A 72,089-nucleotide genomic window follows, 5' to 3' on the forward strand; every position below is an offset into this window, starting at 1 on the left:
CCAGAGATTTGCCATCCTGTGGTAGATGCAAAAGAAATACAAATCTCAATATTTTTAAGTGTGTGGCCCATGGTGCCTCTTTTGACAGACTGAAAGATGTATCATATAGTAAGTTCCTTGGGAAAATACAAATGGTGTTGCTGAAAACTTTTGCAATGTCAGTGCAATGTTAAACTGCAATAAGAGAGAAAAGTATTATGTTGTACCTTGTCAGTTCCAGTCTTTCTTTCATAAATGAATGATCTTGTATTTGTGTTGTATTGAATAGTTTTCTGGCTGATGAATATTAATTGATGATTAACACTGCTGAATATAATTTCTACACAATTTTATACCTGTAACACTGTGGATAGTAGGTAGAATATAGCTCCATAAATCAAAAGATCATGTTTCATTACAATTTACCTTTGAATCCTACAAACTCCCTCCTTAGCATATGAGTTTCCTTTCATCATTTTGGTTCCTGTATATGGTTTTCTTTCTTACATTGTATTTACATTTTATTTCCTGTATAAGTGGCATATCTTGATACTATTGACTGTTACAGTTGGCTTAAGTAGTGTTAAAGAGGACTGATGTACGAGGGGATGTTAGTGTCTATTTCTGTCATAGGTCTTAATCTGAGATAAGGATTGCCAATCCCACTCACCTTCAGGTTAGTTCCTTCCTCCCTTTGTGAGTTAGCTTCCTTTTTCCTCAGCAGAAATAAAACAAAAGCAGCACAAGCAAGGCCAGTCACTCCGATCCTTCAAGGCTTTGTGAATTAATAAAAATAAAATATAGCTCCATAATTGAAATAATTATAATAAGCAGCACAAGCTGGTAAGCTTCTTTTCTCCAGGAAAAAAAATATTAATAATAATAATAAAGCACAGCCCAACCTCCAGGTGTATTGTTGTTCAGAATGCAGTATTTCAGAAAAAGGTAACAGAAAGAAGGAAAGACAGAAAAGGAAAGGAATGAAAAATAGAAGAGAAAGAAAAAAAGAAAAAATATATTTAATATAATATTTAAGAGTGGAGGGGTGGCGAGAACCTGGGGACCCTCCGCGCGCTAACCGATTTAAATAACCCGCCCGGTAATTTTAGTTCAGCCCTGTTTACACTAGAGGCGCTGGTGTGCAATTCCTGGCGATCTTTGCGCAGCTGTTGCGTTCAGAAGTGAAAAATAACGTTGAGAGTCATCTCTTACTCATTCTCTTTGACCACGTGTAAAGCCCACTAGAGCAGGACTGTATTGATAGTTGATAGTTAGAAATATAACGGGACATTGCACCCAGTGCTGTTTTCAAGAAGTGTCGTGTACTCTGGAGTTCTCACTGGTAATTCATCCTTTCCTAAATTCAGCCCGTTCTACTGACTGATACAAATCAAATCCGTTCTTTAAGTGTTTGTTTTAAGTGATTACACTGAATTAAAATATCATGTTTTGTCTCTAGGTGTGAGGTATGTGTTACATAAGACGCGTATTAGCCATTTGTACAGCCTATTCCGTTAATTTATTGTGCTACAGATTTTCTTCATTGAGAATTTGTGATTTCTATCATTTACAATGCGTCCACAATCTCTATTGTCGTTAAGGTTCAAGTTCTATAATTTACTTTTGCGAAAATTATACATCTCAATTGGGAACAGTAAGAAGTTAATACTAATCTTTCTCAGTTTCAGCATTCTACACATTTTTAACATTTAATATTTTTAATTTTGTTAAATTTTATATCTACTTAAGCATTAAAACTGTATACACATATAACTGGCATTCTTTTTGAAAACTCCTGGCCTTTGTGTCACAAGTGCCGGCAAATCTGTTCCTCGTGTGTTGTAGCAATATAACGTAACTTACCTTACCTATCGAAATTTTTTGGTGTGAAGAATTTTTCTGAAGGGCTACGCAGGTGAAGAATTGCGGATATTAGTTTCAGAAAGAAATTACAATATGTAGTGCATAATTTTAATTCTTGTGTTGCTGTGTTATTTACCTATGTTTGCAATTTAATAGTGACGCTGTTAATGTTGAGTTGTTCTTTACATTGTAGGCTGCGACATATGGCAGTAGGGTTCGAAATTTTGAGAAGTTTCCGTTTAGGATATCATATGTAGAATTCTTGTTATGGTTATCAGTGTTGTTATGGAGATTGTTCTGCATAGTATCAGTCATAGAAAACTTGAGGTCCAATAGGTATGATCACAATATTAACAGTCATGTAAAATTTTGAGTCTTTTTGGTATGTTCATAATATTGACGGTCAAAAAAATTTCAAGCATAATGCTTAGTCTGTTGACAGATAACCTAAGTAGCAATGACTGCAATAAGGTAATATATTTCTCTGGGCTATGTTTCAATGTAAAATCATTGGAAGTAATCAAGAACCCCAGTACCTTCTAACTACTTCAGTTGCAGTGTGAAATGGACCTGCAAGTAAAAATCAAAGAGGAACCAGCCTGGCTTGAAAGAACAACAAATGCATCACTTGTGAGTCTCATGGCAAATAACTTTATAGAGATCAGAATTTAACCCTTAGTAGCTGAATAAGTTTGGCAGGGGCATAATTTACTATGTGCTTCCCCAATATCAACCCCAGCAGTCGCCATTTGCTACATGGGCATCTAGGAAAAGTATGTCTCTCATTTGTTTCTTTGTCTGGGAGTATGTGATAATGTGCTACGCAAGGCAGCCAACTCTTAGGAAGTACAAACAACAGTATTTATGTACATCCATAGGTCCAACTAGTGACAGCAACTTTGTTCATGGGGCAAGGAAAGGGGTTCTGGTGGCATCTGCCCCCAGATGATGGTCGCCAAGTGGACAATTGACCTCTAGCATTTACTAGGGAGATGGCAGTGCATGCTATGTTTGATAGTGGCAAAAAGCTGAAATAAATTTGTGGACTTGATAGTGAAGGAACCTTGGTTAGGTCCAGCTACCAATGAAGTTGTGACAGGCAGCGTTTCAAGATCGAGGCATCAGGACATTTCATGAGCTACGGTAAGTACCCATCAAATGACTGTTTATTGTTTATTGATTACCTCTGGCATTTATTGAAATGGATTTCTGTAGGTTGTTTGGTTATGTTTTTATTCTCTATGGTTTGGTAATGGTATTGTTGTGGGATTGACATCATCTCCTATGATACATTATCCAATTTTAGTGCTAGTAGCTGCTGAACTGAAGGACAATTGTGGGTGCTGGATTTAATTCCGTTACGGCCAGTAGGTCTTTGAATCTCATAGTGAACATATTCTTCCTCCAAAAGAAGTTCCAGGTAAGATTTGCATCATTTAAACTTCTTTACAATGTTACTAATGTTGGGTGATCTCATAGTAAAACTCTGCTTTGGCGGAGAAGCTGTGAAATAATTTTGGAGAAGAAGCGACTTATTGTCATCATCTTTCCTGGCTCTGTCTGTTGCTACTGTAAACACAGTAAATTGTAATCTTCTGAATGTGTGGCCTACAGTTCAGTCTCTCTTCATCTGATAGCTTACATGGTGATGTGATAACATTCTACTTTCATGTTGGCGAGTGTAATTTGGGTCCATTCTGGAGGTATTTGATGAAGCTGAATATCCCAGCACACGTCTGTAGTTATACTGGCATAAAAGTGAATTCCTGCACATCATTCTTGCACCTCAGAGTCTTTGAAAACCTTGAGAGTTGGAAGAGGGATATTCAATGAATAATTATGATTCGACAGCAAAAATCTACTCCCAACACTGTGAACTGCTAATTTATAGATGTGTTATTGTCCAGGAGTTGCTTAAAGGTGAACTTCTGCAGCTTATGCACACTGTTCTCTGAATAAATGTGTGCTGGTTTGAGTTCTAAATCACAGACACTACAGAAGAGAACGGTGTCTGAACATATCTGAGATGCGACTGCACTGCTATTCAAGATCTATACTCTTGACACTTCTTGTTATGTTCTATTCTTGGGTATATAGAGAGAAACAATAGCTGTCATCAACAACCACGGAATTCAAGAACTACAATCTGACCATACAAATAAATTTCAAAACAAAATAAAACAAGCTATCCAGCAAACAGACTTCATTCTCACAGAACAAGAGAAAGAAAGCCTCACCATCAAAAAATCCCAAACTCCCCACAGTAAGAACCATCCCCAAAATACACAAAAGCTCATGTCCCATTAGACCAATAGTAAATTATGATTTGCCAAATTACAATTTAAGCTAACAACTGAAAAAATCCTAAAAGAGAAAGTCTCACATAAAGAAGACAGATAAATTAAAACCAGCCTAGAACTAATCAACCCCTTCCCGCCCGAAAGCGCCCGACTGTTCACTTTGCCTTACGGTCCTTATTGCCCGAAAACACCCAGATGCATTATCTGCATACGTGTGCAATCAATGCAATAGTTTTGTATTTTTTGGTGGTGAATTGTTTATTAGGCATTGATGAACATGCAGTACAATATACTAGCCTTAGGAAATAAAAGAAGAGTGAGAATTTGTCTTGAAGTTGTCTAGGCAACGGACTTGAACTTCCGCGAGTGCTCGTCGGCTGTTTAGTTCGTAAACATGACGGGATTGAATACTACGGATATTGAGACTGAGCTGAATAACGGCATAAGAAATAACACAGAATTGTTGAGCAGGGGTGGAGGTAAATTTTTAGTGAGTAAATAACATATCAACAAAGATAATTCTACTGATAACTGTGATATATGTGAAAACGGATATCTAGAAATAGGACCTGATGATGATGCGGCTGCAATTCAGATAACACAAACATTTTGTTTCATTATTCAATGATTATACGGATGATGTTGAACCTATCAATAATTTCAAAAGAGTATTATGAGAAATAGGTTATATTTTTACATATGTTAGCCGGAGACAATCTATTCAGTGACATTACCGATTGCGTATATATCAATGCAGCAATCAAACAGACGCATTTCAGTAAAATAGAAACAGAACGGGAAGACACTTGCTAGAGGAAATGAAAGTTGATATACAAGGCCACCATTACACTTCCAGAATCTCATCTTTATTGGCTTAGGGGGATTTAGACAACATGAGAATGTGACAAATACAGCCTACCTCAGTGTTGAGTATCTCCAGCATGGGTGGGGGTTTGAACCGACAAACTTATGACTCAATGAATAGAGAAATGGACATGATGGTATGTTAAATGTTGTAAATGATGGCATATTTTCTAATATTATTGAAAATGTGAATACATTGTGATCAATATTTTTTATAATATTTAACCTTTTCTGAAACGGTGTGCTCTGTTTGAATGTTTCCTGATTAATAGGTTGAAACCTGGGGATAAGCGGAGAAAAAATATGGGTGGTAAAGGGTTAAAGATACCCTTTGACATCACTAACATGTACACCAACGTAACAATAGATGAATCCATTAAAATTATCGAAAATCTTCATAGAGAAAATACTTCACTGCAGGAAACCAAAGAAATAATTAGCCTTATTAGAACAATGCTACACCAAAATAGCTTTGCATTCACTAACAAGATGTATTGCCACAAAGAAGGGTTAGCCATGGGCTCACCATTATGAGGTATAATAGAAACATTATTTTGAATAACTTTGAAAACATCTTCTGAACGTATCAGCATTCAAAAGGAATATTATACTGGAGCAGGTATGTAGGTGACATCATGTGCATATGATAATGATTTCACTAATGCACACCAGTTATTAAACACACTAAATTATTTACAAATTTCCACCAGCTTCACAATGGAGCAAGAATCTAATAAGAAAATAACACCACAATCAGCAGGAATAATGGCAACCTCTCTTACAAAGTGTACAGAAAGCCCACTCAGGTGTTGCATGCTATTGACGAGTCTAACCATGCATACACACTAAAAATAGCAGGATTGAATACAATGATACACAGAGCTGTTTCCATATCAATGAGCACAATGGATTTCAATGAAGAGGCACGAATTGTTAAACAAATCATGAAAGAAGACAACCACCCTCCAGGCACAGAAGACAAAATATTAAACAAACAAAAGAAAAGTCCCTGGAAAACCACCACACTTGGTTCTCAACTACATTAATAATAACACATAAAAAGTAGGTTATATCTTTAGGAAACAGGGTTTTAGTTAACCTTTAGGATGAACAACACACTGCAGAGACACATCAACAAGTGCACCTAAACAAAAAAGACCCTTTCTCAAAGTCACGAGTCTATGAACTCATGTTCCAAGAACTTAACTGCAATGCCACCTATATAGGTCAGACAAAACAAAATTTCCACAGAAGATTCAAAGAACACAATAAACGATCAGATATAATCAGCATTCAGCCTTTGGCGAGCACATATACGACAGTTCACACTATTTCACAGACATCAACACAGATATAAAAATTTGACACATTCAAAATAAAATCAAATCTTCGAATATGAGGGAAGCAATCGAGATTTTCATCGCAAAAAGTGCTAACGTAACCAACTTAAATGACCATACACACATAAAAAATTCCCCGCACATCGCTCTACTCACATGATATCTGGACCATACTTACTCATTAAATTGGCATTTATCACAATAATATCCTATAGATATTCTCTATTTCAATTCCATACATTATTCATCTAAAATCATTCAGTTGCATTCATCCATCTTACATAAAAGTACATTATAACATGAAGTAGGTTAATAACCTTCTCTCCCCTCTCCAGTGTGGAAAGAGTATTCCACAGTGCTCCACTCGTTCCAACCTACTTCCCCCTCTCCTCTCTATGGTACAGTGTACTAGATTTTAACATCCAGTAGGAGGGATCCACAATGTTTGGCACTCCCCTCTCATGCTTCCCTTTCCCTCTCCGTAAGGTTTGTGCTATACTCAAAACTTTCCATTTACCTCTCCATGACCACAGTCCTGAAATAGTATTTGGTGACAACAAAGTTGATATTGGCAGTCTAGATAAGTTCAGGAGTTTTCTCGATATATTGATACTTGTAAATTTCTTATTTGTCAGTACTGGCTCATATTATCACTGAACTCTCTATCGTTGACAAGTTTATGCAACGTAAACAATGCTGTACATATATGCATATTTTGTGTGATTTCATAGAATCTGAGGATGTTCTTGTAGAATGAAACATGTCATTCTTTGTATAATAGAGTGTTTATTTTTTACGGGTATGTTTATAGTGTAATAATTTATGCTAAAATTGTATGTTTGACAAACTAGAAATTTTTTTTGTTACATTTAACTAAGTCTACAAAGGAAAGTATGGCTTCATCTTTAACAAACTCTCCATTTTGTGCGTCATTTTATCTTCCTTTCCTTAGTTCAGCTACTGTTCGATTTCTTCTGTATTAAATGGGATAAGTGAGTATATTCTGGAATTTTATAAATTAATTCGGTTTTATTAGTAAACTAACTTGTAATAGAATGTAAACTTTGATCACAGTCCCTCCTGCACCCCTGTAGTTTCAAAATGTTTCATGAATCCAAGTGAAAAATTTAAAGGTCTCGTAGTACGAGGGCCATCCGATAAATAGGTTTCCCTATTTTACAAAAAAATACTCAGCCTATGTGATTAAAATTGAGGAGCTATCTGACAGTGAGATGGTGGCCCTGGTCTAGGAAGTCTAGAATAACGACGGAGAGGATTGTTCGTGCTCACCACATGACACCTCGTAATCTGTAGGTCTTTGGGCTGAGCAGTGGTCACTTGGTAAGCCATGGCCCTACGGGGGCTGTTGCCCCATGGTGCTTGGTTTTATTTACCTTTGAGGAATATTTAATTTTCATTCTACAACTCGTACACTACTTTTCCACATAGTCACTATTTCAGTCCAAACATTTTGTTATGTTGGCAGCAGTTTCTTGATACCTTCATCATACCGGGTCGGGTCCCATCTCTGTAGACAGCGGTGCACTTCCTCTTCCACCTCTTCATCAGTTGCAAACCGCTTACCTCCAAGGTGCAACTTGAGTTGTGGATAGAGATGGAAATCACTCGGGGCAAGTTCCGCAGAATAAGGTGGATGGGGAAAAAGGTCCCTTTTGAAGTTCTGCATGAAATCCTGCATCCTTTGAGCAGCATGGGCCATATTTTCTGAGACAAGACAAGAACGTTTTCGTTGGATTTCAACTCTGAGCTTCGTGAGGACTGTACAGGACCTCTCATGTGTGACCACAGTGCATTGGGGCAGTCAGTCAACCAATACAACATCATTACAGTCCCAAAAGGCAGTAGCCAAAACTATGCCTACAGAGGCTGAGGTCTAACCGAGCAAGTTGGCCATGCGGTTAAGGCCGCGCAGCTGTGAGCTTGCATCTGGGAGATAGTGCGTTCGAACCCCACTGTCGGCAGATCTGAAGATGGTTTTCCGTGGTTTCCCATTTTCATACCAGGTGAGTATTGGGGATGTACCTTAATTAACGCCACAGCTGCTTCCTTCCCACTCCTAGGCTCTTCCTCTCCAATTGTCAACATAAGACCTATTTGTGTCGGTGCGATGTAAAGTAAATTGTAAAAAAGAGTCTGAGGTCTTGGCCCTTTTTTATGAGCATGTTCGCCAAGTTTCTTCCATAGCATGCTTTGTGGTTTTGTTTTTAGAGTTGAATAATGCACCCTGCTTTCATCTCCAGTAACTATGCGGGAAAATATTTGATCTCCCTCTCTTTGAAGCATTTGCAGGAAAGCTCAGGCTACCTCGTTCTGTTATTGCTTGTGAGCATCAGTAAGAAAACTTGGGACCCATCTTGCACAGACTTTTCAATACTGCAAGACATTCAACAATATCATTGCAATAAACGACTGCCCAGTTTCCGTGCCAGGAGGCAGTAGATTCATTATCTCATCAGTGCTGACGCATTAATCTTTTTCCACCACATTCTGACCAACACTGGCTGTAATGAGCCTTGCGCTGCGCTTGTCATCATGTACATCGTGCTGCCGTTCCAGGAACCATGAATGCCAGCATGCATTTTTCACTATAAACTCACACCAAATGACAATGAATATTGGTAGCCACTTCATTTTTTGCAGTGGAAAAGCGAATAACAGAACAGAGTTCACAAGTGGACACGCTTTCAATTGGTAGCTCCACGGCAGGTAGCGCCGTACTGGTGAAAACAAAGCAAGCACGTGCAGTTGAAGATCACCTTACCCCAGCCATGCGCCAGTGGAAGTTCCTACAGTACCAACTTAATTCTAAAACATGTGGTTTGCAGAGAAAAAATAGGGAACTTATTTATTGGATGACCTTCGTACATCATGAAAGAGCTTCTGTAACAGCAGATGTACACTCCAACACTGATGGTGTTCTCATCCCCACAGTTCTTCACAGAACACTGCATAACATCCTTGTAGTAGTAAAACATTTCATTTGTAGTTGCTTTATGTTTGACCTGCATCACATCTTTCCCTGGTCTATGACTGTGATAAGCATGCTTCTTTCATGTTCGTTTTTTATTTTTACACTCGGATGAACAGAACTATCTCAATGCAGTGTTTATCCCCTGTGAGCTTGGCAAAACCAGATTATAGAAAGTGATTAAAATGTTTCAAGGGATTTTGATCTGTCTGTCTAAACAAAATGTATGTTAAGAGCATAGTATTAATATTTCTCACTGTATGGCAAAAGATTTAGGACAGTTTTAATACTTGGATGTGATTCAAACAACCTCAATGATTTGATAGACGTAATTGGATACATAAAATCAATTAATATAATTTAGTGTTTATGTCTGTGGCAGATTCCTTCTAAAATATTGTGCCAGATGGTCCCAATTCCATCTCTGGTAGGATATCCTCTGATATGGCTAGAAAATGCTTCTCACTTTATATTTGGTTCTCAGTCTCATGCTTTCTCTGACATTAGGTTTGAACAAGGATGATAACACCATTCTCAGTGCAGCCTTTGGTTTTGAAATCCTCTGCTGGTAGAAATCTCTCTTAAACAGTAGTAAAATTTTGAAATTAACTGTAATACTTGGAAGTAGTAAATTATCATGCTCATTTGTTGGTGACAGTATTTGTAAATGTGTGTTACGTGCATAACTTATGTATCTTATTTTCCACAGGAAAATATTGAAAATGTATCAGAAATGATACCACTGAAAAAAGAAGCCAAATCGGTGTTAACAGAGCCAGGGCCAATGCAGGAAAATTCACTTGAGGTAATGTACATAATTTGATAAGCCATTGTTAGGTACTGAAAATAGAAAATTGCTGAACAGATATCAATGGTTGACCCTTCATTTCAATACATATGATTGATACACTTTTTTATGAGATTGACTGTTTACTTACCTAATTTTCACCTTTCCTTCAAGTAGTATAATTGGATGGTTCTGCGGCACCTCCGCCGCCGCACGCCTCCTCCTCCGCCGCCTCCTCCTCCGCCGCCGCCCGCGGGAAATTTGAATTTTGGCGGGAAATTTGAATTTTGGCGCGAGATTTGAATTTGTAAACAAAGCCACGTGCTTTTTGACAGCTGTCATCGACAACAACGCAACGCTAACCTCACTGCAGCCATCTTGACGGGCCTAAACCTCACTAGTGCCAACTTAACCTAACTAGCATGAGGTAAACAAAGCCACGTGTTTTTTGACAGCCACGTGCTTTTTGACAGACAACAACGCATCGCTAACCTCAGTACTGCCATCTTGACGGGCCTAAACCTCAGTAGTGCCAACTTAACCTCACTAGCGCGAGGTAAACAAAGCCACGTGCTTTTTGACAGCCACGTGCTTTTTGACAGATTTGTAAACAAACCCACGTGCTTTTTGACAGACAACAACGCATCGCAAACCTCTGTACTACCATCTTGACGGGCCTAAACCTCAGTAGTGCCAACTTAACCTAACTAGCATGAGGTAAACAAAGCCACGTGTTTTTTGACAGCCACGTGCTTTTTGACAGATTTGTAAACAAAGCCACGTGCTTTTTGACAGCTGTCATCGACAACAACGCATCGCTAACCTCAGTACTGCCATCTTGACGGGCCTAAACCTCAGTAGTACCAACTTAACCTAACTAGCGCGAGATAAACAAAGCCACGTGCTTTTTGACAGCCACGTGCTTTTTTGACAGCTGTCATCCGCCATCTTTAAACTACAGAGCACCGTGCTGCCCTCTTTCGTCACCTGTCATCGGCAGTGCTGCCATCTTGACGGGCCTAAACCTTAGTGCTACCAACTTAACCTCACTACCTCGAGATAAACAAATCCACGTGCTTTTTGACAGCCACGTGCTTTTTTGATAGCTGTCATCCGCTATCTTTAATCTATAGAGCACAGTGCTGCCCTCGTTAGCTACTTACCTTTGAAATGTGGTGGCGGATAATTTGAAAAATGCTTTTCGACAAGCAGCCATCTTTAATCCAGAGAGAACAGTGCTGCCCTCTATGTGGTGGCGGCAAATTGAAAAATTCCATGTGCTCTTGTTTGAAAACAAACTCACGTGCTTTTTTGACAGCTGTCATCTGCCATCTTTGAGCACAGTGCTGCCCTCTATGTGGTGGTGGTAAATTCCACGTGCTCTTGTTTGGAAACAAAGCCATGTGCTTTTTTGACAGCTGTCATCCGCCATCTTTAATCAACAGAGCACTGTGCTACTATCATGCGGGCAATTTCATCACCTGTCATCCGCCATCTTTAATCCACAGAACACCGTGCTGCCCTCTTTATGGCTACTACCTTAAGCACGTAGTAGCGGGCAATTTGAAAAGTTCTGTTAGCTATCATCCGCCATCTTTAATCAAGAGAGCACCGTGCTGCCATCTTTAGCTAGATATCTTTGAAATGTGGTGGCGGCAAATTGAAAAATTCCACGTGCTCTTGTTTGAAACAAACTCACGTGCTTTTTCGACAGCTACCATCCGCCATCTTTAATCAACAGAGCATAGTGCTGCCCTCTATGTGATGGCGGCAAATTCCACGTGCTCTTGTTTGGTAAACATAGCCATGTGCTTTTTTGACAGCTGTCATCCGCCATCTTTAATACAGAGAGCACCGTGCTGCCCTCTTTATCGTAGTAGATGTAAATTCGTCACCTGTCATCCGCAGTGCTGCCATCTTTAGCTAGATACCTTTGAAAAGTGGTGGCGGATAATTTAAAAAGAAAAATTCTACAGCAGCCCTCTCTCGACGCTAATTGCATAAGATGGCGGCTATACATGACTCCTTAAGGGTGCTTACGCAAGATGGCTGCTATACACAGGTTCTTATGAGACGCCCTTGGGATGCTTGCGCAAGATGGCAGTTATACATGGCTCCTTATGAGATACCCTAGGGATGCTTGCGCAAGATAGCGGCTGCTCTTATGGGACGGCTTAAGGGTCCTTGCACAAGATGGCTTGAGACGCCCTAAGGATGCTTGCGCAAGATGGCGGACACAAGATGGCGGCTATACATAACTCCTTATGAGACGCTTTAAGGGTGCTTGCGCAAGATGGTTGCTACTCTTAGCTTAGAGGCTAACGTGTCGTGATAGTTCGATTCATTAAATTTAGGGCTTAAATGCAAAATGTTAAATATATCGAAAACGGTGCACCGTAGAGCAAAACGGACAAAATTTTTCTGCCTAATACCCAGGTTCGCAGTATGAGGAACAAGAAAATCATAGTCTAATGATGGGATCAACGGTTCGGTTCCTACTTAGGCCCTTTGGCATTTGCTCTGTTTTAGCTTGTATTGAAGCGAGTCTTCGTAACATGATCAGGTCTAGCTATGGTAGAGAGTATAACGTACCGTGCAGGTTCGATTCATTAAATTTGGAGGCTTAAATGCAAAATGTTAAATATCTCGAAAACGGTGCATCGTAGAGCAAAAGGGACAAAATTTTTCCGCCTAATACGTAGGTTCGTAGTATCAGGAACAAGAAAAAACATAGTCTAATGATGAGATCAACGGTTCGATTCCTACTTAAGCCCTTTGGCATTCGCAGCTATCTATTTCTACAAGATGGTGGCTGCTCTTATGAGAAACAAGATGCCTTGAGACGTCCTAGGGATGCTTACGCAAGATGGCAGACACAAAATGGTGACTATACATAGCTCCTTATGAGACGGCCTAGGGGTGCTCGCACAAGATGGCGGCTACTCATATGAAGAAAGCTAGCTTAGAGGCTACTGCGCAAGATAACAGCTGCTGTTATGCATGTGGTGGAGGGCAATTTGAAATTCTATGTGCTTAATCAACAGAGCACCCTGCCGCCCTCTTTAGCTGAAATGTGGTGGTGGATAATTTGAAAAATTCCTTTGACAGCTATCATCTTTAAAAACAATGGCAATTATACATAGGCTGTTAAGGCCTTATCATTCTCCTCCTCCTCCTCCTCTACCTCCTCCTCCGCCTCTTATGTCAAGGCATAGCTTTATATCGAACAAGTTTAAACCTGCATCGCGAAGGCAAGCGTGTGCAGCGATAACATTATTGTGCATGTTTAGACTTTCGAAACATAAGAAGAGTAGAATCAAACGCTGTACTCGATACGACATGTGATCAGAACATTGATTGATGCGTTCAGAAAACAAAATAAGTGATCAAGACTAGAATCGAACACTGCACTCAATACATCATGTGTTTAGAATATGTCAGGGGATACGCTTGTTCTAAGAAGATCAGATTGAAACATAACAAGACTAGAATAGAACACTGTAATCGATGTTGTTAACTTCAACATGTGATCAAAACATTGATTGATGTGTTCAGAACACAAAATAAGTGATCATGACTAGAATCGAACACTGTACTCGATACAACATGTGATCAGAACATTAATCGATGTGTTCAGAACACAAAATAAGTGATCAAGGCTAGAATCGAACACTGTACTCAATATAACATGTGTTTAGAACATGTTAGGGGGTACCCTTGTTCTAAGAAGATCAGAATGAAACATAACAAGACTAGAATCGAACACTGTAATCGATGTTGTTAACCTCAACATATGATCAGAACATTGTTTGATGTGTTCAGAGCAAAAGTACAATTTTGATGATTTGCTTAGTGTAAAATCAAAAACTATGGAAACACACTGTGCACATATCGCGTAGCTAACTCGCTCAGTAAGCAATATTGCAAAACTACAACTTCAATGATTTGCATAGTGTAAACATCAAAAACACACTGTACCCATACTGCGCAGCTAACTCGCTCGGTAAAGGATATAGCCAAAGTATAACTTCAAATTATTTACCTTCCATCATTCGTCTTGTGTGTAAAAATCAGTCGAACAAGTTATCGCATAAACATGGCTGAAAAAAATCGTGATAGGGTATGGAACCCAGGGGTTACATCTTGTCAGAAGAGCAAAAAGGATGAAAGGACTCTTCCTCCTCCTTACCGCACATTCCTTGGCTAAAGGGCTAATGGGCTAAAGGGCTAATGGGCTAAAGGGCTAATGGGCTAAAGGGCTAATGGGCTAAAGGGCTAAAGGGCTAATGGTCTAAAGGGCTAAAGGAGCAACAACCTCGTCGATCGCAATCAGCAAGAACGCTTGTACTTTGTAGAAAATTAATCTTTATTGGTAAATGGTTTTATGTTCAGAACAAGGAATGGAACCTAGGGGTTACGTCTTACGTAATAAAATCCCCGAGGTGCGATGAGTTACGTTTTTCGAACTAGTGTTTGGAACACTGAACTTTTCAAGATGATAGCAGAGAGTTTAGCAATGTTCTGTTGTTGGATTTTAAATTCCGCGCTACAACATGCATAAGGTGGCAGCCTTGAGGTTTACTGCCGTAAAGATGGCAAGAGTGAGGTTAACAATGTTCTGTTGTTGGATTTTAAATTCCGCGCTACAACATGCATAAGGTGGCAGCCTTGAGGTTTACTGCCGCAAAGATGGCAAGAGTGAGGTTAACAATGTTCTGTTGTTGGATTTTAAATTCCGCGCTATAACATGCATAAGGTGGCAGCCTTGAGGTTTACCGCCGTAAAGATGGCAGCAGTGAGGTTAGCGACGCTCTATTGTCCTTCAAAGTGAGGTTAGGTTTCGTAACAATGTTCTGTTGTTGGATTTTAAATTCCGCGCTATAACATGCATAAGGTGGCAGCCTTGAGGTTTACCGCCGTAAAGATGGCAGCAGTGAGGTTAGCGACGCTCTATTGTCCTTCAAAGTGAGGTTAGGGTTCGTCAAGAAGACAGCTGTCAAGAAAGCACGTGGCTATGTTTACCAAACAAGAGCACGTGGTCGTGACGTCACGGTCACGTAGTATGTTGCCTCAGCATGTAAAGTTCAATGTCTACACCTACGTAGTTAACACTCTGCTATGTTCACAAGATTTTTTACACATAACTATTCTTTATGCTTTAAGTTCATGCACATACGCTATGCTAAGATAGCAGTAAAAACACATGCGAACTTTGTACATTCTAATGGAATAAGTTTAGTACTGTGTGCATCATGGATACATGATGTGTGCACGCATTTAATCTTGACTATACGTAATGCTGCTGCTTTGTTTACAATATTTTTATACATTGCTATTCTTTATGCTTTAAGTTCGTGCACGCACAAGCGATATTCGTACGCTCCAGCAGGAGAAGTTTAGTACGATATTCGATACATACATTATCGATAGGTGATGTGTACACGCTTTAGTACATAGCTCATCTTTATGCTTTAAGTTCATGCACATGGGTTTGGGATACACAAAAGCGATTGCTACATGCTCTAGCGGAAGAAGTCTAGTACGATAGTCGATGCATGTAAAATCGATAGGTTATGCTAAGATAGCAGCACACTTACATGATTTTAGCACAATCTAGTGGAAAAAGTTTAGTCTGATAGTCGTTTCGTGCAAAATCATTAGGTAATGTGTAAACGCTTTGAAACAAGGCTATTCTTTGTACTTTAAGTTCATGCGTACAGGTTATGCTAAGATAGCAGCACAATCTAGCGCAAGAAGTTTAGTACGAGACATGCAAAATCGATAGGTGACGTGTACACGCTTTAAAGCATGGCTATTCTTTGTACTTTAAGTTCATGGGTATAAGTTATGCTAAGATACCAGCACAATCTAGCGGAAGAAGTTTAGTACGAGATTCGATGCATGCAAAATCGATAGGTGATGTGTACACACTTTGAAACATAGCTATTCTTTGTACTTTAAGTTTATGTGTATGAGTTATGCTAAGATAGCAGCACAACCTAGCGGAAGAAGTTTTCTACGAGAGTCGATACATGCAAAGTCGATAGGTAATGTGTACACGCTTTGAAACATAGCTATTCTTTGTACCTTAAAGTCATGCGTATAGGTTATGCTAAGGTAGCAGCACAATCTAGCGGAAGAAGTTTAGTACGATATTCGATACATACATTATCGATAGGTAATGTGTACACGCTTTGAAACAAGGCTATTCTTTGTACTTTAAGTTCATGCGTCTTAGTTATGTTCGCGATAGTCGATGCATGTAAAATCGATAGGTTATGCTAAGATAGCAGCACACTTACACGATTTTAGCACAATCTAGTGGAAGAAGTTTAGCACGAGAGTCGATGCTTGCAAAATCATTAGGTAATGTGTACACGCTTTGAAACAAGGCTATTCTTTGTACTTTAAGTTCATGCGTCTTAGTTATGCTAAGATAGCAGCACAATCTACCTGAAGAAGTTTTGCACGAGAGTCGATACATGCAAAATCGATAGTTGATGCGTACACGCTTTGAAACATGACTATTCATTGTACTTTAAGTTCATGTGTATAAGTTATGCTAAGATAGCAGCACAACCTAGCGGAAGAAGTTTAGTACGATATTTGTTGCATGCAAAGTCGATAGGTAATGTGTACACGCTTTGAAACATGGCTATTCTTTGTACCTTAAGGTCATGCGTATAGGTTACGCTAAGATAGCAGCACAATCTAGCGGAAGAAGTTTAGTACGAGAGTCGATGCTTGCAAAATCGATAGGGAATGTGTACACGTTTTGAGACATAGCTATTCTTTGTTCTTTAAGTTCATGCGTCTTAGTTATGCTGAGATAGCAGCACAATCTACCTGCAGAAGTTTAGTACGAGAGTCGATACATGCAAATTCGATAGTTGATGTGTACACGCTTTGAAACATGACTATTCATTGTACTTAAAGTTCATGGGTATAGGTTATGCTAAGATAGCAGCACAATCTAGCGGAAGAAATTTAGTACGATATTTGATGCATGCAAAATCAATAAGTAATGTGTACCCGCTTTGAAACATGACTATTCATTGTACTTTAAGTTGATGGGTATAGGTTATGCTAAGATAGCAGCACAATCTAGCGGAAGAAGTTTAGTACGATATTTGTTGCATGCAAAGTCGATAGGTAATGTGTACACGCTTTGAAACATGGCTATTCTTTGTACCTTAAGGTCACGCGTATAGGTTATGCTAAGATAGCAGCACAATCTAGCGGAAGAAGTTTAGTACAAGAGTCGATGTGTGCAAAATCGATAGGTGATGAGTACACGCTTTGAAACATGGCTATTCATTGTACTTTAATTTTATGGGTATAGGTTATGCTAAGATAGCAGCACGATCTAGCGGGTGAAGTTTAGTTCGATGGTCGATGCATGCAAAATCCATAGGTCATGTGTACACGCTTTGAAACATAGCAATTCATACTGCTGCTCTGTTCCCAAGACTTTTAAGCACAGCTAACCCTAATACTGCTCTTAACGACGTCGAGCTAAGGATTGATTACGTGACCGTGACGTCACGACCACGTGCTCTTGTTTGGTAAACATAGCCACGTGCTTTTTTGGCAGCTGTCTTCTTGACGAACCCTAACCTCACTTTGAAGGACAATAGAGCGTCGCTAACCTCACTGCTGCCATCTTTACGGCGGTAAACCTCAAGGCTGCCACCTTATGCATGTTATAGCGCGGAATTTAAAATCCAACAACAGAACATTGTTAACCTCACTCTTGCCATCTTTACGGCAGTAAACCTCAAGGCTGCCACCTTATGCATGTTGTAGCGCGGAATTTAAAATCCAACAACAGAACATTGCTAAACTCTCTGCTATCATCTTGAAAAGTTCAGTGTTCCAAACACTAGTTCGAAAAACGTAACTCATCGCACCTCGGGGATTTTATTACGTAAGATGTAACCCCTAGGTTCCATTCCTTGTTCTGAACATAAAACCATTTACAAATAAAGATTAATTTTCTACAAAGTACAAGCGTTCTTGCTGATAGCGATCGACGAGGTTGTTGCTCCTTTAGCCCTTTAGCCCATTAGCCCTTTAGCCCTTTAGCCCATTAGCCCTTTAGCCCATTAGCCCTTTAACCAAGGAATGTGCGGTAAGGAGGAGGAAGAGTCCTTTCATCCTTTTTGCTCTTCTGACAAGATGTAACCCCTGGGTTCCATACCCTATCACGATTTTTTTCAGCCATGTTTATGCGATAACTTGTTCGACTGATTTTTACACACAAGACGAATGATGGAAGGTAAATAATTTGAAGTTATACTTTGGCTATATCCTTTACCGAGCGAGTTAGCTGCGCAGTATGGGTACAGTGTGTTTTTGATGTTTACACTATGCAAATCATTGAAGTTGTAGTTTTGCAATATTGCGTACTGAGCGAGTTAGCTACGCGATATGTGCACAGTGTGTTTCCATAGTTTTTGATTTTACACTAAGCAACTCATCAAAATTGTACTTTTGCTCTGAACACATCAAAAAATGTTCTGATCATATGTTGAGGTTAACAACATCGATTACAGTGTTCGATTCTAGTCTTGTTATGTTTCATTCTGATCTTCTTAGAACAAGGGTACCCCCTAACATGTTCTAAACACATGTTATATTGAGTACAGTGTTCGATTCTAGCCTTGATCACTTATTTTGTGTTCTGAACACATCGATTAATGTTCTGATCACATGTTGTATCGAGTACAGTGTTCGATTCTAGTCATGATCACTTATTTTGTGTTCTGAACACATCAATCAATGTTCTGATCACATGTTGAAGTTAACAACATCGATTACAGTGTTCTATTCTAGTCTTGTTATGTTTCAATCTGATCTTCTTAGAACAAGCGTATCCCCTGACATATTCTAAACACATGATGTATTGAGTGCAGTGTTCGATTCTAGTCTTGATCACTTATTTTGTTTTCTGAACGCATCAATCAATGTTCTGATCACATGTCGTATCGAGTACAGCGTTTGATTCTACTCTTCTTATGTTTCGAAAGTCTAAACATGCACAATAATGTTATCGCTGCACACGCTTGCCTTCGCGATGCAGGTTTAAACTTGTTCGATATAAAGCTATGCCTTGACATAAGAGGCGGAGGAGGAGGTAGAGGAGGAGGAGGAGGAGAATGATAAGGCCTTAACAGCCTATGTATAGTTGCCATTGTTTTTAAAGATGATAGCTGTCAAAGGAATTTTTCAAATTATCCACCACCACATTTCAGCTAAAGAGGGCGGCAGGGTGCTCTGTTTATTAAGCACATAGAATTTCAAATTGCCCTCCACCACATGCATAACAGCAGCTGTTATCTTGCGCAGTAGCCTCTAAGCTAGCTTTCTTCATATGAGTAGCCGCCATCTTGTGCGAGCACCCCTAGGCCGTCTCATAAGGAGCTATGTATAGTCACCATTTTGTGTCTGCCATCTTGCGTAAGCATCCCTAGGACGTCTCAAGGCATCTTGTTTCTCATAAGAGCAGCCACCATCTTGTAGAAATAGATAGCTGCGAATGCCAAAGGGCTTAAGTAGGAATCGAACCGTTGATCTCATCATTAGACTATGTTTTTTCTTTTTCCTGATACTACGAACCTACGTATTAGGCGGAAAAATTTTGTCCCTTTTGCTCTACGATGCATCGTTTTCGAGATATTTAACATTTTGCATTTAAGCCTCCAAATTTAATGAATCGAACCTGCACGGTACGTTATACTCTCTACCATAGCTAGACCTGATCATGTTACGAAGACTCGCTTCAATACAAGCTAAAACAGAGCAAATGCCAAAGGGCCTAAGTAGGAACCGAACCGTTGATCCCATCATTAGACTATGATTTTCTTGTTCCTCATACTGCGAACCTCGGTATTAGGCAGAAAAATTTTGTCCGTTTTGCTCTACGGTGCACCGTTTTCGATATATTTAACATTTTGCATTTAAGCCCTAAATTTAATGAATCGAACTATCACGACACGTTAGCCTCTAAGCTAAGAGTAGCAACCATCTTGCGCAAGCACCCTTAAAGCGTCTCATAAGGAGTTATGTATAGCCGCCATCTTGTGTCCGCCATCTTGCGCAAGCATCCTTAGGGCGTCTCAAGCCATCTTGTGCAAGGACCCTTAAGCCGTCCCATAAGAGCAGCCGCTATCTTGCGCAAGCATCCCTAGGGTATCTCATAAGGAGCCATGTATAACTGCCATCTTGCGCAAGCATCCCAAGGGCGTCTCATAAGAACCTGTGTATAGCAGCCATCTTGCGTAAGCACCCTTAAGGAGTCATGTATAGCCGCCATCTTATGCAATTAGCGTCGAGAGAGGGCTGCTGTAGAATTTTTCTTTTTAAATTATCCGCCACCACTTTTCAAAGGTATCTAGCTAAAGATGGCAGCACTGCGGATGACAGGTGACGAATTTACATCTACTACGATAAAGAGGGCAGCACGGTGCTCTCTGTATTAAAGATGGCGGATGACAGCTGTCAAAAAAGCACATGGATATGTTTACCAAACAAGAGCACGTGGAATTTGCCGCCATCACATAGAGGGCAGCACTATGCTCTGTTGATTAAAGATGGCGGATGGTAGCTGTCGAAAAAGCACGTGAGTTTGTTTCAAACAAGAGCACGTGGAATTTTTCAATTTGCCGCCACCACATTTCAAAGATATCTAGCTAAAGATGGCAGCACGGTGCTCTCTTGATTAAAGATGGCGGATGATAGCTAACAGAACTTTTCAAATTGCCCGCTACTACGTGCTTAAGGTAGTAGCCATAAAGAGGGCAGCACGGTGTTCTGTGGATTAAAGATGGCGGATGACAGGTGATGAAATTGCCCGCATGATAGTAGCACAGTGCTCTGTTGATTAAAGATGGCGGATGACAGCTGTCAAAAAAGCACATGGCTTTGTTTCCAAACAAGAGCACGTGGAATTTACCACCACCACATAGAGGGCAGCACTGTGCTCAAAGATGGCAGATGACAGCTGTCAAAAAAGCACGTGAGTTTGTTTTCAAACAAGAGCACGTGGAATTTTTCAATTTGCCGCCACCACATAGAGGGCAGCACTGTTCTCTCTGGATTAAAGATGGCTGCTTGTCGAAAAGCATTTTTCAAATTATCCGCCACCACATTTCAAAGGTAAGTAGCTAAAGAGGGCAGCACTGTGCTCTATAGATTAAAGATGGCGGATGACAGCTATCAAAAAAGCACGTGGCTGTCAAAAAGCACGTGGATTTGTTTATCTCGAGCAAGTGAGGTAAAGTTGGTAGCACTAAGGTTTAGGCCCGTCAAGATGGCAGCACGGCCGATGACAGGTGACGAAAGAGGGCAGCACGGTGCTCTGTAGTTTAAAGATGGCGGATGACAGCTGTCAAAAAAGCACGTGGCTGTCAAAAAGCACGTGGCTTTGTTTATCTCGCGCTAGTTAGGTTAAGTTGGTACTACTGAGGTTTAGGCCCGTCAAGATGGCAGTACTGAGGTTAGCGATGCGTTGTTGTCGATGACAGCTGTCAAAAAGCACGTGGCTTTGTTTACAAATCTGTCAAAAAGCACGTTGCTGTCAAAAAACACGTGGCTTTGTTTACCTCATGCTAGTTAGGTTAAGTTGGCACTACTGAGGTTTAGGCCCGTCAAGATGGTAGTACTGAGGTTTGCGATGCGTTGTTGTCTGTCAAAAAGCACGTGGCTTTGTTTACAAATCTGTCAAAAAGCACGTGGCTGTCAAAAAGCACGTGGCTTTGTTTACCTCGCGCTAGTGAGGTTAAGTTGGCACTACTGAGGTTTAGGCCCGTCAAGATGGCAGTACTGAGGTTAGCGATGCGTTGTTGTCTGTCAAAAAGCACGTGGCTGTCAAAAAACACGTGGCTTTGTTTACCTCATGCTAGTTAGGTTAAGTTGGCACTAGTGAGGTTTAGGCCCGTCATGATGGCAGCAGTGAGGTTAGCGTTGCGTTGTTGTCGACGACAGCTGTCAAAAAGCACGTGGCTTTGTTTACAAATTCAAATCTCGCGCAAAAATTCAAATTTCCCGCCAAAATTCAAATTTCCCGCGGGCGGCGGCGGCGGCGGAGGAGGAGGAGGCGTGTGGCGGCGGAGGTGCCGCAGAACCATCCAATTATACTACTCCTTCATGTTCTTTAAGATCTTGCATTATGTATCACGCAGCAGTTGGGGTAGATCCAAAGATCTCTACTGTATATCATTTGGGAGGTGGTATCATTGCTACTAATATTTTTGACTTAGTGAATATTTTCAAACACGGAGTTGCTATAAGGAGCACATTTTTGGTACTGTTCCTGGGTATTTTACTAGTTGTTCCAAATGAAACACCATTGTAATCTTGTTGATTATATTAATTATTGACTTCTAGATAAGACAATTATTTGTAGATACAAGTTGCAGGTGATTGCTTGCTTACTGTCAGAATTCACTTACGTACTACACACATTGTAGCCATCTTGTGGCAAGTAGAAAACATTCTTATACTTCCTAATGTGGTCTGTGATGATACTAGTCTAATATTACTTAAACTTTCAATGAATAAATGAGCCCTTCAAGAGTGATCTTGCCTTTCTGTTTCATATGTGGTATAGGACAGTGTTGTGAATAGGCTTTGTATGTTCCCCATTACTCACCTGAACATTTGTTACATGAATTAGGATACACATTTGATCACTGCCATCGTCCTCTGCATAGCATGTGACTGTGTTGGGATATTTAATTGACAATCTCTTTCAGGAATTCTGGGTTGGCTGCTCAATATACAGCCATCTGGATAATGAGAGAGGAAGTATAATCATGATCAGGGAGTGTAGTATTTTTCTCTTCTACAAGGAAATTGGATGTAGTTAGGTAAGAAGTGTCAAAAGGGTCGTCATTTAACTTTAGTGAGGAGATGTGAGTATGTGTTGTAAGAGTGGTCCATTCTTTGTTGGTCAAGAAATAAGAATTCATCACTCTTCTAAGGTGATATATCAGACTGTTGACAGCTGCTTCTCGTTTTCTATCAAAGTGTAGTGCTGCAGGAGGGATGGAATGCTGTATCAGTCCCATGCCTGCAGTTGCATGGAAGAGCTGGTTTTTCTCAGGATTGTTTTTCAGAAAAGCCTTGATTTTCTTAGCTGCTCTGAAGAAGTTTGTGCCATTATCACTGTAAATGTTCAGGGGGTGACCTCTGTGAAAATAAGTGAACAAAGAGAGGCGAGCAATGTAGTTGTTGTGAGATTAGGTATCATGTCTATGTAGAGAGACTTGGTAGCTAGGCAGTCTGGTCTTGTTCCATCTCACGCCAATGTTTATGAGAATTGAGCCAGCATAGTCTATTCTAGTGTTAAGAAATGGGTACACGCACACTTTGTGTATTTCGCGTTAATTGTTCAGAAGTATCTGCATTAACTTACGACCCTTGAGACGTGCATAAATGTTGCTTCTTTACCGCCCCCCTTGCTGATGGGATCCGAAACTTGCCTCTCAGAGATGTGATTAAGGGTTGAGTGCCATGATGAAGTAGTCGAAGTTGTTCCGCAGTGATAATTAGATTAGTGAGATGATGATATATATACAGAATGATCTAATATTTTCTCCCCACTAGAATTAAGATATTGTGCAGTCTTCTGCCGACAAGGAGATGGCTTCTTGGTCTATGATTATGGATATAATCAATATGATTTAATATTTTCTACAGAACATTAATGCAACATTTGAGTGGAGGGTTCAACTCCGATATGAACAGTGGACTTGAATTTCACTCTTGTTTATAACAATCTGAGATAAATCAAAAACAATATGCAGCTACTCTCTGTACCTTTTTTAATCTTGAAACTTTTGTTATGAATACGTCATCATCAAGTCTCTAAAAGCATTTGTGGCATTTTTTGAACTGGGAGATTAATTCGAACATCACGTTTTCATTTATTCCTACTCATAGGATCTTGATTCAACCATCCAGAACTATGCCAACAAACTGTAATCTTGACAATTGTGTTCATTTGTGGTCGTCTGGACACTAAGTCAGCGGTTTTCTCTTTGGACGGCACATGGTGCCACTCATTTGTATCTTTAGCAACTTCAAACTGGGAGCCTTTAATGTTTTCTTTGAATAGTCTTGTCAAGAGAAAGGCTGTTGGTTAGGAAATGTCTGTTCTGTTTGATGTAACTAATTGTAAATGTTGGTGACACTCTCACTGATCTTTGTAGTATTTCCTTTGTGTTTGGTTGTGAATTACCTTTTGATTTTTTTTGTGTTGTACTGTTTGTAAGTTGTTGTGCCTTGGCTTTCAATACATCTGAAGTAGCCAGTTCATGTTCATGCACTAGTGTCCTTGTATTTTCCTGACTGCTTGTGCATTATTTATATCTCACCCCTGTGTACAATCCATAGTATAACCTTTCTTGGCCACCACGTGCATATGTCTCTTTGATGTTCACCTTTTATCTTTCGTAAGTAATTGTACTAACCTGTCCATCAGAGATTCATCTCAATTTTGTGTTTTGGAGAACTGGTTAGTCTTTATGAGTTTGCTGATACATTATTAAATGGTGTATGAAAATTTGAGTTCTTATGAATAGGTCCATTTGAGGAGCATGCAAAATGGGATCAGCAAGTGTTAAGTCTCTAGGAATGTTCCAGTAGGAAATTGGCATTGTTGAAATTGTGGTTCATTTTCAGAAGCTCACTAGCCAGGGTAAAGTCGGTGATGAAATTGTCTGTAGTGACGTTTCTCCCTGTTCCCTCAATATCTTTGACAAGTCTCAATACCACATTCCTTCCATTGTTCACTTCTCTCTCTCTGTTTACTGATGTAGCATTATCAACTGCAGAGGCGCACACATAAACCGTGTCCAAATCCGGGAGGAGGCATAATTTTGTTCCATATTTTCCTCTTGGTTTGGTAGATAAATACTGCTTAAAGAGGCATATTCCCTAAAGGAAGCCAGATGTTCATCCACAGTATTATTTTCAAATGGAACAAACACTTTATGTAGTTGTGAAACGAACATGTCATAAACATCTCTTATTGCTGTTAACTTGCCATTACATCTATGGGCTGGTCTCTCTTCCTTATTATCGAAGCTCAAAACTGGGTTATCATTTGGGACCATTGAAGAGATATTGTAGCTCGAAGGATAGAGTGACCGTCTGCTTCATTCCATACTTCTCGAAGTGATTTGCCCACTGATTTGTAGACTCCAGCAAAATCAAGCCTGCAAATATAGATAACTGCATGTTATTGTTGATTGTGATTATTAGCAGTTAACAAAAGACAGAAACTGCTATTGTTTCCAAATTGTGTAAATCGTACATATCTAGAAATGCTTCAAACTCTATCAAAGAAATGGGCTTGTAGCTTTCCTTCTATCTGCAAAAACCCTCTTCATTTCAAAATTTGTTTCCCATAAAGTGGTTTCCAGCATTTTATAAATGATGAATAACTTTATTGCCAACATCTGGGATCACCTGTCCTCTGAAGAGCATATCTCTTGGGTCCAGGTGCAATTCTCATTATGTTGCTCAATTTGGAATACGCATAATTGAAATTTACGTTTCTCTGAAGTATTATTAATATAAACAACTAAAATATTGAAGAGCATATAGGCCTATAGATATAGGTCCATGATGTAAATGAAACAATAGCATTGTTCATATTACAGTGCAACCCCAGTTTTGTGTGACCTCGATTTAGCATAAACCCGCATTTAATGGAAGAAATTTCAGGTCCTGAAAATTATTCCATAAGAGCAATGCAATTTTATATTCAATTTTACATAATTCAAAATACTGTAGGGCAAAACTCGCATTTAGCATTAAGGAAATGTTAAAATTTTCCTATATTTTGGTTATGGGACATTAAGAACCACTGCAAAAGACATCATAAGCTTGCTAAGGATGATTCAAGGCAGAAGAGGAATTTGGAGCATGGGCACTTAGAGCTAAAGTGAGATGTCTGACTCTGATTGACATCTGTTCGCGGCCGATGTAGTAGAACAGAACCCCCGTTTTAATGACAATGTTATTAATCTGTGAAAATTCCTGTATTAATCTGTGCAATATCCTTTAGTTACAATACAATGAGAATCCTTTTACCGTTTCACCCATTATCACAGGCAAATTCAGGCATGTTAGTTTTCATCCATTACCAGTATACATACAGTCTACTCCAGGGTTTATATTGAATGCGATCAGTTGTCTTCAGTGTTGATTCATTACTACGCATGAGTGAATTGATCTTGAGTGAGTCTGATGTCTTCTCACAACACAGACTGGTGTGTTAAACATCGGGATAAAATATTTTTGCAATAAGTGCAATGACAGCACTTGTTAACTCTTATAAATAAAAGCTGAAGTACAAGATTCCTTAATTTACTATGTTCTGAAATTAAATAAGAATGTGATACTTCTCAAGATACAGTGGTGTGCATAACTAATTTCAGAGGTTAGGTTTTGTACTTGCGCATCTTGTTAAATTTCAGAATGGCTGTTCCCTTGTTTATTTATAGTAAAATTGTTGTTATTCTACAGGGAGCTTGAAATTTATGTTTACAAATTGTGCACGGCAAACCTATGTTACAAAGAAACAATAACAGTAAAAATTTCCACCTATTTGATACTTATATTTGCATTAAGCAAATCAATTAATCATACACAGTACATGTTTCATTCCATTTTGGAACATCTTCAGCTGTATTACATTGCTTAGGTGAAAACACTAAGTATTTATCTTTTTAAGAATATCTCAAACAGGTACCTTGTTTTTCTTAAAATCTACGTAAATTTAAAATTTGCAATAAATTAAAATGAATGTGGATGGTTGAATGGGGTCGAAGGCTGCATTAGCTGTGCTCCTCCAAGGACATAGTAGATTTTAGCAACAAGACTATGGGGAAGCTCTTTTATTAATAGTAAAACAGCAATCAGCTCCAGGGATCCTGAACTAACCAAATTCAAGGGATATTTTTGTAAATTTAAAACAAATAGCAATCACCTTTGAAGGAGCAAACGAAGAGAACACCTTGTAATATTCAGGACGGTGAAAAAGGAAAGTTATATTTTCAAAAAACTTTTGATTAGAGGACAAGCAGAATATTTTGGTGATAAAAGTGCTGGAAACATTTTTTTACAACATCTGTTCAAGTGAACAGATTTTTTTAAAATAGGCTAACCATAAGCAGATCCATTTCCCTCTCATTTCACCACCCCATTCAACCATCCACACTGATTTTAATTTATTTCAAATTTTAAATTAATGTAGATTTTAATAAAAACAAGATACCTGTTTGAGATGTTCTTAAACAGATAAATACTAAATGTTTTCACCTAAGCAATGTAATACAGCTGAAGATGTTTCAAAATGGAATGATACATGTACTGTGTGTGATTAATTGATTTGCTTAATGCAAATAGAAGTATCAAATAGGTGGAAATTTTTACTGTTACTGTTTCTTTGTAAATAGGATTTGATACGGGAAATGAAGCTGATTTCTTGCAATTGAAACCTAGGTTAGGTGATGCCGCTTGAAATAGGAAACTGACAATGTTTGCAACAATCCTCTGGACTGATGCTATTGCAGTTCTTAAGAAGGAAATGTAATATGGGTGTTCAGTCTATTGGAATTAGAAAATACATGCTAATGAGTCGGCTGCTGCTTGGAAAACATCCGCAATAATGTTTAAACAAACTGATTGCTGTTCTGTAGTAATTTTAATGGGTTTGTGTGAGTTCGGTATCTTTCCTGCCTTTTATGAAAAATCATGCATAACCTTATAAGAAAAACCTTAAAATGAAGAGATTTGCATTCACCTACAGAAAATTGTCAAAATGAAGCACAAACTGTAACTACAGTACAGTGTATACTGTAGATATCTCCTTCTTTTATTGCTGTCATTGTGTAAATAACGTATGATGGCACAATTTACGTTAACCCCCATTTAACAATAAAAATTCAGGTCCTTGTAAAAACGTTAAATAGGGGTTCTGCTGAATGTGCAACGTACCTTACACCTGATTGTCAATATGGTTGTTTTCTCCATTCCGTCCCATTTTGAGATATGTACACTTCTTTTTGTACAGAGTCAGTCTCATCTTGTAGTTTATAACCAGATACTTGGAGCTCGTCATTTTCTTCTCCCTCCAGAGAAACGTGATCGTCATCATTTTTTGGAAAACACAAATTCAGGATCAGCCAATGCATCATCAGCTTCCTCTTCATGTTTACTCTCACTAATTTCGTATAATATATTTCATATAGATTTCTCATTAACGGCTGATGACCAGCCATATTTGATCACAGAAACAATGCAGCACTCCCTAGTCGTGGAGGTAGTTGAACATTGTTTGTGTAGTGACCAGCAGGTAGGGCAGCATTGATATTAATGGATATGTCCATTTGATCCATTCATCATATATGTAATTTTTTGAACTGGTAGAGTAGTCAGCAACTGAAAAATATTTTTAAATCATGTCAATACCTACTAAAGGAGATGAATAAATACATAAGTTTTGGGCATATACAGTTCATATTTTGTCAGTTACAAGCAATTGAATATTAAATCTGGGTCGACGCAACCCATTCAGATTAGAAGGATTAAATGGGGTAGAAACGAGCCTTAATTAACATGTCGAGATGCTGATAATAATGTCTAACTTCATTATAATGCTACAAGTGGGGCAGAGCTTATTTGTACATTCAAAGATGTGCTTCGCATACTCCAATGCATCAGCTTAGGGCAGTGGTAGTGGTTATGAATTAAGTTCTACAGTATGGTTATATTTGGTTCAATCATGGCATTCTAGGGTTTTCTTTTTCTAAACTTTCAGGGACAAGATGATATTTTGAAACTTTTGATTCCAGTTAGGCCTTAATTTCTAGTGATCTTATTTAAAAAATTGCCCTTGAAGTATGGTCACAACATTATGTCTCTGTCGAAACTTGGTAATTTTAATTTTTGGAAGGCAGACCTTTGTCTGTCTGACCAATTCTCTTGTTTAAATAAATCTTTGCTTCAGTTTCATTATTATTAGCTACTGGTTTTAGGGAGGTTATCATTTTTGATTCCAGTAAGTCGTAAAAGACTTTGAAATCTATTTCATATGTGTCATGTCCATGTCAGTGAAACACCCCGTCTTTTAGAGAATGGTTATATAGTTGTACTTAAATAGTGATTTTCTTGATACTGAATCGTTATTTGGGGTATATTCCAAGGAGCTCCCACAAGGAAGGGTGGAATATTACGATCAATTTTCCAAGAATTAGTTTACCCCAAAAGAATAATAATAACATCCACGACACAGGGTAGGAAAATATGCCAACAGGGAGAGAAAAATGCCAAAATTAATTAAAAGAAAAACAGGTTAAACAACTCACAATACTAAATTCATAACAGGGAAATCAATTCATTTCCACCAACATCCATCAACAATCAGCATCACCATCAATAAACATAATATTCCCATGGCAACGAAAACACGCTAGGCAGTTAAGGAAGATGGCTAATCATAGGCCACCAAACAATAGGCATGTACATATTAAGAGACAAAAGAAAAACAGGACGTCAAAAAATCACGAAAATACCAAACAAATTAATTTAATAATATAACCCAGAAGTAGGAAAATTAAGATGGAAAACGAACGTTTGTTCCACATCCTTGCAGCAACTCGCTTGGTTAATAACCCTGCCAAAACATTGGATTAACCCCTACTTATTAGGGCTAGAAAGTCGCTACCAAACATTGAGTATTAAATTTACAATTTCCAAGAATAAAAATTAATATTAAATCACAGCGGGTGCAAGTCCCTGGTAAACAAAAGTAGTTTATATATAAGTTTCTTGACTCGAATAATGTTCAAACACCGCAGGGGTAAAACGTAGACTTAAGTTGATGCAAAGTTACATCCTGTCGTGGTATGCACTTCACATTTTGAAATATTCAGTTCACCAGTTGGAACATATTAAAGATGAGTTGAAAAAACACTTACAGTGTATCTTGCCATAGTCGTGAGTTCGCTTCAACGTCATATCCTTACTTACGTATGGTAAAGGTAATCCTTAGAGTGCACTCAAAAATTCCAGGCGAGGTACATTAAATCGTAATAAAACTTAAAATTAACTTTCACAGTTCAAGAGTGCATAAGCCGTATCAAGCGAACGTCACCCTGGGTCCATGATAATCGCTCTATCCATCCCGTCAAGCGGAGAAGCACGGCGTCCTTCCAACACAGCTCACTAGCAAAACCTTAATGGCGACTGGCCAGAAGCCTACATGTCAGACCACAGTCGCAATGTTTACGTGCGCATACTCGCTCGGTAGAGGGGGAGAGTGGCGAGATGGTTCATACCGACGACACTAGAATGCAGGAGAATACTGGAAAAGGCACTGTCTGGCCATACACCACAAATGGGCACATTAATAACTTTAAAGCCGGTGGAAGTTAATGTTTATAAATATTGAAAACCATGGTATCTGTGACCATGAATCACTTGATGAATAACGCAGCGGCAAACCACATTAAAGACACGCATTTCAATGGCCATGCAGCCAGCACTAAAGTATTCACAGAGAGGTATAAATTCTTAATCCGGTAATAGTCTCCCTCCACGAAGATCCACATATACAACATATAATGACTTTCATAAGGTAGTGGTCTGGATACAAGCTGAGTTTTGATGGAATAGTCCGAATAAAAAATGACCACCAATCACATGTGCCAGTTTATGCACCACCAGCAAGATGAATCCAATAGTCAATTAGTAACCAAAACATACATGAATTGAGTAAAAAACAATTGAGTGCATTTAAATGACACTAGCTGTCCAGTTACTTTCAATCATTAAGAAGTCCCATGCATTAAAGTGGTGCTACACGCAAGTCGCAGGTAAATCTGTTAATGTTCTAGATAAATGGTGACACTCATGCTCCAGATCATTTGCTAAGTTTTAATTCCAATAAACAAGTCTCGCAAGTTCATATGTATCAACTGTTCAAAGATTTCGTTACTTTGTGGTACACACACACAACTGAACTACTTCCTAAATGTTCACTGGTAGAATAATAAACCTTCTTAGATTTAAATGCACGCGATTATACACCCAAATTGAGATTATCACATGTTAGACATTCATTTTAGTATTGTTTATCGGACTTGCGTAAGTTAAGAAACGCCTTCATTTGGTTTCAATTTTATTATTATTGCCAGGGTGGCATAAACCAATTTAACAAATTAAAAACGCCCAGAAGGGCAAGGAAAAGAAATGAACAAATATAGGAAAACAAAATTGGTGAGCATGTAATAAGATCACAAGATCCAAGAGGTAAATCCTTTACATAATCTTAAATTGGATTAACTTGACATAAGACTACAGTATGGCATTGGATACAACTACTAGTAAGAACAAAAGGAGAACAGGATTACAATAGAATACAATAATTACCTAAACAACCCTTGAGAAATATATCATGCTGAAATTAAATATATCGGCAGAAATTTTATGCACAACATATAAGGAAAAGAATTAACTTGAGAATTAAAGATAGTCATCTCCTGAAATTAGTTTTCTGTGCACGTCAGCAACCCTATCGGAATGCCACATAATAAAGACACCACCAGCATCAATGAAAACGAGAAGCTACCGTTGCGTAGACATACAACTTAAAACATACACAATACACAGAAATAAGTTAAGCTTAGGAAAGAAAATACTGACAGAATACAACAAACCACAAACGGGGTAAGTTCAATAAGTCCAGACATCAATCAAGTAAGAACACGCTACAGATCACAACACCTGATCCAGCAATGCATGATAACAACACAGCAAGAAACACATCAAATTATCGAACACAGCCACACCGACAGTACTCTTCATATAGATGACCTACCCAGAGATGTCAAATCATTTCCAGAATTGAAATACTAAGAGAACAGCAATCCACACGTAATATCAAAATAACCAGACGTTGACCAAGGGAGAACATGTTGCGAAGCAATAACACATTACACAGTAATCCAAGTTAATTAAAATTACAATTAATTTTTTAAATCAGTGGAGTAGCCAATAAATAAATTTTTAAACCCATTAAATACACGACCAAAATCTAGAAATTATATTTTGCAATTAATCAATTGTAATGCTACGTATACACTCCATGCATAACCCGTCTAAAGAAGAGATAAGATCAGATATAGTTATACTCACAAATAAGGGAAACACTGAGAACCTGGATATGAGAAAAAGATCAATATCCATGGATTACGGTAAATAATTACTCAAGGCAAGATGAATATAGTTAGCTGCAATTCGAAACTTCAAGATCTTTCAGATTGTGGATACGCGTATCAGCAACACCAAGTCAAGAATAGTATTAGGATATAGGAACTCATAATAACACAGTCATTAACACCATGGTGGAGCAGGACAGAAAATGGCAGAAAGAAATTCAGAAGTGTCACCCAATCTTAAATTATATTCCTCACAACTTCACCGAATTTTCACACATATATATCAACCATGGAATACTCATTTAAATAAATGGTTTAGAAATACTCCTCAATTAAGTGGCCAATTTGGAAATGAGAGCAGAGACCTAACACGATTCCCTACCGGTTATCCACAAGGGATCTCGGGACAAATCCGGACTAGTAACAAGTGACATCCGTAGACTCACACTGTAGCCACACAGCCACAGGTACCGTGCGAAATATATATGAAACAAGGTAAATAAAATTTAAATTGTAGGACGACGGAAAACACTCAATAGAACGGTGAAGAAGGAGAAAACACCACGAAAAGACCCGATCATCGAATAGTGGGAGGCTTCAATACCACCTATGAAGCACTAGTTAATCCGATACTCAACTGGCGCCCCGCAGATCGGCAAGAAGACGAAAAATTAATAGCAACGGATACTAACACTCCTGAGAGAAAAGGACCAATAGACTGGGAGGTTAATCCAAAATGAACTTTATAGTACAGGATAAATACATGATGACGTCAGATTACCTGGGTATGCAGAGAATTAAAAGAAAACAAGAATAGACCAGGTCATACAGGAATCACAAATTACATGCAAGCAGACCAGGTTTTTCTACGAAGAGTGGTAAACACATGCCAGGATTTATTTCCCAATCTACGGGCACACAGGGGTAAATTAAATGCAATACCGACCATACCGAAGTGTTATAACCATTTAATTGTACAACACAATAACAATACAACCTTAATGAATCTCTACGGACATGCGTTAGCAAAAAAGGGGGGAAGGGAGCACTAACTATCCTCAACGACATGCCGTGAAGCCATCATGCCACCTCACAATGCAAGCTTAAAACAAAATCACGTACCGTTACAACATAACTAACTCAGGACTAAAACATTACCTACTAGGTTCGAAAGGAGAGGATCCATTGGTGCAATTTGTGAAAAATAACACCACCATAACAAGTAGACGAGGTAGGACGACATGGACGTTACAACTCAATAGATTAACACACTTCATGAATAATACACCAATTTAGAGACAGAAACCAGGCATGTAAGGCCTGTAGAAGAATGCAGAATTAATACCACATGCACCCCAAAAATACAACAAATAACAACGTAGTTAACCACCATTACCAGAGAGGAAAACCCAGATGCCTAATTTTGAGGAGGTAGATAGGGTAAAATTTTACTCACCGGAAAATCAAAAGGACGGGAATGACTAGAAATAGATCACTCAGTTAACGGGTAATTCACAACTGATTACAGAAATGATTAAAAGTTGGGCATGAGACCAATCGGAAATTAGGAAATCGTACCACCAGAAGTTGGAGACCGAAAGCAGTGAAGACAGTTAAGTCCATGCCGTAAAGGCAAACAGCCAACCACCACCAAGTCCGATCGACAGAGTTCCGCAATAACCAATATCCACAGGCAAATCCAAAACTCAACAAATAGGATCTAACACCGGGTACTATCCAGTTCCTAGTCAAACCCCCAAATAAAGAAACTAACCTAACAGATTACTCGGTTCGTTTAATGCACAGCTAACAATACCACAACCGGAATAGACAGTTATATCACCAAATTAAAGTCGGATAACAAGACATAGGCAATAGAATACTAGAACAATTAAAGATAAATACAGGTTAGGACACCTTAACAGTTTTCATACCAGTGAACAACAATGCACAGACCTAATATTATATACAATTTTCCAAAATTTGGTACAAGACAAAGGCTACTACATAACACATAATTAAATTAATGCTGAAAATTTAGTAATCTTCAATGATCAGGATAGAATCAATTTATGATGGACAGAGCAGGCATGCGCCCAAACCAAATGAGCAATGAGATATTAACGATTAAATAAATAGGTGCCAATAGCGCAAGTGAAAGGATCCACACGCCACAAACCACAATCACATTTTAAAATACAATGGTAACAAGTACACGGTAGTAAGCTACTACACAGTGATATTAAGATTCACATGAGACATGAATGCAGAAGATTTGGTGCAGAAAATCATAACACATTGTAATTAATTCGCACACTACTAATAACAATTTCTGGAGAGAAAAAGGTCATACGGTCAGGAAGCAATACTCAAAACAAAAATACTATACACGGAAAAGTTACTAAATAAAATTCACGCGCAACCAGAATAGTTACTAAATAATCTAAAGATAATTAAACAAATTTTCTCACTGAAATGTAGCCCTCATCCTCAGGTCCGAACTACATACCATACGTATTATCAAGAAGTCCGTAAGAGAGAAGAGGGATCACACATAAACTGATTTTAACTGGGAAAATTGAACTCGCCTGATCCTCTTGGTGATGGGGTCACTCCCCAGTACCGATACTGGAGACAAAAACTGTAAAATAGTACAGGGACTTTGATACCTAGGAGCAAGCTTAGCATAAAATTTTTTAATTTCTTTACTAATGGTATAGGACCTGACAAAAACTTGATCACCAACTTTCAACCTAGTTGACTTTCTACATTCGTTGTACTTATCTCTGCCTGTCTTACAGGATACCGACAATTTCTTCTTCTGAACATAGTTGGGTTTAGACAGGTCGGGAATATTATCAATACCAAGTTCGCTGGACATAGGAGAATACGGGGTGTAACAGAACATAAGGAACATGGGAGTTTTACTATGAGATTCGTGTGTGGCAGAATTGAAGGCATGGGCTAACCAGTGTTGGCAAGAATCCCACTTGGATTGGTTATTGTGATGATATGCAATCAGGGAAGATTTCAGGTTCCTGTTCATTCTCTCGGCGTAAGATGGGTTTGGATAGTTTGGAGTTGTAGTAGCATGGGAAATGCTCAACTCGAACAGGTACTTCTTAAACAAGTGGCTAGTGAATGCACTGGCATTGTCATAAACCAGAAACTTGGGAGGACCAAAGGATGCGAAGATAGCTGATACCATCATTTTTCCTAGTGTCAGCCCCCTTCCATTTCTTCTCTCCGATTACTAATATGTATAGGGGATGGTTGCCTAGTTGTGCTTTCTCTTAAAACAATGAACTAGATTTTAGGCCCTTTTAATCAACAAGCATCATCATCTTAAGCAAGGAGATTGGTGGTAAGGGCAAGATGTTTGGTGGCCATGACATATACTAGGAACTGTCCCATCATTCGCCTTACTGCAGGCGAAAGGAAAAACCATTCTCAGGACAGCCAGCGGTAGGGGAACAGCCCGTTTCTGTGTCCGAAATGCAGAGGTGTAGAAACACTGTGGAACCATAGCCACCCCTCCTCTGCTTGGTTGGCCGGTTGGAGTGCATGCTGTCAGACCACAGATCAGCCTACTCTGCAACCACCAACATAGATTTCTGCCTTCGATATACAGTAGGTACAAATGGCACTGTCTGAAGTGAGTTTCCACTGTCTTCAACTGGCATTTCGTCTAGGTCACAGCAAAGTCCCATGCACACCGTAATGTTGTGGAAGTAGCAGCATATTGTTCATAATAATGTACTAAATTAGCAAGCAATTCCTCGGACATAGCTCTTAATAGGTGGAGCTATGTTGTGACTTGGCATGGGAATGTTTTGTGCTGGATCAGCTGCCATATTATTGTATGTAGATCCTGATGCTACATATTTCTGTAAATTTATTAGAAATCCTCTCCTGCGGATGGACTGAAAGGAAGCATTATTTGTACCTCCTGCATGTAGTAAGAGGGAGCAATCACAGAATCTGTAAGCTCTCTCTTGTCTTTTAAACCCTCAAATATATTCATGATTCCATCCTTTTCCATGTAGCAGAAAAATTTTGATATATCCTACTGTCACATAAAATAGAACATTTTTATTGTAAATAGTGCAGGTTAATGAATACAAGGGAAGCATACAATTTTGTAGCTTGACATTGTTTATCATCTATATGCAGATGACTGATTGAATGATATGTTGTGTTTTGGTGCAGTATGTAGGAACAGAGTATGTGCTATCATGTCTTGGTTTCTTCAAACACTACTCTGCCAGAGATTTGCCGTCCTCTAGTAGATGCAAAAGAAGTACAAATCTCAATATTTTTCAGTGTGTGGCCCTAGGTGCCTCTTTTGACAGACTGAAAGATGTATCATATAGTAAGTTCCTTGGGAAAATACAAATGGTGTTGCTGAAAACTTTTGCAATGTCAGTGCAACGTTAAACTGCAATAAGAGAGAAAAGTATTATGTTGTACCTTGTCAGTTCCAGTCTTTCTTTCATAAATGAATAATCTTGTATTTGTGTTGTATTGAATAGTTTTCTGGCTGATGAATATTAATTGATGATTAATACTGCTGAATATAATGTCATGAGATTATGATATACTATGATCACTAAAACTTTTGTTCAAATTTCTGCACAATTTTATACCTGTAACACTGTGGATAGTAGGTAGAATATAGCTCCATAAATCAAAAGATCATGTTTCATTTCAATTTACCTTTGAATCCTACAAACTCCCTCCTTAGCATATGAGTTTCCTTTCACCATTTTGGTTCCTGTGCATGGTTTTCTTTCTTACATTGTATTTATGTTTTATTTCCTGCATAAGTGGCATATCTTGATACTATTGACTGTTACAGTTGGCTTAAGTAGTGTTAAAGAGGACTGATGTACGAGGGGATGTTAGTGTCTATTTCTGTCATAGGTCTTAACCTGAGATAAGTATTGCCAATCAAACTCACCTTCAGGTCACTTCCTTCCTCCCTTTGTGAGTGAGCTTCCTTTTTCCTCAGCAGAAACAAACAAAAGCAGCACAGGCAAGGCCAGTCACTCCGATCCTTGAAGGCTTTGTGAATTAGTAAAAATAAAATATAGCTCCATAATTGAAATAATTATAATAAGCAGCACAAGTGGTAAGCTTCTTTTCTCCAGCAAAAAAAATATTAATAATCATAATAAAGCACAGGCCAACCTCCAGGTGTATTGTTGTTCAGAATGCAGTATTTCAGAAAAAGGTAACAGAAAGAAGGAAAGAAAGAAAAGGAAATGAAAGAAAAATATAAGAGAAAGAAAAAAAGAAAAAATATATTTAATATAATATTTAAGAGTGGAGGGGGGACGAGAACCTGGGGACCCTCCGCGCGCTAAACGATTTAAATCACCCGCCTGGTAATTTTAGTTCAGCCCTGTTTACACTAGAGGCGCTGGTGTGCAATTCCTGGCAATCTTTGCGCAGCCGTTGCGTACAGAAGTGATAAATAACGTTGAGAGTCATCTCTTACTCATTCTCTTTGACCTCGTGTAAAGCCCACTAGAGCAAGACTGTATTGATAGTTGATAGTTAGAAAATTAACGGGACATTGCACCCAGTGCTGTTTTCAAGAAGTGTCGTGTACACTGGAGTTGTCACTGGTAATTCATCCTTTCCTAAATTCAGCCCGTTCTACTGACTGATACAAATCAAATCCGTTCTTTAAGTGTTTGTTTTAAGTGATTACACTGAATTAAAATATCATGTTTTGTCTCTAGGTGTGAGGTATGTGTTACATAAGACGCGTATTAGCCATTTGTACAGCCTATTCCGTTAATTTATTGTGCTACAGATTTTCTTCATTGAGAAATTGTGATTTCTATCATTTACACTGTGTCCACAATCTCTATTGCCGGTAAGGTTCAAGTTCTATAATTTACTTTTGCAAAAATTATACATTTCAATTGGGAACAGTAAGAAGTTAATACTAATCTTTCTCAGTTTCAGCATTCTACTATATTTTTAACATTTAATATTTTTAATTTTTTTAAATTTTATTTCTACTTAAGCATTAAAACTGTATACGAATATAACTGGCATTCTTTTTGAAAACTCCTGGCCTTTGTGTCACAAGTGTCAGAAAATCTGTTCCTCGTGTGTTGTAGCAATATAACGTAACTTACCTTACCTATCAAAATGTTTTGGAGTGAAGAATATTTCTGAAGGGCTACGGAGGTGATGAATCGCGATATTAGTTTCAGAAAGAAATTACAATATGTAGTGCATAAGTTTAATTATTGTTTTGCTGTGTTATTTACCTATGTTTGCAATTTAATAGTGACGCTGTGAATGTTGAGTTGTTCTTTACACTGTAGGCTGCGACATATGGTAGTAGGGTTCGAAATTTTGAGAAGTTTCCGTTTAGGATATCATATGTAGAATTCTTGTTGTGGTTATCAGTGTTGTTATAGAGATTCTTCTGCATAGTATCAGTCATAGAAAACTTGAGGTCCAATAGGTACGATCACAATATTAACAGTCATGTAAAATTTTGAGTATTTTTGGTATGTTCATAATATTGACGGTCATGTAAAATTTCAAGCATAATGCTTAGTCTGTTGACAGATAACCTAAGTAGCAGTGACAGCAATAAGGTAATATATTTCTCTGGCCTATGTTTTAGTGTAAAATCATTGGAAGTAATCAAGAACCCCAGTACCTTCTAATTACTTCAGTTGCAGTGTGAAATGGACCTGCAAGTAAAAATCAAAGAGGAACCAGCCTGGCTTGAAAGAACAACAAATGCATCACTTGTGAGTCTCATGGCAAATAACTTTATAGAGGTCAGAACTTAACCCTTAGTAGCTGAATAAGTTTGGCAGGGGCATAATTTACTATGTTCTTCCCCAATATTAACCCCAGCAGTCGCCATTTGCTACATGGGCATCTAGGAAAAGTATGTCTCTCTTTTGTTTCTTTGTCTGGGAGTATGTGATAATGTGCTACGCAAGGCAGCCAACTCTTAGGAAGTACAAACAACAGTGTTTATATACATTTATAGGTCCAACTAGTGACAGAAACCTTATTCATGGGGCAAGGAAAGGGGTTCTGGTGGCACATGCCCCCAGATTATGGTCGCCAAGTGGACAATTGGCCTCTAGCATTTACTAGCGAGATGGCAGTGCATGCTATGTTTGATAGTGGCAAAAAGCTGAATTAAAATTGTGGACCTGATAGTGACGGAACCTTGGTTAGGTCCAGCTACCAATGAAGTTGTGACAGGCAGCGTTTCAAGATCGAGGCATCAGGACATTTCATGAGCTAAGAACCCATCAAATGATTGTTTATTGATTACCTCTGGCATTTATTGAAATGGATTTCTGTAGGTTGTATGGTTATGTTTTTTTTCTCCATGGTTTGGTAATGGTATCGTTGTGGGATTGACATCATCTCCTATCATACATTATCCAATTTTAGTGCTAGTAGCTGCTGAACTGAAGGACAATTGTGGGTGCTGGATTTAATTCGGTTATGGCCAGTAGGACTTTGAATCTCATAGTGAACATATTTTTCCACCAAAAGAATTTCCAGATAAGATTAGCATCATTTAAACTTCTTTACAATGTTACTAATGTTGGGTGATCTCATAGTAAAACTCTGCCTTGGCGGAGAAGCTGTGAAATAATTTTGGAGAAGAAGCGACTTATTGTCATCATCTTTCCTTGCTCTGTCGCTACTGTAAACACAGTCCATTGTAATCTTATGAATGTGTGGCTTAGAGTTCAGTCTCTCTTCATCTGATAGCTTACATGGTGATGTGATAACATTCTACTTTCATGTTGGGGAGTGTAATTTGGGTCCATTCTAGAGGTATTTGATGAAGCTGAATATCCCAGCACACGTCTGTAGTTATACTGGCATAAAAGTGAATTCCTGCACATCATTCTTGCACCTCAGAGTCTTTGAAAACCTTGAGAGTTGGAAGAGGGATATTCAATGAATAACTGTGACTCGGCAGCAAAAATCTACTCCCAACACTGTGAACTGCTTATTTATAGATGTGATATTTTCCAGGAGTTGCTTAAAGGTGAAATTCTGCTGCTTATGCACACTGTTCTCTGAATAAATGTTTGCTGGTTGAGTTCTTAATTATAGACACTACAGAAGAGAACGGTGTCTGAACATATCTGAGATGCGAGTGCACTGCTATTCAAGATCTATACTCTGGACACTTCTTGTTATGTTCTATTCTTGGGTATATAGAAAAAAACAATAGCTGTCATCAACAACAACGGAATTCCATAACTACAATGTGACCCTACAAATATATTTCAAAACAAAATAAAACAAGCTATCCAGCAAACAGACCTTATTCTCACAGAACAAGAAAAGGAAAGCCTCACTATCAAAAAATCCACAACTCCCCACAGTAAGAGCCATCCCCAAAATACACAAAAGCTCATGTCCCATTAGACCAATAGTAAATTATGATGTGCCAATTTACAATTTAAGCTAACAACTGAAAAAATCCTAAAGGAGAAAATCTCACTTAAAGAAGACAGATAAATTAAAACCAGCCTAGAACTAATCAACCCCTTCCCGCCGGAAAGCACCCGACTGTTCACTTTGCCTTACGGTCCATATTGCCCGAAATCACCCAGCTGCATTATCTGCATACGTGTGCAATCTATGCAATAGTTTTGTATTTTTTGGTAGTGAATTGTTTATTAGGCATTGATGAACATGTAGTACAATATACAAGGCTTAGAAAATAAAAGAAGAGTGAGAATTTGTCTTGAAGTTGTCTAGACAACGGACTTGAACTTCCGCGAGTGCTGGTCAGCTGTTGAGTTCGTAAACATGACGGGATTGAATACTGCGGATATTGAGACTGAGCTGAATAACGGCATAAGAAATGACACAAAATTGTTGAGCAGGGGTGGAGGTAAATTTTTAGTGAGATACAAAGATAATTTTACTGATAACTGTGATATAATTGAAAACGGATATCTAGATATCGGACCTGATGATGATGCGGCTGCAATTCAGGTAACACAAACATTTTGTTTCATTACTCAATGATTATATGGATTATGTTGAACCTATCAATAATTTCAAAAGAGTATTATGAGAAATAGGTTAATTTTTTACATATGTTAGGCGGAGACAATCTATTCAGTGACATTACCGATTGCGTATATATCAATGCAGCAATCAAACAGGCGCATTTCTGTAAAATAGAAACAGAATGGGAAGACACTTGCTAGAGGAAATGAAAGTTGATATACAAGGTCACCATTACACTTCCAGAATCTCATCTTTATTGGCTTAGGGGGATTTAGACAACTTAAGAATATGACAAATACAGCGTACCTCAGTGTTGAGTATCTCCAGCACGGGTGGGGGTTTGAACCGACAAACTTATGACTCAACGAATAGAGAAATGGACATGATGGTATGTTAAATGTTGTAAATGATGGCATGTTTTCTAATATTATTGAAAATGAAACGGTGTGCTCTGCTTGAATGTTTCCTAATTAATAGGTTGAAACCTGGGGATAAGCGGAGCAAAAATGTGGGTGGTAAAGGGTTAAAGATACCCTTTGACATCACTAACATGTACACCAACGTAACAATAGATGAATCCATTAAAATTATCGAAAATCTTCATAAAGAAAATACTTCACTGCAGGAAACCAAAGTTATAATTAGCCTCATTAGAACAATGCTACACCAAAATTGCTTTGCATTCACTGACAAGATTTATTGCCACAAAGAAGGGTTAGCCATGGGCTCACCATTATAAGTTATAATAGCAAACATTTTTTGAATAACTTTGAAAACATCTTCTGAACGTATCAGCATTCAAACGGAATATTATACTGGAGCAGGTATGTAGGTGACATCATGTGCATATGATAATGACTTCACTAATGCACACCAGTTACTAAACACACTAAATTATTTACAAAATTCCACCAGCTTCACAATGGAGCAAGAATCTAATAAGAAAATAACACCACAATCAGCAGGAATAATGGAAACCTGTCTTACAAAGTGTACAGAAAGCCCACTCAGGTGTTGCATGCTATTGACGAGTCTAACCATGCATACACACTAAAAATAGCTGGATTGAATACAATGATACACAGAGCTGTTTCCATACCAATGAGCACAATGGAGTTCAATGAAGAGGCACAAATTGTTAAACAAATCATGAAAGAAGACAGCCACCCTCCAGGCACAGTAGATAAAATATTAAACAAACAAAAGAAAAGTCCCTGGAAAACCACCACACTTGGTTCTCAACTACATTAATAATAACACATAAAAAGTAGGTTATATCTTTAGGAAACAGGGTTTTAATTAACCTTTAGGATGAACAACACACTGCAGAGACACATGAACAAGTGCACCTAAACAAAAAAGACCCTTTCTCAAAGTCACGAGTCTATGAACTCAAGTGCCAAGAACTTAACTGCAATGCCACCTATATAGGTCAGACAAAACAAAATTTTCACACAAGATTCAAAGAACACAATAAACTATCAGATATAATCAGCATTCAGCCTTTGGGGAGCACATATACGACAGTTCACACTATTTCACAGACATCAACACAGATCTAAAAATTGTACACATTGAAAATAAAATAAAATCTTCGAATATGAGGGAAGCAATCGAGATCTACATCGCAAAAAGTGCTAACGTAACCAACTTAAATGACCATACACACTTAAAAAATTCCCCGCACATCGCTCTACTCACATAATATCTGAACCATACTTACTCATTAAATTGGCATTTATCACAATAATATCCTATAGATATTCTCTATTTCAATTCCATACATTATTCATCTAAAATCATTCAGTTGCATTCATCCATCTTACATAAAAGTACATTATAACATGAAGTAGGTTAATAACCTTCTCTCCCCTCTCCAGTGTGGAAAGAGTATTCCACAGTGCTCCACTCGTTCCATCCTACTTCCCCCTCTCCTCTCCATGATACAGTGTACTAGATTTTAACATCCAGTAGGAGGGATCCACAATGTTCGGCCGTCCCCTCTCATGCTTCCCTTCCTCTCTCCGTAAGGTTTGTGCTATACTCAAAACTTTCCATTTACCTCTCCATGACCACAGTCCTGAAATAGTATTTGGTGACAACAAAGTTGGCATTGGCAGTCTAGATAAGTTCAGGAGTTTTCTCAATATATTAATACTTGTAAATTTCTTATTTGTCAGTACTGGCTCATATTATCACTGAACTCTCTATCATTGACAAGTTTATGCAACGTAAACAATGCTGTACATATATGCATATTTTGTGTGATTTCATAGAATCTGAGGATGTTCTTGTAGAATGAAACATGTCATTCTTTGTATAATAGAGTGTTTATTTTTTACAGGTATGTTTATAGTGTTATAATTTATGTTAAAATTGTATGTTTGACAAACTAGAAAGTTTTTTGTTACATTTAACTAAGTCTATAATGGAAAGTATGGCTTCATCTTTAACAAACTCTCCATTTTGTGCATCATTTTATCTTCCTTTCCTTAGTTCAGCTACTGTTCGATTTCTTCTGTATTAAATGGGATAAGTGAGTATATTTTGGAATTTTATACTTTAATTCGCTTTTACTAGTAAACTAACTTGTAATAGAATGTAAGCTTTAGATCACAGTCCCTCCTGCACCCCTGTAGTGTCAAAATGTTTCATGAATCCAAGTGAAAAATTTAAAGGTCTCGTAGTACGAGGGCCATCCGATAAATAGGTTTCCCTATTTTACAAAAAATACAAGCAGGCTATTTACACTTGTGCTGGCCCTGCAGTGTGGGGGTAGCATGACTGCCTCTTACCCAGAGGCCCCGGGTTCAATTCCTGGCCAGGTCAGGGATTTTTACGTGCATCTGAGTTCTGGGTGGAGGTCTACTCAGCCTATGTGATTAAAATTGAGGAGCTATCTGACAGTGAGATGGTGGCCCTGGTCTAGGAAGTCTAGAATAACGACGGAGAGGATTGTTCGTGCTCACCACATGACACCTCGTAATCTGTAAGCCTTTGGGCTGAGCAGTGGTCACTTGGTAAGCCATGGCCCTACGGGTGCTGTTGCCCCATGGTGCTTGGTTTTATTTACCTTTGAGAAATATTTAATTTTCATTCTACAACTCGTACACTACTTTTCCACATAGTCACTATTTCAGTCCAAACATTTTGTTATCTTGGCAGCAGTTTCTTGATACCTTCATCATACCGGGTCGGGTCCCATCTCTGTAGACAGCGGTGCACTTCCTCTTCCACCTCTTCATCAGTTGCAAACCGCTTACCTCCAAGGTGCAACTTGAGTTGTGGATAGAGATGGAAATCACTCGGGGCAAGTTCCGCAGAATAAGGTGGATGGGGAAAAAGGTCCCTTTGAAGTTCTGCAGCAAATCCTGCGTCCTTTGAGCTGAATGGGCAATTTTTTCTGAGACAAGACAAGAACGTTTTCGTTGGATTTCAACTCTGAGCTTCATGAGGACCGTGGAGGACCTCTCATGTGTGACCAGTGCATTGGAGCAGTCAGTCAACCAATACAACATCATTACAGTCCCAAGAGGCAGTAGCCAAAACTACGCCTACAAAGGCTGAGGTCTAACCGGGCAAGTTGGCCATGCGATTAAGGCCGCGCAGCTGTGAGCTAGCATCTGGGAGATAGTGCGTTCGAACCCCACTGTCGGCAGCCCTGAAGATGGTTTTCCGTGGTTTCCCATTTTCATACCAGGTAAGTATTGGGGATGTACCTTAATTAACGCCACAGCTGCTTCCTTCCCACTCCTAGGCTCTTCCTCTCCAATTGTCAACATAAGACCTATTTGTGTCGGTGCGATGTAAAGTAAATTGTAAAAAAGAGTCTGAGGTCTTGGCTCTCTTTTATGAGCATGTTCGCCAAGTTTCTTCCATAGCATGTTTGTGGTTTTGTTTTTAGAGTTGAATAATGCACCCTGCTTTCATCTCCAGTAACAATGCGGGAAAACATTTGATCTCCCTCTCCTTGAAGCATTTGCAGGAAAGCTCAGGCTACCTCGTTCTGTTATTGCTTGTGAGCATCAGTAAGAAAACTTGGGACCCATCTTGCACAGACTTTTCAATACTGCAAGACATTCAACAATATCATTGCAATAAAGGACTGCCAGTTTCCATGCCGGGAGGCAGTAGATTCATTATCTCATCAGTGCTGACGCATTAATCTTTGTCCACCACATTCTGACCAACAGTGGCTGTAATGGGCCTGGCGCTGCGCTGTCATCATGTACATCTTGCTGCCATTCCAGGAACCATGAATGCCAGCATGCATCTTTCACTATAAACTCACACCAAATGGCAATGAATATTGGTAGCCATTTCATATTTTGCCGTGGAAAAGCGAATAACAGGACAGAGTTCACACGTGGAAACGCTTTCAAGTGGTAGCTCCATGGCAGGTAGCGCCGTACTGGTGAACACAGAGCAAGCACGTGCGGTTGAAGATCACCTTACCCCAGCCATACGCCAGTGGAAGTTCCTACAGTACCAACTTAATTCTAAAACATGTGGTATGCAGAGAAAAGTAAGGAAACTTATTTATTGGATGACCTTCGTAGATCATGAAAGAGCTTCTGTAACTGCAGATGTACACTCCAACACTGATGGTGTTCTCATCCCCACAGTTCTTCACAGAACACTGCATAACATCCTTGTAGTAGTAAAACATTTCATTTGTAGTTGCTTTATGTTTGACCTGCATCACATCTTTTCCTGGTCTATGACTGTGATAAGCCTGCTTCTTTCATGTTCGTATTTTATTTTTACACTTGGATGAACAGAACTGTCTCAATGCAGTGTTTATCCCCTGTGAGCTTGGCAAAAACCAGATTATAGAAAGTGATTAAAATGTTTCAAGGGATTTTGATCTGTCTGTCTAAACAAAATGTATGTTAAGAGCATAGTATTAGTATTTCTCACTGTATGGCAAAAGATTTAGGACAGTTTTAATACTTGGATGTGATTCAAACAACCTCAATGATTAGATAGACGTAATTGGATACATAAAATCAATTAATATAATTTAGTGTTTATGTCTGTGGCAGATTCCTTCCAAAATTTTGTGCGAGATGGTCCAAATTCCATCTCTGGTAGGATATCTTCTGATATGGCTAGAAAATGCTTCTCACTTTATATTTGGTTCTCAGTCTCATGTTTTCTCTGACATTAGGTTTGAACAAGGATGATAACACCATTCTCAGTGCAGCCTTTGGTTTTGAAATCCTCTGCTGGTAGAAATCTCTCTTAAACAGTAGTAAAATTTTGAAAGTAACTGTAATACTTGGAAGTAGTAAATTATCACGCTCATTTGTTGGTGACAGTATTTGTAAATGTGTGTTACGTGCATAATTTATGTATCTTATTCTCCACATGAAAATATTGAAAATGTATCAGAAATGATACCACTGAAAAAAGAAGCCAAATCAGAGTTAACAGAGCCAGGGCCAATGCAGGAAAACTCACTTGAGGTAATGTACATAATATGATAAGCCATTGTTAGGTACTGAAAATAGAAAATTGCTGAACAGATATCAGTGGTTGACCCTTCATTTCAATACATATGATTGATACAATTTTTTATGAGATTGACTGTTTACTTACCTAATTTTCACCTTTCCTCCATGTTCTTTAAGATCTTGCATTATGTATCACGCAGCAGTTGGGATAGATCCAAAGACCTCTACTGTATATCATATGGGAGGTGGTATCATTGCTACTAATATTTTTGACATAGTGAATATTTTCAAACACGGAGTTGCTATAAGGAGCACATTTTTGTTACTGTTCCTGGGTATTTTACTAGTTGTTCCAAATGAAACACCATTGTAATCTTTTTGATTATATTAATTATTGACTTCTAGATAATACAATTATTTGTAGATACAAGTTGCAGGTGATTGCTTGCTTACTGTCAGAATTCACTAACGTACTACACACATTGTGGCCATCTTGTGGCAAGTAGAAAACATTCTTATCCTTCCTAATGTGGTCTGTGATGATACTAGTCTATGGTGACTTATAATATTGCTTAAACTTTCAATGAATAAATGAGCCCTTCAGGAGTGATCTTGCCTTCCTGTTTCATATGTGGTAAAGGACAGTGTTTGTGTATAGGCTTTGTATGTTCCCCATTACTCACCTGAACATTTGTTACATGAATTAGGAACACTGCCATCGTCCACTGCATAGCATGTGACTGTGTTGTTATGGGGTATTTATTGGGATATTTAATTGACAATCTCTTTCAGGAATTCTGGGTTGGCTGCTCAATATACAGCCATCTGGATAATGAGAGAGGAAGTATAATCATGATCAGGGAGTGTAGTATGTTTCTCTCCTACAAGGAAATTAGATGTAGTTAGGTAAGAAGTGTCAAAAGGGTCGTCATTTAACTTTAGTGAGGAGATGTGAGTATGTGTTGTAAGAGTGGTCCATTCTTTGTTGGTCAAGAAATAAGAATTCATCACTCTTCTAAGGTGATATATCAGACTGTTGACAGCTGCTTCTCGGTTTCTATCAAAGTGTAGTGCTGCAGGAGGGATGGAATGCTGTATCAGTCCCATGCCTGCAGTTGCAGGGAAGATCTGGTTTTTCTCAGGATTGTTTTTCAGAAAGGCCTTGATTTCCTTAGCTGATCTGAAGAAGTTTGTGTCATTATCACTGTAAATGTTCAGGGGGTGACCTCTGTAAAAATATGTGAACAAAGAGAGGCGAGCAATGTAGTTGTTGTGAGATTAGGTATCATGTCTATGTAGAGAGACTTGGTAGTTAGGCAGTCTGGTCTTGTTCCATCTCACGCCAATGTTTATGAGAATTGAGCCAGCATAGTCTATTCTAGTGTTAAGAAATGGGTACACGCACACTTTGTGTATTTCGCGTTAACTGTTCAGAAGTATCTGCATTCAACTTACGACCCTTGAGACGTGCATAAATGTTGCTTCTTTACCGCCCCCCTTGCTGATGGGATCCGAAACTTGCCTCTCAGAGATGTGATTAAGGGTTGAGTGCCATGATGAAGTAGTCGAAGTTGTTCCGCAATGATAATTAGATTAGTGAGATGATGATATATATACAGAATGATCTAATATTTCCTCCCCACTAGAATTAAGGTATTGTGCAGTCTTCTGCCGACAAGGAGATGGCTTTTTGATCTATGATTATGGTTATATTCAATATGATTTAATTTTTTCCACAGAACATTAATGCAACATTTGAGTGGAGGATTCAACTCCGATATGAACAGTGGACTTGAATTTCACTCTTGTTTATAGCAATCTGAGATAAATCAAAAACAATATGCAGCTACTCTCTGTACCTTTTTTAATCTTAAAACTTTTGTTATGAATAAGTCATCATCAAGTCTCTAAAAGCATGTGTGGCATTTTTTGAACTGGGAGATTAATTCGAACATCACGTTTTCATTTATTCCTACCCAAAGGATCTTGATTCAACCATCCAGAACTATGCCAACAAAGTGTATTGTTGACAATTGTGTTCATTTGTGGTCGTCTGGACACTAAGTCAGCGGGTTTCTCATTGGAAGGCACATGGTGCCACTCATTTGTATCTTTAGCAACTTCAAACTGGGAGCCTTTAATGTTTTCTTTGAATAGTCTTGTCAAGAGAAAGGCTGTTGGTTAGGAAATGTCTGTTCTGTTTAATGAAACTAATTGTAAATGTTAGTGACACTCTCACTGATCTTTGTAATATTTCCTTTTTGTTTGGTTGTGAATTACCTTTTGATTTTTTTTTGTGTTGTACTGTTTGTAAGTTGTTGTGCCTTGTCTTTCAATACATCCGAAGTAGCCAGTTCTTGTTCATGCACTAGTGTCCTTGTATTTTCCTGACTGCTTCTGCATTATTTATATCTTACCCCTGTTGTACAATCCATAGTATAACCTTTCTTGACCAGCACGTGCATATGTCTCCTTGATGTTCACCTTGTATCTTTCGTAAGTAATTGTACTAACCTGTCCATCAGAGATTCATCTCAATTTTGTGTTTTGGAGAACTGGTTAGTTTTTATGAGTTTGCTGATACATTATTAAATGATGTATGAAAATTTGAGTTCTTGGGAATAGGTCCATTTGAGGAGTATGCAAAATGGGATCAGCAAGTGTTAAGTCTCTAGGAATGTTCCGGTAGGAAATTATCATTGTTGAAATTGTGGTTCTCTTTCAGAAGCTCACTAGCCAGGGTAAAGCCAGTGATGAAATTGTCTGTAATTACAGAATATTTTGGTGATAAAAGTGCTGGAAACATTTTTTACAACATCTGTTCAAGTGAATAGATTTTTTTTAAATAGGCGAACCATAAACAGATCCATTTCCCTCTCATTTCACCACCCCATTCAACCATCCACATTGATATTAACTTATTTCAAATTTTAAATTTATGTAGATTTTAAGAAAAACAATGTACCTGTTTGAGTTGTTCTTAAACAGATAAATACTTAATGTTTTCACCTAAGCAATGTAATACAGCTGAAGATATTTCAAAATGGAATGATACATGTACTGTGTGTGATTAATTGATTTGCTTAATGCAAATAGAAGTATCAAATAGGTGGAAATTTTTACTGTTACTGTTTCTTTGTAAATAGGATTTGATACGGGAAATGAAGCTGATTTCTTGCAATTAATACTTAGGTTAGGTGATGCCGCTTGAAATAGGAAACTGGCAATGCTTGCAACAATCCTCTGGACTGATGCTATAGCAGTTCTTAAGAAGGAAATGTAATATGGGTGTTCAGTCTATTGGAATTAGAAAATACATTCCAATGAGTCGGCTGCTGCTTGGAAAACATCCGCAATAATGTTTAAACAAACTGATTGCTGTTCTGTAGTAATTTTAATGGCTTTGTGTGAGTTCGGTATCTTTCCTGCCTTTTATGAAAAATCATGCATAACCTTATAAGAAAAACCTTAAACTGAAGAAATTTTCATTCACCAACAAAAAATTGCCAAAATGAAGCACAAACTGTAACTACAGTACAGTGTATAATGTAGATATCTCCTTCTTTTATTGCTGTCATTGTGTAAATAACGTATGATGGCACAATATATGTTAACCCCCATTTAACAATAAAAATTCAGGTCCCTGAAAAAACGTTAAATAGGGGTTCTGCTGAATGTGGAACGTACCTTACTCCTGATTGTCAATATGGTTGTTTTCTCTATTCCGTCCCATTTCGAGATATGTACACTTCTTTTTGTACAGAGTCAATCTCATCTTGTAGTTTATAACCAGATACTTGGAGCTCGTCATTTTCTTCTCCCGCCAGAGAAACGTGATCGTCATTAGTTTTTTGGAAAAAACAAATTCAGGATCAGCCAATGCATCATCAGCTTCCTCTTCATGTTTACTCTCACTAATTTCATATAATATATTTCATATAGATTTCCCATTAACCGCTGATGACCATCCATATTTGATCACAGAAACAATGCAGCACTCCCTAGTCGTGGGCGTAGTCGAACATTGTTTGTGTAGTGACCAGCAGGTAGGGCAGCATTGATATTAATGGATATGTCCATTTGATCCATTCATCATATATGTAATTTTTTGAACTGGTAGTCAGCAACTGAAAAATATTTTTAAATCGTGTCAATACCTACTAAAGGAGATGAACAAACACACAAGTTTTTTTGGCATATACAGTTCATATTTTGTCAGTTACAAGCAATTGAATATTAAATCTGGGTCGATGCAATCCATTCAGATTAGAAGGATTACATGGCGTAGAGACGAGCCATAATGAACATGTCGAGATGCTGATAATAATGTCTAATTTCATTATAATGCTTCAAGTGGGGCAGAGGTTATTTGTACATTCAAGGATGTGCTTCGCATACTCCAATGCAATCAGCTTAGTGCAGTGGTAGTGGTTATGAAATAAGTTCTACAGTATGGTTATATTTGGTTCAATCATGGCAATATTTTACTAGGGTTTTCTTTGTCTAAACTTTCAGGGACAAGGTGATATTTTTAAACCTTTGATTCCAGTTAGGCCTTAATTTCTAGTGATCTCATTTTAAAAATTGCCCTTGAAGTATAGTCACAACAGTATGTCTCTGTCGAAACTTGGTAATTTTAATTTTTGGAAGGCTGACCTTTGTCTTTTTGACCAATTCTCTTGATTTAAATAAATATTTGCTTCAGTTTCATTATAATTAGCTACTGGTTTTAGGGAAGTTATCAGTTTTGATTTCAGGAAGTCTTAAAAGACTTTGAAACCTTTTTCATATGTGTCATGTCCATGTCAGTGAAACACCCCCTCTTTTAGAGAATGGTTATATAGTTGTACTTAAATAGTGATTTTCTTGATACTGAAACGTTATTTGGGGTATATTCCAAGGAGCTCCCATAAGGAAGGTTGGAATATTACGATCACTTTTCCAAGAATTAGTTTACCCCAAAATAATAATAATACGGTCCCCGACACATGGTAGGAAAATATGCCAGCAGGGAGAGAAAAATGACAAAATTAATTAAAAGAAAAACAGGTTAAACAACCCACAATACTAAATTCATAACAGGGAAATCAATTCATTTCCACCAACATCCATCAACAATCAGCATCGCCATCAATCAACATAATATTCGGATGGGAACGAAAATACGCTAGGTAGTTAAGGAAAATGGCCAATCATAGGCCACCAAACAACAATAGGCATGTAGATATTAAGAGACAAAAGAAAAACAGGACGTCAAAAAATCACGAAAATACCAAACAAATTAATTTAACAATATGTCCCAGAAGTAGGAAAATTAATATGGAAAACGAACGTTTGTTCCACATCCTTGCAGCAACCCACTTGGTTAATAACCCTGCCAAAACATTGCATTAACCCCTACTTATTAGGGCTAGAAAACCGCTACCAATCATTGAGTATTGAATTTACAATTTCCAAGAATAAGAATTAATATTAATTCACAGCAGGTGCAAGTCCCTGGTAAACAAAAGTAGTTTATATATAAGTTTTTTAATCGAAAATTGTTCAAACACCGCAGGGCTAAAATGTAGAGTTTACTTGATGCAAAGTTACATCCTGTTGCGGTACGCACTTCACATTTTGAAATATTCAGTTCACCAGTTGGAACAAGTTAAGGATGAGTTGGAAAAACACTTACAGTGTAGTATCTTGCCATAGTCGTGAGTTAGCTTCAGTGTCATATCCTTACTTACGTATTACACATTTCCTACCATCTTCTCTCCTGTCATCTTCACCTATCTACTCATATAACTCTCGTTGGGCGATCATAATATCATGCCTCGGCTGCAAATGACCCAAAACTAAGATAACCATCATGTACGCGGGGGTCTCTCGCATGTATAAGTACGATGGTCGGAGGTATACATTTGGTTCTCAGGGTAAAACATCTCATTAAACTCTCAAATTATACAAAACATTCGTAGGTTCCGTTGAAGAGTAGTCATGATTCTAATCAATCATTCAATTCCCCCGCAAGTAGGTGAAAACCTGATATGATGTTCATTACTCAGCATATCTAACCTTAAATAGCTCTAATACTATCCTATTTCTACGTATTATAAGTTACTTTGGGAAAAGAAACAGATAAAAAGCCTAGATCTAATGTATTAGCATGCTAATGTTTTATAATTAAAATAGGAATTAAATTATTAGCAATACTGAAAAGAAATTGGATTCATATTATAATATCATTCTTGAGCTCGTAATCTTCATGGTAAACCTTATTGAATTCATCATATTATATTCATTAAACTGAATATCATCCGGTCATATAACCATTTTCATTATTTTAAAAGGTTTCATTGGGTAAGAGCGGGATAATTCTTTATTTATCATGGAGGGAGTGGTATATCTTCCTGTTAGTATTATTTGGGCTAGCTTTGGGACATCCACTGGATTCTCATTTGAAATTTTTGGTTTGGATTTTCATTATAACTTCTTCACGACATGAGATAAGTAATATGTTTCTTAATTACGGTTTGAAAAATATATCAATGCAACTATAAATGTACCTGTCGATACCGATATCAAGCTTATTATAATTATATACATTCATATGTGCAAGATTAATTCAAGTATTCTTACTATAGAGTGCCACCATTACGATGATCAATCAGTTGTAAACGCGTAAGTTGTGCCAAATGTTTTCATAAATACGTGCCATTGCATATAAAACCAACTCTCAAGTTATTCACCGCTGTGCCAAAATTAGGTTAAAAACCTACTCTACCGATATACATTCACATAATAAGACATTTAGTTATGCGATGTTCCTTCATCTGTACGTATATTCAGATTATATTGCATGTAATACACAAATAACCTAGCGATATGTCTGGCATCAATGCTATTTATCGATCATATAACGCTTGGACTGTAACATACATTCACATAAACATGACCTAATTCCATCTCTTGCATTGTTAACCTCTACATTAAAAACCGTAACCGACACAGAAACTCGCAATAACCTCATCTAGGCTTTGCTTACGCCGAGAACAATTCACATTTCCTCAGGCTAACAACATTATGCAATTCTCATATTTCAATTCTTCCCGATACCTTCATATAAAAACAATACAAATTCAACTTCATTTCAATAACCTCTGTGTTACGGTCAAAACAGTCCAGTAGCCTGAGTTTCCATTCATAAACTGCAACTCGCTAATATTTAATCATTTCCTTTCAATACAATAATCGTACTGGCCATGTCTGCCGATCAAGTGCTCATAAAAACTAGGTTACGTTACGTACATCGCATACATTCCTCTTAACCACAAATAGTTCGATATTAATTGGTCTTCTCAAGTAGATTGGCATATAAAACATGGATATGCTCATATTGATCTTGTTTATAACAACCTACAAATATCTCACGAGCACAGGATTTGTATTACTTAAAATAGCACATGTCAGCGGTTAATTTTTTTAAATCGAGACCATAGTATTCACTTATTGGCACTTTATATATATCTGTAGGCACTTCTGCACTCAAATAAATATATCCTAGCAAATAATTAAAATTTTATAATGCAAAGTTCGAAACCATATTACTTATCTCGTGTCGACTTCCCCGTTGCTGGCTCCTTAATCGACTAGGACATCTCGGAGTAGTCAATCATGTCCCAGGATCACGTCACGGCTGGATTCGGCTGGGCATCTTGGCTTGAGCTGAGTTCATCTTGCGCAATCTTCCTCCATCCGTTTAGGCGAGATTCATTACGTCACCAGGGATCATGCATCGAAAAGACAGCAGATATTTTGTAGAATACATATTTCTCTGATGAATTGTAGGTTTTCCAATATGTGTACTTGAGTTTATATACTTTATAACTGCTAGAAATATTTCTCTTAAATTATATATTTCCTCAATTTTGGTCTGGTTTTCGTCAATTATGTCGCCTAAACAGGTACTGCTCATAACTTGAAATAGTTTTTTCTGCGTTTTTTAGTGTAGATTGGCCACTTATTATGCTATTCCGGCCTTTTTCTTTACGTCGACATCTGACTCGGCTGTAGTCACACTTTACTTCAATATCTTGGCGTTTTTCTTTGATTCCTTAAGTATCCTGCAGATATTGGAGGTTTATTCCTTCGATTTATTATATATAAATTACTTTAGTATTTATAATTCGTTGATTTTCTTTCGCTATCTCGTAGTAAAACGTACAGTTCTTCCTTCACGCAGTTTTTCTTCTCAAGGTATCTAAGAATCGAGTCAATTCAATTATTTCATGGTCCATAGTTGTTCAATCTTGGAAACTCATTACTCTTTTGCTGGTCAATATCGACCTCCGCATACTGATCAAGATCGATTTGCAGTAAGATTATATTCCGTTCGCATTTACGCCGCCTGAAGCTGTTCCGCGCCATATTTGTCCACTGTATTTCCATAATAGTTACTGCCTCAAATGTAACGTAATGGTACAGTATGGTAAAGGTAATCCTTAGAGTGCACTCCAAAATTCCAGGCGAGGTACATTAAATGGTAATAAAACTTAAAATTAACTTTCACAGTTCAAGAGTGCATAAGCCGTATCAAGCAAACGTCACCCTGGGTCCATGATAATCGCTCTATCCATCCCGACAAGTGGAGAAGCACGCCGTCCTTCCATCACAGCTCACTAGCAAAACCTTAATGGCGACTGGCAAGAAGCCTACATGTCAGACCACAGTCGCAATGTTTACGTGCGCATACTCGCTCGGTGTAGTGGGAGAGTGGCGAGATGGTTCATACCGACGACACTAGAATGCATGAGAATACTGGAAAATTCACTGACTGGCCATACACCACAGATGGGCACATTAACAACTTTAAAGCCGGCGGAAGTTAATGTTCATAAATATTGAAAACCATGGTATCTGTGACCATGTATCACTTGATGAATAACGCAGCGGCAAACCACATTAAAGACACGCATTTCAATGGCCATGCAGCCGCACTAATGTATTCACAGAGAGGTATAAATTCTTAATCCGGTAATAGTCTCCCTCCCCGAAGCTCCACATATACAACATATAATGACTTTCATAAGGTGGTGGTCTGGATACAAGCTGTGTTTTTAATGGAATAGTCCGAATAAGAAAATGACCACCGATCACATGTCCCAGTTTATGCACCACCAGCAAGATGAATACAATATTCAATTAAGAACCAAAACATATATGAATTGAGTAAAAAACAATTGAGTGCATTTCAATGACACTAGCTGTTCAGTTACTTTCAATCATTAAGAAGTCCCATGCATTAAAGTGGTGCTACACGCAAGTCGCAGGTAAATCTGTTAATGTTCTAGATAAATGGTGACACTCATGCTCCAGATCATTTGCTAAGTTTTAATTCCAATGAACAAGTCTCGCAAGTTCATATGTATCAACTGTTCAAAGATTTCGTTACTTTGTGGTACACACACACAACTGAACAATTTCTTAAATGTTCACTGGTAGAATAATAAACCTTCTTAGATTTAAATGCACGTGATTATAAACCCAAATTGAAATTATCACATGTTAGACATTCATTTTAGTATTGTTTATCGGACTTGCGTAAGTTAAGAAACGCCTTCATTTGGTTTCCATTTTATTATTATTGCCAGGGTGGCATAAACCAATTTAACAAATTAAAAACGCCCAGATGGGCAAGGAAAAGAAACGAACAAATATAGGAAAACAAAATTGGTGAGCATGAAATAAGATCACAAGATCCAACAGGTAAATCCTTTACATAATCTTAAACTGGATTAACTTGACTTAAGACTACAGTATGGCAGTGGATAAAACTACTAGTAAAAGCAACAGGAGAACAGGATTACAATAGAATACAATAATTACCTAAACGGCCCTTGACCAGGTAATAGGAAATATATAACCATAAATATATCATGCTAAAATTAAATATATCGGCAGAAATTTTCTGCACAAAATATAAGGAAAAGAATTAACTTGAAAATTAAAGATAGTCATCTCCTCAAATTAGTTTTCTGTGCACGTCAGCATCCCTATCGGAATGCCACATAATAAAGGCACCACCAGCAACAATGAAAACGAGAAGCTACCGTTGCATAGACATACAACTTCAAACATACACAATACACGGAAATAAGTTAAGCTTAGGAAAGAAGATACTGACAGATTACAACAAATCACAAACAGGGTAAGTTCAATAAGTCCAGGCATCAATCAAGTAAGAACACGCTACAGATCATAACAGCTGATCCAGCAATGCATGATAACAACACAGCAAGAAACACATCAAATTATCGAACACAGCCACACCGACAGTACTCTTCATATAGATGACCTACCCAGAGATGTCAAATCATTTCCAGAATTGAAATACTAAGAGAACAGCAATCCACACATAATTTCAAAATAACCAGACGTTGACCAAGGGAGAACATGTTGCGAAGCAATAACACATTACACAGTAATCCAAGTTAATTAAAATTACAATTAATTTTTTAAATCAGTAGAGTAGAATCACTAATCATGGAGCCAATAAATAAATTTTAAACCCATTAACCCTCAAACACACGCGTATGGGGTGGAATCCACCCCAGGTCATTTTATTTCCTAGTGAAATGTACAAAAAACTTTCCTGTGCTCACCCCGCTCTTGTACCTTTCTGGTTGGATCCCCGCAGAGAGAGTCATTCTTACATAATCTATCTTAAAATATCAAATTAATACAGTAATTAATATTTTATAATACAATGATATGTGGGGTGGAAAGCACCCCCACGCGTGTGTCTGCGTCCTAAGATCTGGCGCGTGTGCTTGAGGGTTAAATACACGACCAAAATCTAGAAATTATATTTTGCAATTAATCAATTGTAATGCTACGTATACACTCCATGCATAACCCGTCTAAAGAAGAGATAAGATCAGATATAGTTATACTCACAAATAAGAGAAACACTGAGAAACTGGATATGAGAAAAAGATCAATATCCATGGGTTACGGTAAATAATTACTCAAGGCAAGATGAATATAGTTAGCTGCAGTTCGAGACTTCAAGATCTTTCAGATGGTGGATTCGCGTATCAGCAACACCAAGTCAAGAATAGTATTAGGATATAGGAACTCATAATAACACCATGGTGGAGCAGGAGAGAAAATGGCAGAAAGTAATTCAGAAGTGTCACCCAATCTTAAATTATATTCCTCACAACTTCACCGAATTTTCAAACATATACATCAACAATGGAATACTCATTTAAGTAAATGGTTTAGAAATACCCCTCAATTAAATGGCCAATTTGGAAATGAGAGCAGAGACCTGACACGATTCCCTACCGGTTATCCACAAGGGATCTCGGATAAATCCGGAATAGTAACAAGTGACATCCGTAGACTCACACTGTAGCCACACAGCCACAGGTACCGTGCGAAATATATATGAAACAAGGTAAATAAAATTTAAATGGTAGGTCATGAACTAGGACGACGGAAAACGCTCAATAGAACGGTGAAGAAAGAGAAAACACCACGAAAAGACCCGATCATCGAATAGTGGGAGGCTTCAATACCACCTATGAAGCACTAGTTAATCCCATACTCAACTGGCGCCCCGCAGAACGGCAAGATGACCAAAAATTAATAGCAACGGATACTAACACTCCGGAGAGAAAAGGACCAATAGACTGGCAGGTTAATCCAAAATGAACCTTATAGTACAGGATAAATACATGATGACGTCAGATTACCTGGGTATGCAGAGAATTAAAACAAAACAAGAATAGACTAGTTCATACAGGAATCACAAATTACATGCAAGCAGACCAGGTTTTTCTAAGAAGAGTGGTAAACCCATGCCGGGATTTATTTCCCAATCTACGGGCACACAGGGGTAAATTAAATGCAATACCGACCATACCGAAGTGTTATAACAATTTAATTATACAACAAAATAACAATACAACCTTAATGAATCTCAACGGTCATGCGTTAGCAAAAAAGGGGAGAAGGGAGCACTAACTATCCTCAACGACATGCCGTGAAGCCATCATGCCACCTCACAATGCAGACTTAAAACAAAATCACGTACCGTTACAACATAACTAACTCAGGACCAAAACCATTACCTACTAGGTTCGAAAGGAGAGGATCCATTGGTGCAATTTGTCAAAAATAACACCACCATAACAAGTAGACTAGGTAGGACGACATGGACGTTACAACTCAATAGATTAACACACTTCGTGAATAATACACCAATTTAGAGACAGAAACCAGGCAAGTAAAGTCTGTAGAAGAATGCAGAATTAATACCACATGCACCCCAAAAATACAACAAATAACAACGTAGTTAACCACCTTTACCAGAAAGAAAACCCAGATGCCTAATTTTGAGAAGGTAGATAGGGTAAAATTTTACTCACCAGAAAATCAAAAGGACAGGAATGACTAGAAATAGATCACTCAGTTAACGGGTAATTCACAACTGATTACGGAAATGATTAAAAGTTGGGCATGAGACCAATCGGAAATTAGGAAATCGTACCGCCAGAAGTTGGAGACCGAAAGCAGTGAAGACAGTTAAGTCCATGCCGTAAAGGCAAACAGCCAACCACCACCAAGTCCGATCGACAGAGTTCCGCAATAACCAATATCCACAGGCAAATCCAAAACTCAACAAATAGGATCTAACACCGGGTTTAATCCAGTTCCTAGTCAACCCCCCAAATAAAGAAACTAACCTAACAGATTACTCGGTTCGTTTAATGCACACCTAACAATAACACAACCGGAATAGACAGTTATATCACCAAATTAAAGTCGGATAACAAGGCATAGGCAATAGGATACTAGAACAGTTAAAGATAAATACAGGTTAGGACACCTTAACAATTTTCATACCAGTGAACAACAATGCACAGACCTAATATTATATACAATTTTCCAAAATTTGCTACAAGACAAAGGCTACTACATAATACATAATTAAATTAATGATGAAAATTTAGTAATCTTCAATGATCAGGATAGAATCAATTTATGATGGACAGAGCAGGCATGCACCCAAACCAAAGGAGCAATGAGATATTAACGATTAAATAAATAGGTGCCAATAGCTCAAGTGAAAGGATCCACAAGCCACGAACCACAATCACATTTTAAAATACAATGGTAACAAGTACACGGTAGTAAGCTACTACACAGTGATATTAAGATTCACATGAGACATGAATGCAGAAGATTTGGTGCAGAAGATCATAACAAGTTGTAATTAATTCGCACACTACTAAACAACAATTTCTCGAGAGAAAAAGGTCATACGGTCAGGAAGCAATACTCAAAACAAAAATACTATACATGGAAAAGTTACTAAATAAAATTCACACTCAACCAGAATAGTTACAAAATAATCTAAAGATAATTAAACAAATTTTCTCACTGAAATGTAGCCCTCATCCGCAGGTACGAACTACATACCATACGTATTATCAAGAAGCCCTTAAGAGAGAAGAGGAATCACACATAACCTGATTTTAACTGGGAAAATTGAACTCGCCTAATCCTCTTGGTGATGGGGTCACTCCCCAGTACCGATACTGGAGAAAAAATGTAAAATAGTACAGGGACTTTGATACCTAAGAGCAAGCTTAGCATAAAATGTGTTAATTTCTGTACTAATGGTATAGGACCTGACAAAAACTTGATCACCAACTTTCAACCTAGTTGACTTTCTAAATTCGTTGTACTTATCTCTGCCTGTCTTACAGGATACCGACAATTTCTTCTTCTGAACATAGTTGGGTTTAGACAGGTCGGGAATATTATCAATACCAAGTTCGTTGGACATAGGAGAATACGGGGTGTAACAGAACATAAGGAACATGGGAGTTTTACTATGAGATTCGTATGTGGCAGAATTGAAGGCATGGGCTAACCAGTGTTGGCAAGAATCCCACTTGGATTGGTTATTGTGATGATATGCAATCAGGGAAGATTTCAGGTTCCTGTTCATTCTCTCGGCGTAAGGTGGGTTTGGATAGTTTGGAGTTGTAGTAACATGGGAAATGCTCAACTCGAATAGGTACTTCTTTAACAAGTGGCTAGTGAATGCACTGGCATTGTCATAAACCAGAAACTTGGGAGGACCAAAGGATGTGAAGATAGAATTAAGGCAACTTAATAGACGTACGAGAAGTCATAAATCTAGTGGGAATAATCCCGGAAAACCGAGTATGCATCAATACACACAAAGATATGAATGTTTCCCAAGGTAGAGCGAGGGAGCGGACCTACAAAATCGATGAATGACCTTTCCATCTGCCGAGAGGCTTCTGAAGATGAAAATAAACCAACACGGTTCTTCAGGTTGGGTTTACTGATAGCACAAGTTTTACAGGACTTAACCATTTTCCAAATCAAGAAATTTCTAATTTTCTGTCTAGTTTTAAATGTGCCTAAGTGACCACCAATGCGTCAACAGTGATAATATTTGAAGATGATTGGCACTAGGACCTTGGGAAGAACAATAATGAAATTAGCATCAATTCGACCTTTTCAACATAGAACACACTTCACCAGAGAATAAGGTTTTACTACCATTCCGTCACTAATCTTGTGGGTGATTTCATTCAATTCAGGATCTGCTTTTTGATCGCCAAACTCATGGTATAACAAAGGTAGATCCGGAAGAATGGCGCCCACACTAACAATATTACATTTACTTAAGCTGTTAGCGGTGACATTCTCCGAACCTCTGATACGCTTAACCTGAAAACTAAAAGCGGGTATCCTAAGTGCCCATCTAGTGATTCTGCCCGTTCTTTTGGGTCGGTTCAAGGTCGAAATTTACATGTTCAATAAAGGGTCTGAATATCTCAAGTGCAAACAGCACGCCCAAACATTCCAACTCATAGATTGAGTACTTACTCTTCAGATTATTGAGTATCCTAAACACATAGGCAACGAGTCTACGACCGTCCTCATGGTCCTGAAAGAGTGCACCAGCAACAGCTTCTCCAGAGGCATCAGTTTGTGCAATGAAACGTTTACTAAAGTCGGGTATGGCCAACAAGGAGCATTCGATAAGGCAAGTTTCAGAGTTTCAAAGGCTTCTTGCTGAGAGGGGCCCAGATGAACTTGACATCCTTACGCCTCTGATAGTTAAGGGGTGAGGTACCACAGCAAAATTCGGGATAAATTTGCGGAAGAAATTTACCGTACCCACAAAGCGTGCAACACCTTTTACGTCCTCAGGTGGTTGGAATTCCCTGATAGCCTGGGTCCTAGATTGATCAACGGAGACTCCGTCGGGCGACACGACATGGCCAGGAAAGGATATATATAGCTTGGCGAAGGTTACCTTTGATAGTTTCACAGTAAGACCAGCCTATTTCAAACGCTCAACGACTTCCGTGACATGATCCACGTGTTCTTCAAATGTATTCGAGAAGATCACAAGTCATCAAGGTAATTGAAAACAAACTTAAACTTGATATCCCCTTGAATAGAATTCAGAAATCTAGTTAAAACAGCTGCTCCGCAAGATAGTCCGAACCTCAACCTGAGGTACTCATAAATATTCCAGTCCGTGATGAAGGCGGTTCAGGGAAATATAAGTTTTAGAGAGCGGAATCTGATAATAGGATTGATTTAGATCTAACACGGTAAAGAACATGGACGGAGAACCACCCAAAACATGTAAATCTGGCAAAGGAATAGATTGCAGGATGATTGTGCGATTAAGAGATCTGTAATCGATAACGGCACGGTATCCTCCAGAGGGTTTATGTACCTGGTAAACCAGAGAGGCATAAGGAGAAATGGACGGTCTGATGACACCATTGGCAAGCATTTGGTCGATAATCCTTTAGAGTTCTAGCATGCGAGGAGGTGAAAGAGGTAAGGAGGAGTTCTAACAAGTTGGTTGTCAGACAGTTCAGTATCGTACTCCAATACATCCGTCAGTCCTAACTTGTTGGTAAATACCTCAGGAAATTGATGGCACAAGTTATGGACTTTATTAGCTTGTTGATAATCCAAATGATCAAGATACAACTGATCGATTTCATTGTTCTTCCCTGGTAGCGGCCTACCTACACAAGAAATTCTGAAGGTACCCAAAGGAGCATCAATAATATCGACGTTACAATTTGAGGAAAATTTAAAGTAGAATTGTCTAGCCTGGAGGTCTAAAACGAATCCGGTCCTTGACAAGAAGTCAGTGCCTAAAATAATACTACAAGCTAGCTTCGGAGATACCAAGCAATGAACCTTCCAAGTAAAATTACCAATACGCAATATCACGTCAAGAGATCCAAAAATTTCCATATTATCCTTATTAGCCGTGACACATGCAATTTTGACTTTCTGCAACTGAGGCAGTTTACAAGAGGACCTTATTTTATCATACCAACTGGCACCAATTAATGTGGGCCGTTGACATTCGATGTGAGGAGGTGAAAGACGGTAAGCACTGAGCTCGATAGCTGCAGTCGCTTAAGTGTGGCCAGTATCCAGTAATCGGGAGATAGTGGGTTCGAGCCCCACTGTCGCCAGCCCTGAAGATTGTTTTCCGTGGTTTCCCATTTTCACACCAGGCAAATGCTGGAGCTGTACCATAATTAAGGCCACTTCCACTTCCTAGACCTTTCCTAGCCCATCGTCGCCATAAGACATATCTCTGTCGGTGCGACGTTAAGCAAATAGAAAAAAACAACAAGCATCATCATATATTAAAGTGACAACGTTACCCGAGTCATTTAAAGCAACAATCGGTTCATTATTCAGCTCTGCCTTCGCGAAGGTACTTTTAGACTCAACCAAATCGGAGATTTTATTACATTCCTGCCGACAAATATCTCTCTCTGAATCCACAGAAAATTCAGGGGCAAGATTCACATGTATTACTATTAACATTTAGTCATTGATTGCGTTTTTTGAAAGAGGTTGGGCAATTATTCTTAATGCGCTGCCTTGACCCACACAAATAAGAACAAGGACCAGTACTACGCTTTATTGACGGGCGAGCATTCCGAAGGTGGTCACGTAATCCACAATTATACCATTTTTAAGATTTCCACTATCCCTAGATTGAGGCGAGGCCGGGTTAAAAGGAGGAGGGTGGCAGATGGATCTGGCCGCGTCCCCGTGCTTGACATATTCAGCAAAGGTACAAGCAGCCTCTAATTCCACAAAATTAGTCGGACTCTTCCTGAGTAAGAGGTAGGAGGGAGTTGGAGGGAGGAAAACCTTTCAGAATATGTACCACCATTTCTTCTTCTGGCACCGAAATTCGAAATACCATGCAATAAAACCTCGAGTCTAAGATATAGTTGAGTCCTAAAACAATGTTGAGGAAACAAATTTTGCAGTGCTAAAGAAGGGATAAATTTTGATAGTACAAGCTCATGAAATTCCGTAATCTTTATATTCTTCGAAATAGCTTCAGAAATTTCAAGTTTCAGGATTCCCTCACAATGGGGGAACAAGGCATTTAGAAATATTCAGTTCACCAGTTGGGACAAGTTAAAGATGAGTTGAAAAAAACACTTACAGTGTAGTATCTTGCCGTAGTCGTCAGTACGCTTCAGCATAATATCCTTACTTACGTATGGTAAAGGTAACCCTTAGAGTGCACTCAAAAATTCCAGGCGAGGTGCATTAAATGGTAACAAAATTTGAAAATAAATTGCAAAGTTGACGAGGGCGTAAGCCCTATCAAACCAACTTCACCCTGGGTCCATGATAATCACTCTATCCACCCCGCCAAGCGGAGAAGCACGCCGTCCTTCCATCACAGCAGAACCTTATTGGCGACAACCCAGAAGTCAGACCACAGTCGCAAAGTTTACGTGCGCATACTCGCTCGGTGGAGGGGGAGAGTGGCGAGATACTTCATACCGACGACACTAGAATGCAGAAGAATACTGGAAAAGGCACTGTGTGGCCATACACCACAGATGGGCACATTAATAACTTTAAAGCCGGTGGAAGTTAATGTTTATAAATATTGAAAACCATAGTATCTGTGACCATGAATCACTTGATGAATAACGCAGCGGCGAACCACATTAAAGACACGAATTTCAATGGCCATGCCGCCAGCACTAAAGTATTCACAGAGAGGGTATACATTATTACTCCGGTAATAAGAGGATAAATAAAATAGCTAGTCATTTTTGAAATAGGGATCAGCAGAAAGGAAAAAGGAAGGGAGGAATAGTATTGGGTAATATTTTGGAGATAGTATTTTTTTATTAATACTATTATTTATTTATTTTCCTAAAATACTACATGTACAAATACACGGAAGTGCCTCCATCCCCGTATGTATGTGTGCATATTCTCCGCTGAATATTCACAAATATATAGGTAATTTTAAATGTACATATTTACAAATGTTCCGCTTTTTCTACGCTAAGTTGTCTACTGCTATCCTACAGTGTGTCCCTTTTCACATTCCTACCTCTTATCAGTTGTATAAAAAGGAGTGGCGAAAGGACTTGGGTTAAGACGCAGCAGGTCGCTATGCAAGTTATGTTCCAAAAAGTGTAAGAAAATAAAATATATAAATGCAATGTAAATTTTATTCTAATATCAGTTGTATATTATTGTTTGAAATAACTCCACATGTTGTATATGAGTTGATAATGTTTTTAAATACAGAGGATATTATGAGTAAAATTTCCACGAACCTACTACGCTGGCCTAGCAGGGGAAGAAGTGGTACTCCAACGTGGCGCGTCCCAGGTTGCGGATAGGGGGTCTTAAGCGGCTTGCTGGCGGACTTGAGGGAAATAAAATACCTCTCGCTCACCAAACACACAACCCCCCTGTGGGAGGGGGACGCAGACGAAGAATACACCCACGGTATTCCCTGCCTGTCGTAAGGGGCGACCAAGGAACCACGAAACTACTTGTGAATATTACCACCATGCGAAGAACATCATGGTTCGCTTTTACTTGCGCGTAGTACCACTATACTAGGTATCAAATAGGTTTGTGATTAGTATCATAGGAGCACCGTGCGGTCGGCTTTCGCAGTACCTGTGATTAGTACCACCATATGAGCTGGACCATGAGATGATAGCTACCATGGTCCTGCCTTGTCTGTGATTAGTACCCACTCTATGAGGAACACCGCGGGATAGTGCAGGTCCCTGTGGCTAGTACTCTTATGTGATGAACACCATAGGTTTGCGTTGCCTGTAAATGGCGCCGCAATGTGAGAAAACCCATAGATCTGTATTACATGTCGAATTTCATAACCTGTGTGTAGTACCATAATATGTGGAATACCGCGAGTCTCTGCTACTTTTGATTAGTACCGCAACATGACAAATACCATGTTCTACCTTCCTCGAGGTAAGTAGCGGTATGCGGGGCCGATAACTTGGATTTTCGACCCTCTTTAGACTGCAAGCATCATCCATTCAGTGTTATGCTATAGCAACAGTCCCTTGGTCAGTAATCCTATTGGGCCGGTGACCTTCGATGTTAGGCCCCTTAAAACAACAAGCATCATCAGTAATCCTATTGTTTTACGTCAGTTTCTGTGAATGTAAGGCATTGTGCGTCGCGTCCACTGATTGTTTTAAATTCATGTCCATCCATTCATTCTTCGTCCTCACGTATTTAATTCTGGTCAGTGGAGAATTTTGGACTTTTAATTTGTCATACCATTTCGTCTCATTTCGTACCCTTAGGGGCCGATGACCTCGATGTTAGGCCCCATTAAACAACAAGCATCATCATCATCATGAGTTAAATTTTGTAAGTAATGTAAATTTATTAATGATGAGCTGTGTGTTTAATAGAAGAAAAGTTAGTGTAAATTTTATAATGCTGTATTTTAGGAAATTGTCTTCCTGTCTGTTCATTGACAATTTAATGCTTGATAGTAAGGTATTTTTGTGTACCATTTGCCACCAAGGTAGACACCTCCATTGCATTTGAAGTGATTTTGATTTGATTGTTCCTTTCCACTCTTATATTTTTTAAATGGGAGATAAATTAATTATCCTCTCCTTGTGCCACTGTGAAATTTATTTTCTCAGCTGTTTCTTGTTTAGGCCTATATATTTAATTCCCTTACTTCTTTATTGTACTTTTCTTATTTCTTACTGTGCCATTTCACCGTTCTATATTTGCGTCAGTAGGAACAAAAATGGCGTTCAAACCATTAAAAGGTCAATGTGAAAGCAACTAACATCGGTACGAGCCGAAATGATAATCCTTTCAACCGGTAGTCACCGAAAGAACCATTCTTAGAAGGCTGTGAAGAAAGAATGACAGTAGCGGATTATTTAAACTAATTATTAGAAAAAAGAGACTTCCATTAGAACATTCGACACAATTCAGCACTACGGCAAGTAACACGGAGTCGAGCAAAGAAATAAGCCAACTTATCTGTTTTTAAGATCAACTATTGACGGAGAATAAAATCCGCGGCAGCCCGCTCAACGTCAATTGCATAGATTGAAATAACTGCGCGTAATATAAAGACCAGCAAAAAGGAATCATCAAGTCTAGTACAACTAATACGTCACGGCTGGACTTGGAAGCTTTATATTTGTCTGATACTGCACATCGTAGAGAGCAGAATCCAACCAGCTGTCAAGTGCAATTCTAATAAGCACGGAAAAATTGCATTCGCTCGGCAAGCGAGAGAGTTTACAAATAGTACCACAGTTAGAACTGTTATAGCGAAACTAGACGGCCCAGAGCACATTCATTCTGATATCATAGGCAGTACGAAACGAAGATAAATTACAACATGACAACATTAACTAATACATTGTATTATTCTGTTCTTAACCTACCAGAGACCACTATGATGTTCTAAAAGACCTAGGCAGAGACTACTCCGACTATGGTGGCGCTTTACGATGTTGATGACCCGGGAGGATTGGAAATCAGCTGAGAAGACGAGATGGACCCGATTACCTAAAGTAGAACCATGGAGCGAGGCCTACCATTCCCGATGATCAACAGCGAGATGGCAAACAGGGCCCAATAAGCAAAGTTAAGTCCCCTATGAGTCGTTTTTCGTAAGTAGAAACCTTTAATTTTTGGCTATGTATGATATGATTTGTGACATTGTGCGTGCGTATATAATATTGAAGTGTAATGGCATGGATGTAGGTATTCATCTGAAGTTACTGTTAATCCCATATATAGGCGTGAAATACCAGTGAAAACCGTTCGCAAATTTATCAATGAGGTGTGAGAGAAAGTAATAGTTATTTTTAATCGTTATCAGTGAAGTGTTGGAGTATAATATGAATGTCACTATACATGTATGATGGCTTTATCGGAATAGCAAGCTTGGAGATCGTATTTAGGGAATGTTTACGACGAAGTATAGTAGTACAGCTTAGTATTTTGAGACACTTTTCTTTGATACTATGACGGTAAGGAAATGTTTTTTTATATGTGTAGGTTATGGCACATATGCAGCGTATTTAATGAGATGAGTGCTTGAGATGCATTGATATGGATATTACGTGATATTTGAAGTGATAAATGGTGAATGAAGTGATAATATAAGCGGATGTTAAGTTGTGATGGTGATATTTATTTTTATTTGAAAGGTTGGTCATAGTAGTCTTCTAAGAGATGATAGTACGTGCAAATTATGCATGCTAATATATATAATGAAATGTACTGCTTTCAATTGCTGTTTGTATTCCCAGATACACAAAGTAGGTTAGGATACGATCTCAATGCCATCAACACAGAGTTGTTTGAGTATGTAGGATCATCAGATGAGCCAAGAGGCTAATAACGTTAATATTTAGGCCGTCACTGAGTTATTTATGACCACTTTCAAGTACTCTCACACATGGTAACCTAATTCCTGATTTTATGGGAGCAGTTTGACACATCACTGGTAACTTAGTCATTGATATATGGATTTTTAGATGAAGGTAGAGTCTTCTAATATGCCAATTTTTCCACTTATGGTATAATTTATTAGAAAGTTAATTAAATAACTTGGCAATGCTACATTCAGCCAGATACGCACTTAAATTGAACTTTAACCATGGATTAAGATAATAATTAAGTGAATGAGCCACATAAGCCTTATGATAGAATTAATTTGAAATCAATTACGACTTAGAGTGGACCTGAATTTGCTTATATGGAGATCAGATCTTATGAAACATGAAACATCCAAGCGAACTTTTAAACATATGAGTTAACTAAAGTCCTCAGAAGATAGACATTGCTTTCCCATACGATTTTCTACTGTGTATGGACACAGATGTTAAGTTTAGCAAAGTGACATTCGTTTCACCGGTCATATGTGAATTAAAGGTTAAATAATGGAATTTTAAGTAACTTTGAGGAGCAATCCAGCTCAGTGAGAAGAGATTCCAGATCTTAATGAATTATTTATTTGGCTATTTTCACTGCGTTCTACATTCCATTTTAAAACTATAATCTGAAATGATCTATATAGTTGGGAATATAATTTTCTTTTCATTTTTAACCAATTGGATGCATCTAATTCTTTCAACTCTATTTAATATGTTTCATTTGATTTATATATTTTAATTTTTCAATTGATTTCTGCAAACATTACTTAACTATGACTTAGTATTTCAACAGGCCAGGGTTAATGAATCGATGATTAAGGCCTAGATTTCAACTACTTCTTACGGGTTTTTCCAAACCTATTTTTATTTATTTCAACGTAATTGCAACTGATGGAGATGTTTATAGCATTATGAAGCTGTCTACGTTGTACGAGGCATTTTTTAACGATATCTTAGATGACATTTACTTGATATTTAGACTGAATAGTCAATAAAAGCTGAGTAGTGAAACTATATAATTCTTTTAATGCCTACTTAGTATAAGAATTAGATGTAAGACTGTAAGGACTCATTTTCTGATTGAGATTTCGTTAGCAACACGTACGAATCACTTGAAATATCGTAGTAACGTGAAATTTGCGATTAATTTTGGCGACATGCGAGTATGGTATCCGACTGATAGTGTGTTGGAGACGTCCTTCTGCGTAGGTTGAGATATACCATAGGCCGTCGGCGTACTTTCTCAAGTGGAACCCACAACCCAGCAACATTAATCAGATAGAATCATTTATCAGGAGCTAGTCTGGATCTCATGTATCCTCACCTGGACGCGGGAGCGGTGCATTACTTACAGCCTTCTGAAGATATTAAGGAGGAAATATACATAGAAGAACATACTGATGTTCAGCTTTTGCCGTACATCAAAGAAGAAACAAAGTACGTACACTACGAATCCTATACAATATGGAATATATTGTACCTATTCACAGTTGTGTTCAGTAGTGGTTGGTTTATGTCCAAAAGCTGGCCATTTTCATCAGTTTAATCGTTTCTTTACAAAGTTTCATTTAAGCGCTAATATTTTAAAATTCTGTTGGTAATATTTATCTAAAATATTCAGGAATTTTAAGATCATATTTTTGTTCCGTGATGTAGTTATACTGAATATATATATATATATACAAACATAATCTCTGGTAAAGCTAGATATTTTTGAAGTGTATTTCTTTACAATACCTTTAAGCAACCATGTAAAATGTGTTCTTTCCTTCACCGTCAATGCATGATTTGTTCATCACATTCTTATTATCTGAAATGCCGTCTGCAACTATTACCTCCAGATAGTCTCAATAATTTTGTACGTTCGTACTCTGCCAGGAACCATGTGTGGCTTGGAACATAATTTTATTTAATGGAAGTCAGCGCAGCGGGGGGACGCTAGCATGCGATGTAGCGCAACAGAACGGTTCGAGCATGCATACAGCAAGCAAGATACGTCACGCAGCGCGTGATGCAGCTATAACACCCCCTGATATTGTCGAACATACTACAAGAAATTGTACTAACTTTGGAACCCACTGATATATCAATTAATGAGATACGCCATCGTATAGCCCATTATATAAAGGCAAACATACTGCAATTTCATTAATGTCGTCCTACGGACTTAAAGAGAAATTCAGGTATAAAAAACTTGATTTTTCCACGAGAGGAGGAAGCTGAGCTCGGCAGATTGGTATAAAAGAACGGGGTTTTGCTAGGTCAAGTCAGTCCAATTCTCAAATCGCTGCGGTCGTGTAGTCATGCTGTCTCACATGAACGGGTTCGCGAGGTTCGAACTTAAAACATCACATCGTACGAACTCTACGGTAAAGTTTTCGCCAAGACTTATAAAACAATAACTCGTGTTGGAACTTAGAAACTTTTCTAGTGATATGATACTAACATAATAATTTCAAAGTGTTGTCAAAGATTTATGATATTTAATCACTGTACAGACTTAGTACTTTCCACTGCAAATCGAACAAATTTAATTGATTTAAACTTCTATTCATATTCAAATGAAACTGACTTTAAACATTCAAGATAAATAAGCGTATGAATATTAAGACGATTTTCAAGTGAAATAATTAAACATTTAATCTGTCAAACGAATCTATTTCATAAAGTTACCTTAAGTACGTGTGTAATAATTACTGGTTGAAGTTTTAATACGGTTAAACCTTCATCACAAGTGAACAGTATTTGACATTGTATGACATTGCCGTCATAGGAACTTGTAAATATCCGCGAATTAAGTATTTCGTTATGGTGGATAAGACTGATTTTCGTGTGTAAATATGTCATAACTGTGCTTCAACATAAACAGTGAATCCAATCTAATGAGCAATAACAATCATCTACCAGTGATTAAATATTAGAGGAAATTCACGTAGTAAAATACAGTGCCCATTTTACGACTTACAAGCATAGAACACTCACAAGTTAATCTTGTCAGTTGAACGTTTTCGTGCTTATAAATTTTATAAGTGACATCTGAAACCCTGACATCGCCTATTTTGTCATATAAAGCTGCTGTCATTTTGACTACGTGGGAGTTGGAACGTGGTGACTTCATAGAATTTAAAAGTGGTTACTACGCGGGACATGGAACGCGGTTTGAGGTTCGATTCGGAACGTGGTTACTACGCGGGAATCAGACGTGGTACCGTGGGGATAGCATCACAACACCAGCTGTCGAGGACTTCATATGATGTTCGTTGAACCGCATTTGTCTACATTTTCAGTTTGATATTTGGATGTTTCTGGTGACATGAGTGCCACTGTAAACAAACTTGAGATTTAAACAGACTATATTACAAGTTGAACTGTAGAATCAGTGATTTCATTCATAATTCAACAAACTATTTCGCTCATTGGATTTCACA

Source organism: Anabrus simplex, chromosome X (genome assembly GCF_040414725.1).
Source record: "Anabrus simplex isolate iqAnaSimp1 chromosome X, ASM4041472v1, whole genome shotgun sequence".
Lineage (NCBI taxonomy): Eukaryota > Metazoa > Arthropoda > Insecta > Orthoptera > Tettigoniidae > Anabrus > Anabrus simplex.